The 63,617-nt window shown below is 53.5% G+C and overlaps 6 protein-coding genes across 14 annotated transcripts; 5 read left to right on the top strand and 1 right to left on the bottom strand.

Annotated features, from left to right (window-relative positions):
- The first annotated feature begins 3,319 nt into the window (after window positions 1-3,319).
- LOC137661408 (feather keratin-like) lies at window positions 3,320-3,631 on the top strand. Its single transcript, XM_068396944.1, has one exon. It carries the CDS (start codon window positions 3,320-3,322, stop codon window positions 3,629-3,631), a length of 312 nt encoding a protein of 103 aa, XP_068253045.1.
- A 4,353-nt stretch (window positions 3,632-7,984) lies between these two features.
- LOC137660980 (feather keratin-like) lies at window positions 7,985-8,296 on the top strand. The gene has a single exon (XM_068396232.1). The coding sequence runs from the start codon at window positions 7,985-7,987 to the stop codon at window positions 8,294-8,296; it is 312 nt and encodes a 103-aa protein (XP_068252333.1).
- Window positions 8,297-16,625: 8,329 nt separating this feature from the next.
- On the top strand, window positions 16,626-21,648 carry GFUS (GDP-L-fucose synthase). The gene is made up of 11 exons (XM_068396618.1): window positions 16,626-16,734; window positions 18,330-18,491; window positions 18,577-18,691; window positions 18,915-19,043; window positions 19,123-19,196; window positions 19,426-19,559; window positions 19,715-19,779; window positions 19,988-20,054; window positions 20,144-20,223; window positions 20,427-20,526; window positions 21,085-21,648. The coding sequence occupies exons 2-11, from the start codon at window positions 18,340-18,342 to the stop codon at window positions 21,138-21,140; spliced, it is 972 nt and encodes a 323-aa protein (XP_068252719.1). The 5' UTR covers window positions 16,626-16,734; window positions 18,330-18,339; the 3' UTR covers window positions 21,141-21,648.
- Window positions 21,649-23,603: 1,955 nt separating this feature from the next.
- Window positions 23,604-26,520, top strand: PYCR3 (pyrroline-5-carboxylate reductase 3). 2 transcript variants are annotated; one of them, XM_068396827.1, is made up of 6 exons: window positions 23,604-23,685; window positions 24,369-24,433; window positions 24,714-24,893; window positions 25,430-25,642; window positions 25,760-25,852; window positions 26,130-26,520. In XM_068396827.1, exons 1-6 carry the CDS (start codon window positions 23,604-23,606, stop codon window positions 26,310-26,312), a joined length of 816 nt encoding a protein of 271 aa, XP_068252928.1. In that variant the 3' UTR covers window positions 26,313-26,520. The 2 variants fall into 2 exon arrangements, with proteins under 2 accessions (XP_068252928.1, XP_068252927.1); XM_068396826.1 differs by having other exon boundaries at window positions 25,394-25,642.
- Window positions 26,521-29,612: 3,092 nt separating this feature from the next.
- TIGD5 (tigger transposable element derived 5) lies at window positions 29,613-32,568 on the bottom strand. Its single transcript, XM_068396653.1, has one exon. It carries the CDS (start codon window positions 32,428-32,430, stop codon window positions 30,619-30,621), a length of 1,812 nt encoding a protein of 603 aa, XP_068252754.1. The 5' UTR covers window positions 32,431-32,568; the 3' UTR covers window positions 29,613-30,618.
- Window positions 32,569-32,898: 330 nt separating this feature from the next.
- EEF1D (eukaryotic translation elongation factor 1 delta) lies at window positions 32,899-62,287 on the top strand. Of its 8 annotated transcripts, none has more exons than XM_068397160.1 (11): window positions 32,905-32,982; window positions 34,824-34,852; window positions 41,758-43,004; window positions 46,068-46,191; window positions 48,563-48,634; window positions 55,836-55,901; window positions 56,986-57,079; window positions 57,341-57,444; window positions 58,677-58,925; window positions 60,209-60,403; window positions 62,191-62,287. In XM_068397160.1, the coding sequence occupies exons 3-11, from the start codon at window positions 41,758-41,760 to the stop codon at window positions 62,227-62,229; spliced, it is 2,190 nt and encodes a 729-aa protein (XP_068253261.1). In that variant the 5' UTR covers window positions 32,905-32,982; window positions 34,824-34,852; the 3' UTR covers window positions 62,230-62,287. The 8 variants fall into 8 exon arrangements, with proteins under 8 accessions (XP_068253266.1, XP_068253265.1, XP_068253261.1 ...); XM_068397159.1 differs by having other exon boundaries at window positions 55,833-55,901; XM_068397165.1 differs by lacking the exon at window positions 41,758-43,004 and having other exon boundaries at window positions 32,899-32,982; window positions 55,833-55,901.
- The last annotated feature ends 1,330 nt before the right edge of the window (window positions 62,288-63,617 follow it).

Here is a 63,617-nt window from a genome sequence, read left to right as displayed (position 1 = left end):
AGCGTGACCCTCTGGCCCTCCCAGCAAACACAATCACACACTCATTGACTTTGGCAGGCACCTCAGGAGAGCATGTGCGTCAACTTCCCTGCTCAAGCAGGGACAGCTAGAGCAGGTTGTCTGGGACCATGGCCTGTCGGGTTTTCAGTATCTCCCAGGACCGAGACTCCATCATCTCTTCCACTCTTTGACCACCCTCACACTGACAATTGCTTGCCACCTTTGCCCATGCAATTGCAACTGTTGTCCCTTGTGCCCATGGCCTCTTGCCCTTTGACTGAGCACAAGCTTTAGGGCACAGCCCTTCATGCACTTTGTTGTCCACCTCACTGGCCACTCAGGCAACGCAGACTTTATCATAGAATCATGGAATCACAGAATTCCTTTGCTTGGAAAGGACCTTTAAGATCATCAAGTCCAACCGTTAACCCAGCGCTGCCAAGGCAACCACTAACCCATGTCCTTCAGCACCACATCTACACGGCTTTTAAATACCTCCAGGGATGGGGACTCAACCACTGCCCTGGGCAGCCTGTGCCAGCACTTGACAACACTTTCGGGGAAGAAATTGTTCCTCATCTCCAATCTAAAACTCCCCTCGTGCAACCTGAGGCTGTTTCCTCTCGTCCTGTCACTTCTCACTTGCGAGAAGAGACTGACACCTACCTCGTTACATTCTCCTTTATTGTATCTGCAGAGGCCAGTAATGTCTCCCCTGAGCCTTCGTTACTCCAAACTAAACAACCCCGCTTCCCTCAGCTGCTTCTCATAAGACTTGTGCTCTAGACCTTTTACCAGCTTCGTTGCCCTTCTTTGGACTCTCTCTAGCACCTCAATGTCTTGCTTGTAGTGAGGGGCCCAAAACTGCACCCAGGATTCGAGGTGCGGCCTCACCAGTGCCGAGTACAGGGGGACGATCCCTGCCCTAGTCCTGCTGGCCACACTAGTGCTGATACAAGCCAGGATGTTGGTGGCCTTCTTGGCCACCTGGGCACACTGCTGACTCATATTCAGTTGGCTGTCCATCAACACCCCCAGGTCCGTTTAGGACAGGCAGCTTTCCAGCCACTCTTCCCCCAGCCTGTAGCGTTGCATGTGCTTGTTGTGACCCAAGTGCACGACCCGACACTCAGCCTTGTTCAGCCTCATACAGTGGCCTCAGCCCATCGATCCAGCCTGTCCAGATCCCTCTGCAGAGCCTTCCTACCCTCAAGGTAGGATCTACACTCCTGCACAACTTGGTGTCATCTGTGAACTTAGTGAGGGCGCACTCGATCCCCTCGTCCACATCATCAATAAAGATATTAAACAGAACTGGCCCAAGTACTGAGCCCTGGGGAACACCACGTGTGACTGGTTGCCATCTGGATTTAACTCCGTTAACAACAGCTCTTTGTGCCTGGCCATCCAGACAGCTTTTTACCAAGCAAACACAACTCCTGTCCAAGGCATGAGTAGCCAGTTTCTCCAGGAGAATGAAATGGGAAATGGTGTCAAAGGCTTTACTAGGATCAGCTAAAAAACATCCAAAGCTTCTCCCTCATCCACTAAGTGGGTCACCTTGTCCCAGAAGGAGATCAGGTTAGTCAAGCTGTACCTGCCTTTCACAAACCCACGCTGACCGGGCCTGATCAGCTGGTTGTCCTGTACATGCCGCATGATGGCACCCGAGATGATCTGCTCCATAACCTTCCCTGGCACTAAGGTCAGTCAGACAGGCTTGTAGTTCACCAGATCCTCCCTCCGGCCCTTCTTGTAGATGAGCGTCACATTTGCTGACTTCCAGTCAACTGGGACCTCCCCAGTTAGCCAGGAGTGATGATAAATGATGGAAAGGGGCTTGCTGAGCACTGCCGACAGCTCTCTCAGGACTCTTGGCTGGATCCCATACGGCTCCATGGACTTGTATGTGTCTAAGTGGTGCAGCAGGTCGCTAACCGTTTCCCCTTGGATTATGGGGGCTTCACTCTGCTCCCCGTCCCTGTCTTCCAGCTCAGGGGCCTGGGGACCCGCAGAACAACTGGTCTTGCTATTCAAGACTGAGGCAAAGAAGGCATTAAGCACCTCAACCTTATCCTCATCCTTTGTCACTATGTTTTCCCACACATCCAAGAAGGACGGAGCTTCTCCTTAGCCCTCCTTTTCTTGCTAATGTATTTATACAAACGTTCTTAATTGTCTTTTATGGCAGTAGCCAGATTAATTTCTAGTTGGCCTTAGGTCCTCCTCATATTCTCCCTGCATAACCTCATGACATCCTTGGAGTCCTCCTCAGTTGCCAGCCCCTTCTTCCAAAGGTCATAAACTCTCTTCTCTTTCCTGAGTTCCAGCCAAAGCTCTCTGTTCAGCCAGGCTGGTCTTCTTCCCCAATGGTTCGTGCTTCAGCACATCTGGACTCTCTATTGAACATGGGGAAATATTCTGGAACCATCTGACAGAAGCCACCCTTGTAGCCCCCGCACTAACAAAACCTTGCTATGTAAACCTAGTACACCCAGCTACAAGCTTCCAAGCCAGAGGGTCACCAAGACACCCACAGAGCACACCCAACGGGAAAGGCCAGGCCTAAAGACAGGCTCAGTGAGCTGGCAGCAAGGCAGGGAGGGACTGAATGCAATGCAAGGGGCAGCACCTCACGCCCAACACACCGCCAAAGCCCACAGCAGCCTGCCAGGGATGCCAGGAAATGGGGCCCCCTCTTCACAACGCACCCACAAACGACACCACACCAGTGCTGTGGGATGACCTCACTGACAACACCCCACCTCCCCTACGCTTTGGTCGCGTCTTCTGCCCGCCATGACACGCGCCATCAACACCAAGCCTTTGGCCTCTAATACTCTCACTTCAAAGCTGCCGCCAGGGCCAAGTGGACACGTCCCCAAGACTGAGACATGAAAAGGGAGCGTTGTGGGCAGGAAAACACGCCCCACCTCATTACTGGCCAGGCTGTGGCACGCACCAGCTGCTTGCTGAACAATGCCGTCATGCGCAAAGGCTGTCCCGCCTCTCGCGGACCAGCATAAAAGCCGGCCCAGCGCCTCTCTCCCTCACACACTTCTCCTCACGCCTTCTCCTCCGCGCTCAACAAGGTGAGCCTCAACCCCCTTCCCCTCCTTCTCCTGCCCCACCTGGCCCGTCTCTTCCAGCACGCTCTGCCCCCGCCTCACAGCCCTGACGCCTCCCCACCGCCACGCTCCCCACAGCCCCACAACAGGCCTCCCCACTCCCTTGCCCTCCTGCAACACCGCCCCTCGCACCCCCATGCCCCTCCGCTTTCTCAACACCCTCTCTTCCAGAGCCCCCCCACACCACACCCATGGCCTGCTACGACAGCTGCCGCCCCTGCGGACCCACCCCGCTGGCTAACAGCTGCAACGAGCCCTGTGTCAGGCAGTGCGAGGCCTCCCGCGTCGTCATCCAGCCTTCCACCGTGGTGGTCACCCTGCCAGGACCCATCCTCAGCTCCTTCCCCCAGAACACCGCTGTCGGATCCACTGCCTCGGCTGCCGTGGGCAACGACCTCAGTGCCCTGGGAGTGCTCATCTCCTCCGGAGGCTTCGGCTATGGCTATGGCTTCGGAGGCCTGGGCTGCTTCAACGGCGGTCTTAGAGGCTGCTACCCCTGCTAAGGGCCCTTGCCACGACCCCTGACACCAACCACACACATCCTGGAAGCCACGGCATGGACTGAGGACACACCACCGAGCCCTTCATGGCATATGGACCTGCTGTATCCGGGCTCCTCCTCTCAAGGCACTAAGCAAGGAGGCAGGGAAGGGGCCAGCCCAGGCTGCCTGCAAACATGGCCCATGGACCTCCTCCTCTTCTCCCACTTCCTTCTTTGTGTTGCCCCTTCTACTGGGACTCTCCACAGCAAACACCTTCTCACAAGCCAAACACCATCGAGGGACCTTCGGTGGGCTGCTCCCACTGCAGGGCACGAAGACCTCGATGCTCTGGCAAAATATACTCTCTGGCAAGCAAAGGACCTCAGCTGATGGTTGCCCTACCTGTGTCTCATACTGCCTCCCTTTCTACTTGATACTCTTGCTTTTTCAGTCTTTTGTCTCAATAAAGTTCTCCTGCATGCCATCCCAAATGCCTCCTCTTCCTTTCTTCTCACAAGGTTCTTGCAACTTCACGTGGCACAAAGCCAGGGCTCAAGAGGCCAGCGGGGTGGGTGGGAAAGGACCACAAGACCTCTGCAATGATATAGGACACCAAAAACACCAGCAACACAGACGGGCACCTGTGGGCTTCCGGAATGTTACACAAGCCCATCACTGGCTCTAACAGAGGCTTCAATACAACAACGCTCCCCTGCGCACAGCTCTGACAGTCTCCCCATGCCAGCACTCATTTCTCTAACTCTCTTCCCCAGCATGACTCTCCGGCCCTCCCAGTAAACACAATCACACAATCATTGAATTTGGAAGGAACTCAGCAGAGCATGTGCTTCAACTGCCCTGCTCAAGCAGGGACATCTAGAGCAGGTTGTCCGGGACCATGGCCAGTCGGGTTTTCAGTATTTCCCAGGATGGAGACTCCACCACCTCTTCCACTCTTTGACCACCCTCACACTGACAATTGCTTGCTGCTGTTGCCCAGGGAATTCCATCTGTTTCCACTTGTGCCCATGGCCTCTTGCCCTGCCACTGAGCACACGCCTCTGAGCCCTGCCCTTCAACCACTTTGCCGTCCACTTCACTGACCACTCAGGCAACCCATCCTCTCTCGGCTTGTCTAGGAGCACGGAACGGGAGACACTGACAAAGCATTCCTTCAAGTACAGCTCAACAACAGCCACTGCTCTCCCCTCGTCCAACACCCAGTTGCCTCAACATGAAAGACACGGATGTCAGTCAAGCACGATTCCCCCTTCGTCAATCCATGCCAACCCCTCCCGATCACCTTCTTATCCTTCCTGGGCTTGGCAGTGCTTTCTGGGAGCATTTCCTCCATCACCTTCCTTGAAAATGAGGTCAGGCTCACCAGCCTCTACTTTCCCACTTCCTCGCTCTTCACAGTATGGCAGAATCAATCAGGTTGGAAGAGCCCTCTGGCATCATCGAGTCCAACCATTGCCCTGACACCACCATAGCAACTAGACCAGGGCACTAAGTGCCATGTCCAGGCTTTTCTTAAACACATCCAGAGATGGTGACTCCACCAGCTCCCTGGGCAGCCCCTTCCAATGCCTAATGACCCTTGCTGAGAAGAAATGCTTCCTAATGTCCAATCTGAACCTCTCCTGGCAAACCTTGAGGCTGTGTCCTCTTGTCCTATCTCCAGTTGTCTGGGAGAAGAGGCCAACTCCCACTCTGCTACAACCTCCCTTCAGGTAGTTGTAGACTGCACTAAGGTCACCTCTGAGCCTCCTCTCCTCCAGGCTAAACACCCCCAGCTCCCTCAGCTGTTCCTCGTAGGTCAGACCCTCCAGACCCTTCACCAGCTTGGTCGCCCTCCTCTGCACTCGCTCCAACACCTCAACATCTTTCTTGAAGTGCGGGGCCCACAACTGGACACAGGATTCAAGGTGCGGCCTCACCAGTGCCGAGTACAGAGGGACGATCACTTCCCCAGACCGGCTGGCTACACTATTCTTAATAAGAGGCCTGATGCCATTGGCCTTCTTGGCCATCTGGGCACACTGCTGGCTCATGTCTAGCCAGCAGTCGATCAGCACCCCCAACTCTCTTTCTGCCAGCCCGCTTTCTAACCACTCTTCCCCCAGCCTGTAGCGCTGCACGGGGTTGTTGTGGCCAAAGTGTAAGACCAGGCACTTGTTCTTGTTGAACTTCATACTGTTGGTCTCGGCCCATCTATCTGACCTGTCCTGATCCCTCTATAGGGTCGTCCTACCTTCCAGCAGATTGACACTCCCACCCACCTTGGTGTCATCTGCAAATTTACTGAGGGTGCACTCAATCCCTACGTCTAGATCATCTATAAAGATATTGAACAGCACCGGCCCCAGAACTGAGCCCTGGGGAACACCGCTAGTGACCGGCCGCCAGTTGGACTTTGCCCCATTCACCACCACTCTCTGGGCTCGGCCATCCAGCCAGTTTTTAACCCATCCAAGAGTCCATCCATCCAAGCCCCGGGCAGCCAGTTTGTCTAGGAGGATGCTGTGGGAGACAGTGTCGAATGCCTTACTGAAGTCTAGATAGACTACATCCACAGCCCTGCCCTCATCTGCTAAGCGGGTCACTTGGTCATAGAAGGAGATCAGGTTGGTCAAGCAGGACCTGCCTTCCATGAATCCATGTTGGCTGGCCCCAATTGTCCTGCATGTGCCATGTAATGGCACTCAGGATGATCTGTTCCATCACCTTGCCTGGCACCGAGGTCAGGCTGACAGGCCTATAGTTCCCTCGATCATCCTTCTGGCCCTTCTTGTAGATGGGTGTTACATTTGCTAATTTCCAGTCAGCTGGAACTTCTCCAGTTAACCAGGCCTGCCGGTAGGTAATCGAGAGTAAATGATGGAAAGGGGCTTGCTGAGCACTGCCGACAGCTCTCTCAGTACCCTTGGCTGGATCCCATACGGCTCCATGGACTTGTGTGTGTCTAACTGGTGCAGCAGGTCTCTAAGCGTTTCCCCTTGCTTTATGGGGACTTCACTCTGCACCCGTCCCTGTCTTCCAGCTCAGGGGCCTGGGGACCCGCAGAACAACTGGTCTTGCTATTCAAGACTGAGGCAAAGAAGGCATTAAGCACCTCAGCCTTATCCTCATCCTTTGTTCACTATATTTCCCCCCACATCCAGGAAAGGATGGAGATTCTCCCTAGTCCTCCTTTTGTTCCTCATGTATTTACACAAATACTTTTTGTTGCCTTTACGGCAGTAGCCAGATGAATTTCTAGTTGGTCTTCGGTCCTCCTCATTTTCTCCCTGCATAACCTCATGACATCCTTGGAGTCCTCCTCAGTTGCCTGCCCCTTCTTCCAAAGGTCATAAACTCTCTTCTCTTTCCTGAGTTCCAGCCAAAGCTCTCTGTTCAGCCAGGCCGGTCTTCTTCCCCACTGGCTCCTCTTTCGGCTCTTGGGGACTCTCTGCCGCATATGGGGGAATCTTCTGGAACCTTCAGACAGAAGCCACTCCTGTAGCCCCCTCACTAACCAAAACCATGCCACGTAAACCTAGTACATCCAACTACAACCTTACAAGCCAAAGGGGCACCAAGACACCCACAGAGCACACCCAACGGGAAAAGCCAGGCCTAAAAACAGGCTCAGTGAGCTGGGTCAAGGCAGGGAGGGACCGAATGCAATGCAATGGTCAAGGCCTCACACCCAACACACCGCCAAAGCCCAGATCAGCCTGCCAGGGCTGCCAGGAAATGGGGCCCCCTCTTCACAACGCACCCACAAACCACACCACACGAGTGCCGTGGGATGACCTCACTGACAACACCCCACCTCCCCTACGCTTTGGTCGCCTCTTCTGCCCGCCATGACACACGCCATCAACACCAAGCCTTTGGTCTCTAATACTCTCACTTCAAAGCTGCCGCCAGGGCCAAGTGGTCACATCCCCAAGATGAGGACATGAAAAGGGAGCGTTGTGGGAAGGAAAACACGCCCCACCTCATTACTCGCCAGGCTGTGGCACGCACCAGCTGCTTGCTGAACAATGCCGTCATGCGCAAAGGCTGTCCCGCCCCTCGGGGACCAGCATAAAAGCCGGCCCAGCGCCTCTCTCCCTCACACACTTCTCCTGACGCCTTCTCCTCCTCCGCGCTCAACAAGGTGAGCCTCAACCCCCTTCCCCTCCTTCTCCTGCCCCACCTGGCCCGTCTCTTCCACCACGCTCTGCCCCCACCTCACAGCCCTGACGCTTCCCCACCGCCACGCTCCCCACAGCCCCACACCAGGCCTCCCCACTCCCTTGCCCTCCTGCAACACCGCCCCTCGCACCCCCACGCCCCTCCGCTTTCTCAACACCCTCTCTTCCAGGGCCCCCCCACAACACACCCATGGCCTGCTACGACAGCTGCCGCCCCTGCGGACCCACCCCGCTGGCTAACAGCTGCAACGAGCCCTGTGTCAGGCAGTGCGAGGCCTCCCGCGTCGTCATCCAGCCTCCCGCCGTGCTGGTCACCCTGCCAGGACCCATCCTCAGCTCCTTCCCCCAGAACACCGCCGTCGGATCCACCGCCTCGGCTGCCGTGGGCAACGACCTGAGTGCCCTGGGAGTGCCCATCTCCTCCGGAGGCTTCGGCTATGGCTACGGCTTCGGAGGCCTGGGCTGCTTCAACGGCGGTCTTAGAGGCTGCTACCCCTGCTAAAGGCCCTCGCCACCACCCCTGACACCAACCACACACACCCTGGAAGCCACGGCATGGATTGAGGACATGCTTCCAGGCCACTGCTGGCACATGGATTTGCCATCTGGGGCTCCTTCTCTCATGGCACCAAGCAAAGAAGCAGGGACGGGGCCAGCCCAGGCTGCCTGCAAACGTGGCCCATGAACCTCCTCTTCTTCTCCCACTTCCTTCTTTGTGTTGCCCATTTTGCTGGGTCTCTCCACTGCAATCATCTTCTCACAAGACAAAGACCATCAAGGGACCTCTGGTGGGCTGCTCTCACTGCAGGGCAGGAAGACCTCGATGCTCTGGCAAAATCTACTCTCTCGCAAGGAAAGGACCTCGGCTGGTGGTCGCCCTACCTGCACCTCAGACAGCCTCCTTTCCAATTGGTGCTCCTGCCTTTTCACTCTTTTTTCTCAATAAAGTTCTCCTGCATCCCAGTCTTAGGCACCTCTGCTTCCTTTCTTTTCACAAGGCTCTTCCAACTTCACGTGGCACAGAGCTTGGGCTCAACAGGCCATCAGGATGGGTGGAAACCACCTGGACTGGGACCTCCCCAGTTAGCCAGGACTGCTGAGAAATGATGGAAAGTGCCTTGCTCAGCACCTCTGCCACCCTTGGGTGGATCCATACGGCCCCATAGTCTTGTGTGTGTCTTAGTGGCACAGCAGGTTGCTAACTGCCTGGAAACATGGGCCATGAACCTCCTCCTCTTCTCCCATTTTTTCTTTGCGTCACCTCTTCTACTATGTCCAGTACGCTCCATTGCAACCAATTTCATAAAAGCGAGAGACCACCTCCCTCAACCTGCTGGTAACACTTTTCCTAATGCCACCCTGGAGACTGGTGGTCCTATTTCCTGCAAGGGTGCATTGCCACCTCATGGTCCACTTGTTCTACACCAGGACCACAAGGTCCTTCTCTGCCAAGCTGCTCTCTATCCAACTGGCCCCCAGACATTCCTGCTACCTGGGCTGACTCCTCTCCAGAAACAGGAACATGTGGGTTCAAACCATCTTTCCCCATGGACTTAGGCACATCCAGTTACACAACCCCCTTTCTAGGGGGCAGCTGTGAATCCACCTGACTCACTGGCACCCCCAGCCCAGCCCTGCATTGGCCCAGCATGCTTCTTGCCTGCCAGGCACTCCAGCACCCACCAACACAGAAGCACAGATACCCTTCCTACCTCACCTCATCTTCCTCACCCATAAGCACTGCTCGCACAGTGAACAACCTTCAAGACAGTCACCTCTGCTGAAGTTGGGGAGATGTTGGGAGTCTCGGGAGGTCCTCACTGACTGGAAGCTAGCCAACGTCATTGCAATTTATAAAAAGGGCATGAGTTTAGGTTCAGGAAACTAGAGACCTGTTAGTCTATCCTCAGCACCTGGAAAAATTATGGTAAAGATCCTACTGGGTGCTATTGAAAGGCATTGAAATCATAGAATCATTTTGCTTGGAAAGGACCTTTAAGATCATCAAGTCCCACTGTCAGCCTTGGACTTCCAAGTCCACCACTAAACCGTGGCCCTCAGCACCACATCTACATGGCTTTGAAATTCCTCCAGGGAAGGTGACTCCACCATTTCCCTGGGCAGCCTGTTCCAGTGCTTGACAACCCTTTTGGTAAAGAAATAGTTCCTGATCTCCAATCTAAACCTCCCCTGGTGCAACTTGAGCCCGTTTCCTCTCGTCCTATTGTTTCTTACACAGAAGAAGAGACTAACACCCGCCTCGCTGCAACCTCCTTTCAGGTAGTTGTAGAAAGCAACAATTAAAGGACAGCACAATCATCAGGCACAATTAACATGGGTTCAGTAAGGGAAAGTCCTGTTTAACTAATTTAAGTAGTTAACCATTAGCAAATTTGCTGATCATACTAAACTGGGAGGTGCTGTTGACTCTCTTGAGAGATGAGGGACCTTGCAGAGAGATCTAGATCAACTGGAGCGTTGGGCAACCATCAATGGCATGAAATTTAACAAGAACAAATGCCAGATCCTGCACCTGGGACGAAGCAATGCTGGACACAAGTTCAGACTGGGAGAGGAGCGGCTGGAGAGCAGCCCTGAAGAAAGGGATCTGGGGTGCTGGCTGATGGCAGGCTCAACGTGATGAGTGAGCAGTTTGCCTCGGCAGCCAACAGGACAAACCGCATCCTGGGGTGCATCAAACACAGTATAACCAGATGGTCAAAAGAAGTGATTTTCCTGCTGTATTCAGCAGTGGTGCTGACTCACCTTGAGTATTGTGTGCAGTTCTGGGCCTCACCATTTAAGAAGGATGTTTAAAGTGTTTGAAAGCATCCAGAGGGGGGCAAGAAGGTGACATCCATTGACAGGACAAGGGGCAACAGGTGCAAGATGGAACACAGGAGGTTCCACATAAATATGAGGAAAAACTTCTTTACGGTGAGGGTAACTGAACACTGGCACAGGCTGCCCAGAGAGGTTGTGGAGTCTCCTTCTCTGGAGAAATTCAAAACCTGCCTGGACACGTTCCTGTGTGACATGATCTAGGTAATTCTGCTCTGGCAGGGGGATTGGACTAGAGGATCTTTCGAGGTCCCTTCCAATCCCTGACATTCTGTGATTCTGTGTGATTCTGTGAAGAAATCTGGTGAACGGGCTGGAATGCATGTCCTGGGAGGAGTGGCTGAGGACACTGGGTTTGTCTAGTTTGGAGAGAAGGAGGCTGAGGGGCGACCTCATGGATCTCTACAGCTTTGTGAAGAGGGGAAGTGGAGAGGGAGGTGCTGATCTCTTCTCCATGTGATCCATTGATAGGATGCATGGGAATGGTTCAAAGCTGCAGCAGGGAGTTTCAGACTTGACATTAGGAAGCATTTCTTTACCAAGAGGGTGGTCTCTAGGCTTCCTAGAGAGGTGGTTGATGCCCCAAGCCTGTCAGTGTTTCAAAAGCATTTGGACAATGCCCTTAATAACACGCTTTAACTTTTGCTCAGCCCTGAAGCGCTCAGGCAGTTGGACTAGATGATCACTGTAGGTCCCTTCCAACTGGACTGTTCCAGTCTAGTCTAGTCTAGTTTATTGTGCTTCATCAGCCCTTTGGCATGCAAACATCACCTCGAGGTTCTCAGGTGCACAGCCCCACACAGCATGCACGCCTCCCATTCCCCTCCACTACAGCCAATCCCACTCTGGCCCCACAAACACTGCGCAGAGAAGTGGCCTCACCCCTTGGCACTCACCTCAAATTAAGACCCCAAAGTCAGTCACTCACCAAAACAGCTGCTGGGAGGGGTGGGGTGGGGAAAACGAGGGAATGAAGGAGTAGAAATGCTGCCAAAAACCAAATCAAAGGCCTCACATGGATGTAGTTCGGGGTCTCAGAGGGGTAAGAGGGAGGGAAAAATGCCCTGATTAAACAACCCTAAAATGCTGCAATCAATAAATACAGCAACAGACCCCGCACTTCTTGCCTGTGCTGCAGGGTACCAGGGACACCCATGCAGGGTTCCCTGTCATGGCCCCCCCTTGCTGTTGTGCCCAGCCCAACCCCCTGGCAGTCCCCATGACACCATCTTCCCTCACAGCAGGATCACAGGGCCACCCACACAGGGTCCCGTGTCCTTGTCCCCCCGCTTGCTGCCACGACCCTGGGCAACTCATGCAGGGTGCCCAGGTCACCACTCCCCTGGCTGTGAGGTCTTCAGCTGACCCACGTGTGGGTCCTTGTTGCACTGTCCACCTGGCTGCATGGTCCCTCCATCCCACCCACATGGATGTCCCTAGGCCATGGTCTTACCTTGCTATGGGGTCTCCAAGTGACTCTTGGAATGAATCCCCAGGCCACCATCCTCCCTTCACTGCAGGGTCCCACAGTGACCCATGCAGAGGGTCTCTGGGCCACCATCCTCCCTGCTGCAGGGTCCCTGGACCACCTGTGCAGAGGACCCCAAGCCACCATCCCCGTGCTCTGAGGTCACACAGAAAGCCCCCTCTGTGACATCACCATCCTCCTCAGCATGGGGTCCCTGAGGCACTTGGGACCAAGTGCAGGAACAAGCCTGTCACCCTTCTCTGCTGTGAAGATGGGGCTCCTGCGGGGCTGGCACAGCCAAGGAGCTGGTGGGGTGGGCATGTTCCCTTGTGCCACCCTCCTACCCAAGCGGCTTCCAACTTGGGCACTCAACCCCAGATCTCTGGGTACCAAAGATCTTTGGTGCCCCCAAATTGCTGATCACCAATGCTGCTCACTCTTTCTTCTCCTTTGTTGTTTTTATTTTTCACTCTCTGTAAGTGAAAAAGAAAAGGCTCCTGTAGAACAGGTGAGCTCTGGGCTGAGACAGGAGCTTGCCGTCTCCAGGGGTATTGGCTGCACTGAAATATTCATCAAAAGCAAATTAAGAGAATGTCTCCAGAGCAGCTGGAGTCCAGAGTGCTGGAGAGCTCTGTGCACAGCTGGAGTTGGCCTCGTTTCAAAGACAAAGCTTTTACCCAGTAAAAAAGCCCTTCCCTAATTCAAAACCAAACATCACCTGCCTCGGAGCCAGGTTCTGATCTCTTTGGCCTTTTTATCCTGGGATTTAGTGTAAATTGCGCATTTCCCCTGCAGACACACTTCTTTGGCCTTGAAGGGCTTATTTCACCTCATCTTAAAGTAATGTTTAATCAATAGAAGACAAACTCAAGTAATACGTGCGCTTATGAGGGACAGTTGTTCACCTTGGAGTTCAGCCAGCTTGACATCAACCCTTGCTCTGAAACGTGTGCAGGATCTCGCCTCCCCGCAGCCCTGTGACGTGCCTGAGCAGCCAGGCCCGGCGGGATGTCTGCCTCATGCTTCAGAGCGTGTCTTGGCCCAAACTTGCTCCAGAGCTGCTCATTTTGGGCACAGTCAGCTCAGACGGGTTCAAGGGAGCGCTGGGAGGAGGCTCATAACCCCATTGCCCTCTGCCCAGAGGATGGATGAACCAGCACATGACTCTCTCTCATCCACCCTGGGGACACCAGGGGCCAGGTCCCTTTGATTGCCCCTCACCCAGCTCTCTGCACCTCATCCTTAGGAGACCCCCAAGCCAGGCACGCAGCAGGAGGGACGTGCTGGAAGGCACCCTCCCGAGCTGCACCCCTCCCAGTGTCTGACTCCCAATGGGCTCTCAGCCACCCAGCCAGGACCCTGCTCTCAGAGCAGCCCCAAATCCCGTTGTGGAGCAGTCACAGCTTGCAGACACACATGGCCTTTTCCCTTGTCTCCCTCCTTCAAGAAGACTGGACTGGGGAGGACCAAATGCAAAGTGATGACGGCAAGGACGTTACTGCACAGCAGCTCCTCCCGATCCCACGAACCAGGAGTCTGCAAGGAGTCTGATTCAGTCCTGTCCCACCCCAAGTCAGAAATTTTCCATTCAAACTGCTCCTGGTTCATATTTCATACGCTAAGAAACCTCCCATCATTAGCAAGAGCGAGGGGGGCTAGAAAAAGCCATGGCTGTCGCTCCCGTTGCCATCCCAGCCTTCCTCCTATGTGGCTCGGCAAGACTGTCCTGTGCTTTTGGACAACTCTCCCATTGCCAAAGGGCTGCATGTTGGTGAGGAACAACCCCCAACCCCTATGGACACTGGGGTGACCTGGGCTGCTTGGGACAAAATGGACTTCAGCCAACTGAAATCATACATGGAGCATGCTGTACTGCAGGACATGACCTGGAAAGGGGCTCACTGCTGGTGTGCTGTCTACTTAAAAGCATAAAAAAGAGCCACAAAACTGAAATCCAAGTGGGAGAGGGATGCTTAGAGTTGGTGTGTCTCACCTGGGTTCCTGGAGCTTGGCGGCAGCCATGCAGCATCATCACAATACGGTTTCCATGCTTGGATGGGCTGTATCCAGGCAACTCACACCCATCTGCCTCGCTTTCCTGGGAGGAATGGGGAAGGCAGAGCAGGGAGCGGGGCTGGAGCCAAAACTGGAACAGTTTGAGAGCAAGAGGTCACCCACAAGGAAGCTTTGTTATGTGAACAATGAGTCAGACGAAGCAGCGGTTCTCCGACAGCGATGGAACCTGACCAAGCCACACAAGCTTCATCCTGCCTGCTGCGAGGTCCTGGGCTGTCCTGTGGTTCATGTCATGCAGAAGACCTGCCGTTGACCTAATGACCTCCAGGCTTTCATCCTTAACTCACAAGGTCTTGATAGATAATATCAAAAGCCTGACTTACATTTCAGTAACAAAAGAGTCCTGCTCCATCCCACTGCAAATTTACACATCTCCCCTATGATCTTCCCTCATGCCTTAACATTGCTTTTGTAATTAGCTCCAGAATTACCATATTTAAATTCATGGTTATTCAGTTGCTGCTGCAGCAGCTCAGGCTGTGCTGCCTCCCAGTGATTCCTCAGCTGAAACAGGGGTTATAGCCCTAATTAGTCTCCAAAGCTCATTGGATGCAGCAAGAAGCTCTTATCCTCCCACTGGCACCTGGAATATCTTCCTTGACCTTTTGCATTTCCCTAGGTCATCTAATGGATGCCCCATCATTGGAAGTCTTCAAGGTCAGGTTGGATGAGGCTTTTGAGCAACCTGATCTAGTGAAAGATGTTCCTGCCCATGTCAGGGGGGTTGGACTGGATGATCTTTAAAGTCTCTTCCAACCCAAACCCTTTCATTCTGTAATTTTACCATGCGGTGAGCTGGAAGCATGGATGCAGCTGGATGTGGGGTGGTTATGATTCATCTTCCTGCCTTGAGCCGATGCAGGTGGAGTGGGACACGTAGGAAACACCAGTGTGAGGTTTCTTCTTGCTAAACCTTGGTGTCTTGCAGAGGATGAAAGAGGTGATGCTGTTTGCAGGGGAGACATGGGGTTAAACTGGTGTGGAGAGGAGCTTCACTGCTTCATCCCTGTCTCCACATGTGAGATCAGCCAGGGCATCCTGCATCACGGGAGGGAAAATAGCACTAGGGCTGAAGTCGCTTGTGGGAGCAGGATTTTGGAGCTGGGAAAGCCCTGGGAGGGCTGGGGACGTGCTGGGACTCACCCAGCTGGAAGAGGGGTTGGATACTTCCATGGGGACACGGCTGGTAACACAAGCACAAGGTGACATCTTTTTTTTATAATGTGCAGGGAGAAAAATGACACCCCCCAGGAAGGGGGTACCCAGGGATTCAGCTTTTCTTCAGACTTTCCCAAAGAGAAAGGGCACGTTCCTCTTCCAGGTCTCACCCAGGACAAAGGAGAAAAGGAGTGAAAAAGCTGTGATATCCTACTACTCCTCGACATTGAGGCCATATCAGAAATATTATTTTGTATCAGCACTAGTGTGGCCAGCAGGACCAGGGCAGGGATCTTCCCCCTGTATTCGGCACTGGTGAGGCCGCACCTCGAATCCTGGGTGCAGTTTTGGGCCCCTCACTACAAGAAAGACCTTGAGGTGCTGGAGCGAGTCCAGAGAAGGGCAACGGGGCTGGGGAAGGGTCTGGAGCACAAGTGTGATGAGGAGCGGCTGAGGGACCTGGGGGGGTTTAGCGTGGAGAAAAGGAGGCTGAGGGGAGACCTTCTCGCTCTCTACAACTGCCTGAAAGGAGGGTGTAGCGAGGGGAGGTCGGTCTCTTCTCCCAGGTAACAAGCGACAGGACGAGAGGAACCGGCCTCAAGTTGTGCCAGGGGAGGGTTAGATTGGAGATCAGGGACAATTTCTTCATGGAAAGGGTTGTCAAGCACTGGCACAGGCTGCCCAGGGCAGTGGTGGAGTCCCCATCCCTGGAGGGATTTAAAAGCCGTGTAGATGTGGTGCTGAGGGACATGGGTTAGTGGTGGGCTTGGCAGTGCTGGGGTAACGGTTGGACTTGATGATCTTAAAGGTCCTTTCCAACCAAAACGATTCAGTGATTCTATTCTATGTTAACTCTTTTGGCGGAAAAAGTTGGAATACCTGTCTGGGTCTCCCTTAATCCTGTTTGTCACCATTCTAATTTAGAGCAGTGCAAGGCCCTGCCTTTGCCTCGCAGAAATGTGAAAGGAAAAGCAGCTGGAGGGGGGGTATGTGTCTTTGAAACCATCCCCTGCCCACTGGAAAGCCCCGGCTCATTTTTAATCTCAGTTTAAGTGCATTAAAGATGATTAAACTTTTCCTCATCGAAAATCCCTTTTGACCAGGCCTCTGTGTGAGGGAGGAGAGGACAGAACCTGCGCACCCCCTTCCCCTGCACCGCTGTGTGCCTGGGCTTGAACCAGCACCCCCCAACACCATGCCAGGGACGGGAGCTGGTGCCGGTGTCCCCCGGAGCTGTGGCAGGTGGCGGTGCCTGTGACCCCGGGCCCGGACTCCATTTCCCGAGGAGCCGAGCGGCGGCGCCCGGTGATGGCGGCGGGGCGGCAGGAAGCGCGGCCGAGGCGAGCCGAGCCCTGACGAACCGAGCCGAGCCGAGCCGAGCCGAGCCCCGTGCCGGGGTGAGACGGGAGCCCCCTCGCCAGCCGGTGTGGGATCATTTGCGGGGGGTAGTTCCCCCTCCACCCCCCTGCGGGGGTACTCGGGGGGGTGTAGAAGTGGGGGTGTCCCCAGAGCGGGGGGACAGTACGGAGGGGAGAGCCCCAGGGGGGGTATGAGGGGTCTTGGGGGCCCCCGGGGTGGGAGGCTCTGGGTGGAATAGGGGCGGTGCTGCGGGAGGGGGGGCTGGGGTGCGGGGAGGAGGGGGGTGCAGAGCTGGGGTTTGGGGTGCGGGGGGAGTGTGGGGGTCAGGCCTGGGGTGTGGGGTGCGGAAGAGGTGTGGGGTGCAGGAGGAGATCTGGGGTGCAGGGGAAGTGTGGGGTGCAGGAGGAGACCTGGGGTGCAGGGGAAGATTTGGGGGGCAGACTTGGGGTTTGGGGTGCGGGAGAGGTGTGGGATGCAGAGCTGGTTGCAGACCTGGGACTCGGGGTGCAGGAGGAGATCTGGGGTGCAGGGGAAGATTTGGGGTGCAGGCGGAGACGTGGGGTGCAGGTCTGGGGTTGGGGTGTGGGAGAGGTGTGGGGTGCAGAGCTGCGACTCAGGGTGCAGGAGGAGATGTGGGGTGCAGACCTGGGGTGCAGGGGAAGATTTGGAGGGCAGACTTGGTGTTTGGGGTGTAGAGGAGGTGTGGGGTGCAGACCTGGGACTCAGGGTGCTGGAGGAGACCTGGGGTGCAGACCTGGGGTTTGGGGTGCAGGGAGAGGCACAGGGTGCAGACCTGGGGGCAGACCTGGGATTTGGGGTGCAAGGGAGATCTGGGGTGCAGACCTGGGGTGCAGACCTGGGACTCAGGGTGCAGGAGAAGATCTGGGGTGCAGACCTTGGACTCGGGGTGCAGGGGGAGATCTGGGGTGCAGACCTGGGGTTCAGGGGAATATTTGGGGTGCAGACCTGGGACTCGGGGTGCAGGAAGAGATCTGGGGTGCAGGGGGAGATCTGGGGTGCAGACGTGGGGTGCAGGGGTAGATTTGGGTGCAGACCTGGGACTTGGGGTGCAGGAGGAGACCTGGGGTGCAGACCTGGGGTGCAGGGGTAGATTTGGGGTGCAGACCTGGGACACAGGGTGCAGGAGGAGATGTGGGGTGCAGACCTGGGATGCAGATGAAGATTTGGGGTGCAGACCTGGGACTCAGGGGGCAGGAGGAGATGTGGGGTGCAGAGCTAGGGTGCAGGGGTAGATTTGGGGTGCAGACCTGGGACTCTGGGGAGGCACGAGGGTGTGGGGTGACCTTCTGTTTCCAGAGGCTGGGCAGTGCCGTGTGGTGCCACGTGGCAGGTCTGGTTCCAGCCCAGGTGCCGCCTGCGCACGGGGAACCCCCCAGGCCACCGGCCACCTTCATTAATTAGTAACTACAGCTGACGAGTTTACACCAAACACTGCTTCCGCTTTCCTTTTTGCTGGCAGAAGCGAGCAAAAGTCCTCCCCCAAAAATGATCCCACCAGCCTGGCGCGTGGCTGATGCTTGTGGGCACCCACACCGGGTGGGGGTGAGCTCGGTGTGGTCCATGGGTGCACCCCGAGGTGACTCTGGCTTCGCCCCCCGCCCTGCCCCCGCAGGATTTTGGCCATGACGGAGGCGACGGGGCCGGTGGCCAAGCGCATCCTGGTGACGGGTGGCACCGGTTTGGTGGGGAGAGCCATCGAGAAGGTGGTGGCTGATGGAGAGGGGCGGCCGGACGAGGAGTGGATCTTTGTGTCCTCCAGAGACGCCGACTTGACGTGAGTTGACCGCGTGGATTTTCGCTTGGAAACCCCCTTGCTCTACTCTCTTGGCGCCGCTGAACCCCCAAATTTCCCATCCCAGGAATGCCACGGAGACCAAAGCCCTGTTCGAGCAGCACAAGCCCACCCATGTCATCCACCTGGCCGCCATGGTCGGGGGCCTCTTCAAAAACATCTGCTACAACCTGGATTTTTGGGTGAGCACCCAGCCAATGGGCGATATCGGGAGTCCCTGAGGGTGCTGCCACCCCCCGCCCTCCCCAAGCTGGGATGCAGGGACATGAGGACATGGCTTGCTCTGCTCCTGGGGCCAAAGCAGAGCTCCTCTGGTTTCTGGAGTTATTAATGAGTTATTACCCGCAGGGTGCAGGGTTTTGAGGGGCCTCACCCCACAGATCTGACAAATCTCTCCATCCCCAGAGGAGAAACATCCACATCAATGACAACGTCCTGCACTCTGCCTACGAGACGGGGGTGCAGAAGGTGGTCTCCTGCCTCTCCACCTGCATCTTCCCAGACAAGACGACGTACCCCATCGATGAGAGCATGGTGAGCATCTCCATCCCCATGTACAGCCTGGGGTGGGGTGGTCCCTGTCCTGCTTAATTCTTTGCTCTCTTGTCCCCAGATTCACAACGGGCCACCTCACAGCTCCAACTTCGGTTACTCCTATGCCAAGAGGATGATCGATGTCCAGAATAGGTGCGGGGGGACACACGGGAGAGCCCTTGCAGGCTGCGAGCACCCGCCGGTTATCGGGGCAAGGGGAATCTCCTGGGAGTCCCAGGAATTAAGTGGAGCTGAGGAGATACCTGGGCTCAGCAGGTGGAGATGCTGCTGGCCAGGATCTTCTGGGGACAGCTCTGTGCTGGAGGGGTGAGTGACTGTGGCTGGTTGACAACCCACCTGCTCCTCCCCTGCTCTCACCCAGGGGCTACTTCGAGCAGCACGGCTGCCGCTTCACTGCCGTCATCCCCACCAATGTCTTCGGGCCGCACGACAACTTCAACATCGAGGACGGACACGTCTTGCCGGGGCTTATCCATAAGGTCTACCTGGCCAAACGTGAGTGTAGCAGGACTTCTTACAGCTTTTTTGGGTAGGGTTGGGCTGGTTTTGGGTTTTTTTGCCCCCCTGCCTGCTCCATGAGCTGCTCTGCAGGGTTGCCAGGGTGGGTGGAGGTGGCTGCGATGCTCATGGACCTGCTTTCCTTCCTCCAGAGACTGGCTCCGCTCTGACCGTCTGGGGCACGGGCAAGCCCAGGAGACAGTTCATCTACTCCCTGGTACGTGTGGCCTCGGGGAGCACTCGCCTCCCACGACTTGGGGAGGGCAGGGTACGGGGCTGGGGGTGCTGGTGCCTGGACCCCAGCAGGGTCTGAGCCTACCTGGCTTGTCCTGGGCAGCATTGGCCATCCTCAGGGTTGGGTTCCCTTGTGATGGGAGGGCTGGGGGACAGCAACCACCCCCCAAGAGCTGTCTGCCCCTCTGCAGGACCTGGCCCGGCTCTTCCTTTGGGTCCTGCGGGAATACGATGAGGTGGAACCCATCATTTTGTCAGGTAAGCCCCAGCTGCCCCTCCCCAAACGCCCCCTCCAGCCCCTTTCCAAGAGGATGAGGGAACGGCCATGATCATCCCCTTCTCCACAGTGGGAGAAGAAGATGAAGTCTCCATCAGGGAGGCAGCAGAAGCGATCGTGGAGGCCATGGACTTCAGGGGAGAGCTTGTTGTATCCTTCTTGGCAGGCTGGCCCCCCTTACTTGGGGGGCTGCTGCAGCATGAGGGGCACCCCGCTTTCCACCAGAAGCCGTAGACCTCCAGAGGAGATGCCGTGGTCCAGAGCATCCCTCCCACTGCCCCAGCCAGGACATGGTGGGGCAGAGCGAGACCTGGTTTTCCCCCTTTGGTTTCCCTTAACCCTTCCTGTCCCAGTTTGACACCACCAAAGCGGACGGGCAGTTCAAGAAGACGGCCAGCAACGCCAAGCTACGGCGCTACCTGCCTGGCTTCCAGTTCACACCTTTCAGGCAAGGTGAGATGGGGGAATCCATGCAACACGGAGGTCCTACCCACTGCAAGTAGCCTTGGTGGCATCAGGGGGGGTCCATCCTTTCAATACTCAGTGGGGGCTTCTAAGAAAGATGGGGACAGACTTTTTTGTAGGGCCTGTAGCGACAGGACAAGGGGTGATGGTTTTAAACTAAAAGAAGGGAGATTCAGACTAGATCTAAAGAAGAAATTTTTTTACAATGAGGGTGGTGAGACACTGGCACAGGTTGCCCAGAGAGGTGGGATATGCCTCATCCCTGGAAACATTCAAAGTCAGGTTGGACAGGGCTCTAGTGAGCCCTGTCCAACCATCTTCAACTGATCTAGTTGAAGATGTCCCTGCTCATTGCAGGGGGTTGGACTAGATGACCTTTGGAGGTCCCTTCCAACCCAAACCATTCTATGATTCTATGACCCTGCTCCTTGCAGGGGGTTGGACCAGGTGACCTTCAAAGGTCCCTTCCAACCCAAACCATTCCATGATTCTATGAACAAACTGCTCTCCCACTCCCAAAACCCATCGCATCTTCTCCCTCCCCAGCCGTGAAGGAGACCTGCGCCTGGTTCAGCACCAACTATGCCAACGCCAGGAAGTGATGGGCCAACGCGGCACCAGGACTGGCATCACCTGGGCACCATCCTCTTCAACTCAGGGTTGTCCTTTGCTGGGGCAGAGGACGGGGCTGGGGGGGGTGACAGTGACATTTCCAAAGCAAAAGGGAGCCAGAGGCCAGTGAGCAGCCCCCACGTTCCTGCCCGCTGCTGGGAGCGGCGCGGGATGCCCAGGGCAGCGGGGAGGAAGGTTGGGGCACCCCAAAGGTGGTGGGACCCTGGATCAGGTGGTAGCAGCCAACTGGAGCCACCACCACCACCGCCTTGGCCGTGTCCAAGAGGTTGGTGGCTCTGGCTGAGCTGTAACGGGCTACCTGTAATTAGGCTGTAATAAAGGGAAGGTGATCAGGGTTCCTCTGGCACAGGAACGGCAGCCGGACATTTGCTGTTGCTTTTGAGGTGTGGGGATGGTCCCAAAGCCCTCAGCATCAGGATGAGGGGGACCAGAATGGGGAAGGCTCCAGCTGTAAATATGGCATTTATTAAAATATATGCAAATAGCAAAAAAGCGGTGGGATGAGGAGCGTCTGCCCTGTAGCATGGTCCTGAATCCACATCGAATGGCACCCTGAGGGTCTGGAGCACCACCATGTGTTCTCCACCAGCATTTGGAAGAGCCCCAAAAAAAGGGGTTTAAAACCCTGCTAGGAGGGAGTCAGACATGGAGGGACGAGTCCATGGCCAAGCGGTGGCATGGACGTGGCAGAAGTCCTGCCCAGGGATGGCTTTCTTCCAGCACCGCTGCCCAACCCTGGTGAGCCCCTGGCATGGGAACCGTGGGGATAGCAAGGGCCTATGGAAGAGAGACCCATCAGCACCCCGAGAAGCACCCAGCAGGGCTGTCCCCCACCACTGTCAGGTCACTGGCTGTACCCCGAGGTGACACCAGCCCCAACGTGTCACTGGAGAAGGGATGTCCCCTGAGGTTGGCACTCACACATTGCTGGCCAGAGACCGGCTCCGGTTGTGGGGTTTGGGCTCCCAGTGATTCCCAGTGCCCAGGGCCAGTTCCGGCATCACCTGGTCAGGGAAGAAGGAGTTTAGACAGGGCATCTTCCATCCTTGATGACCCTCCTGTCCTGCAGGAGATATCCTTTGTCCCCTGGGGACATGTGGGTCATACAGAACGGGTGCCTTTGCCACCCATCCTTGGAGGACATCTCCCTCCACCCAAAAGTGCTCCTTGGGCATCATGTCCCTGTAAGCGCTGCAGCACCAGCCCTGGCCCCTCTCCCAACGGGGTGTCAAGCACCCAGAGGTGGAGTCATGATGAGGACACCTCAGCCCTAGACACTCTGACCCTCAGGGAGTTCTGGCAGCAGCACAGAGGAGCAGCAGAGCCCAGCTGGAGGGAAGGGATGCCATCCAGAGGGACCTGGACAGGCTGGAGAGCTGGGCCCGTGCGAACCACATGGAGTTCAGCAAGGCCAAGTGCAAGGTCCTGCATGTGGTTCGGGGCAACCCCAAGCACAAATCCAGGCTGGGCGGAGAATGGATTGAGAGCAGCCCTGAGGAGAAGGACTTGGGGGTGATGGGTGACGAGAAGCTCACCATGAGCCGGCAACGTGCGCTGGCAGCCCAGAAAGCCACCCGTGTCCTGGGCTGCATCCCCAGCAGCGTGGCCAGCAGGGCGAGGGAGGGGATTCTGCCCCTCTGCTCCGCTCTCGGGAGACCCCCCCTGCAGTGCTGCGTCCAGCTCTGGGGCCCCAACAGAAGAAGGACATGGAGCTGTTGGAGCGAGTCCAGAGGAGGCCACGGAGATGCTCAGAGGGCTGGAGCCCCTCTGCTCTGGAGACAGGCTGAGAGAGCTGGGGCTGTTCAGCCTGGAGAAGAGAAGGCTCCGGGGAGACCTTCTAGCACCTTCCAGTGCCTGAAGGGGCTACAGGAAAGCTGGAGAGGGGCTGTTTACAAGGGCCTGGAGTGACAGGACGAGGGGGAACAGTTTTAAACTGCAAGAGGGGAGATTGAGATGAGATATTAGGAGGAAATTCTTTGGTGTGAGGGTGGTGAGACCCTGGCCCAGGCTGCCCAGAGAAGCTGTGGCTGCCCCCTCCCTGGCAGTGTTCAAGGCCAGGTTGGATGGGGCTGGGAGCAACCTGGTCTGGTGGAAGGTGTCCCTGCCCATGGGACACCACGATCTTTAAGGTCCCTTCCCACCCAAACCCTTCTGTGAATACACCCGGGGTACCTGGGAGACCCTCCCCCCCCTTTCCCGAGTGGTGGGTCCGCCCGTCCCCCCCCCCTTCCCCCGGGTGGTGGGTCCGTCCCCCCCCCACCGCGTGCACTGGAGCAGCCCCGCCCCGCGCGCAGCCCCCGCACCTGCGCAGATTCCCGTCACTCCCCCCGGCCCCGCCCCTTATAACCCGGCACCGCCAATGGGAGAGAGGAAGGCGGGTAGAGCGCGGCCAATGGGCTGCGAGGGGGCGTGCCCGCGCTCCGGCCTGGGCCATGGAGGCGGAGGAGCTGCGGGTGGGGTTCGTGGGCGCCGGGCGGATGGCGGGGGGGCTGGCGCGGGGGCTGCTGCGGGCAGGTACGGACGGGGGACACGGGGGGACGGGGCCGTGGGGCGGCGTGGGGATATGGGACAGCCCCGGCCTGGCCTCTCCCTGGGGGCCCTGCCCTGTGGAGCGGTGTGGGGACATGGGACAGCCCTGGCCTGGCCCCTCCCTGGGGTCCTTGTGTGGGGACGTGAGGACAGCCCTGGCCTGTCCCATCCCTGGGGCCCTGCCCCAGAGATCAGTGTGGGGACAACCCTGTCATGTCCCCTTCTCGGGGTCCCTGCCCCATAGAGCGGTGTGGGGACATGGGGACCGCCCTGGCCTGTCCCCCACCCCAGGGTCCCTGCCCCACAGATAGTGGGGGCACGGCCCTGTCCCTGCCACCCGGGTGTCCCTGCCCCACAGCGCAGTGTGGGGACAGCCCTGTGCACACTCAGAAGCCAGGAGATGGTTCCTGCTTTTGGGGTCACCTGCTTTGTCACAGCACTGTGGCACAACGGGGTGCCCAGAGCCATCCCCGTGGGGTGCCCATGCCACCCGGGCTGGCAGGATCCAGCCCCGGCCCCCTTTGCTCCACGTCCCCCAGGCTGGTGGGGCTGGGGTTGGAGGAGAGGAGCACATCTCAGCTGGGATCGGGGTGCTTGGGCTGCACTGGGGTGTCCCCACCGCCCTGGGGCCACCCCAGCTGCTCACTGTGGTCCCCGTGTTCCCCAAGGGAAGGTGCCAGCCAGCAGCGTCGTGGCCAGTGCTCCCTCGGACAAAAACCTGGACACCTGGCGGGTGAGTGGGGCCACGGGGTGACAAGCCACCCCGCTTGGTGGCCGTGGAGGTGGGAGGCATGTTGGGGTCCTCCTCGCCACGATTTTGGGGCACCCATTCCCCCCACACAGGGCTTTGGCTCATCCTTCCCAGGTCTGAGTGAAATCCAGGCAGAGCCTTGGTGGCTTTGTGGCCAGAGCGGGTCCCCAAGCTGTGTCCCCACACGTGAACGTGCCTTGTCCATGGGGATACCGGGGGTGGGAGGTGCCAGGCTGTGACACCTCTCCCTGCCCATGGGTAGGAGTCGGGCTGCCGGACCACGCACTGCAACCTGGAGGTGCTGCAGGAGAGCACCCTGGTCTTCCTGGCCACCAAACCCCATGTCCTGCCGGGCGTCCTGCAGGAGATCCGTCCTGCTGTGGGACCCCACCACGTCATCGTCTCGCTGGCCGCTGGCGTCACCCTCCAGACACTGCAGCGGGTGAGCCTCCTTCTCCTTCTCCTTCTCCATCTCCTCCTCCTCCTGCTGCTTCTTCTCCTCGTCCTCCATCCTTCTCCTTTTCTCCTCCTTCTCCTTTTCTCCTTCTTCTCCTTTTCTCCTTCTTCTCCTTTTCTCCTCCTCTTCTCCTCCTCTTCTCCTCCTCTTCTCCTCCTCTTCTCCTCCTCTTCTCCTTCTCTTCTCCTCCTCTTCTCCTCCTCTTCTCCTCCTCTTCTCCTCCTCTTCTCCTCCTCTTCTCCTCCTCTTCTCCTCCTCTTCTCCTCCTCTTCTCCTCCTCTTCTCCTCCTCTTCTCCTCCTCTTCTCCTCCTCTTCTCCTCCTCTCATCCCATTTGCACCCAGGCCCATGGAGAAGGACATGCTGCTGTGGCTCTGTCCCCACACACGTTGCATCCCCACGTCCTTCCCCATGGACCACTCTTCTCCGCCAGCCCCAATGGGTGATACCCACCGGTGTCTCAGGGCACCCTTGGGTGCTGCCCAGAGCTGGCACCCTTCTCCCATCCCCATCTCTCCCCAGCTTCTCCCTGCTGGGACCAAGGTGCTGCGGCTCATGCCCAACCTGCCATGCGTGGTACAGGCAGGGGCGATGGTCTTCGCCCGAGGCAGCGGTGCCGGCGATGAGGAAGCCGCGCTGCTGAAGAACCTGCTGTCCTCCTGCGGGCTCTGCGAGGAGGTCCCCGAATCCTACATCAACATCCACACTGGCCTCAGTGGCAGCGGCGTGGCCTACGTAAGCGCCCGCGCTCGGCGGGCACCGGCTCACTGGCGGGACACAGGATGCCAGAAGATTTGGGGTTTGGGGTCCCCCCCTTTTGCCACGCTCATCCCCGATGTTCTTCTCCTCCAGGTCTACCTGTTTGCTGAAGCTTTGGCCGAGGGCGCGGTGAAGATGGGCATGCCGGGCGGCTTGGCCAGCAGGATCGCAGCTCAGACGCTGCTGGTGAGTCAGTGGCATCACTTGGGGACACCTGGCATCGCTCCTCTCCCTCCTGCCCTGCAGCTCCCACCCGGCTCGGGCACCCCGTAGTGCTGGATGGCCTCCTGCCTCAGTTTCCCCTCTTGAAATGGAAGACGAGGTGGTGGGACAGATGCTTCAGTGCCTTGTCCCCCACCGCAGCGGGGTGGGTGATGGGAGGATGCTGCCATCCAACCCCCGGGCAAGGAGAGGGGAGGTTTGGGAGGTCTTCTTCTCTTTGACCCACCCCGGGTTCCTCTAGGGTGCAGCAAAGATGATGCTGGAGACGGGGGAGCACCCGGCGAAGCTGCGAGGAGACATCTGCACGCCCGGGGGCACCACCATCCACGCGCTGCACCAGCTGGAGAAGGGCGCGCTGCGGGCCACCGTCATGAACGCCGTGGAGGCGGCCACCAACCGGGCATGTGACATGGCCGAGGACTAGAGACCTGGCTGGGAATGAGCCCCTCCATCCTGTCCCCCATGGGGCAGGAGGGGCGATGGGGACCAGACTGGATGTCTTCAGGGAGCAGGGAGACCCTGACACCCCCAGGAGAACCTGGCTGGGGGTGGGAGATGGTGTGGACCCATGTCCATGCCACGTGCTACCTCTGCAGGGCTGGGACCAAATAAACGTGGGCAGCGCGATGGCAGGCTTGGCTCTTTCTGGTCCCTTCAGTCCTGGGGGGGCTACTGCACCCAGCATGGGGTCACCTCCATGGCGAGGTGACAGCCATGGGTCCCTGGGCCACCATGGATGGAGCTGATGCCACGCTGGCTCCGTGCTCACCAGGGATGGAGCTGATGCCACACTGGCTCTGTGCTCACCAGGGATGGAGCTGATGCCACACTGGCTCTGTGCTCACCAGGGATGGAGCTGATGCCACGCTGGCTCTGTGCTCACCGGGGATGGAGCTGATGCCACGCTGGCTCCGTGCTCACCGGGGATGGAGCTGATGCCACGCTGGCTCCGTGCTCACCGGGGATGGAGCTGATGCCACGCTGGCTCTGTGCTCACCAGGGATGGAGCTGATGCCACGCTGGCTCCGTGCTCACCAGGGATGGAGCTGATGCCACGCTGGCTCTGTGCTCACCATGGATGGAGCTGATGCCACACTGGCTCTGTGCTCACCGGGGATGGAGCTGATGCCACGCTGGCTCTGTGCTCACCAGGGATGGAGCTGATGCCACGCTGGCTCCGTGCTCACCGGGGATGGAGCTGATGCCACGCTGGCTCTGTGCTCACCAGGGATGGAGCTGATGCCACGCTGGCTCCGTGCTCACCGGGGATGGAGCTGATGCCACGCTGGCTCTGTGCTCACCATGGATGGAGCTGATGCCACACTGGCTCTGTGCTCACCAGGGATGGAGCTGATGCCACGCTGGCTCCGTGCTCACCGGGGATGGAGCTGATGCCACGCTGGCTCCGTGCTCACCAGGGATGGAGCTGATGCCACGCTGGCTCCGTGCTCACCAGGGATGGAGCTGATGCCACGCTGGCTCCGTGCTCACCAGGGATGGAGCTGATGCCACGCTGGCTCTGTGCTCACCAGGGATGGAGCTGATGCCACGCTGGCTCTGTGCTCACCAGCGCTGTGCCGGGATGCATGACACTGGGGACGGGCTTTTGGGGACGGGGTGATCCCAAGTTGAGCTTGCTGGGGTTGGGCAGAGCGGCCACATCCCTGCAACTGCTCCAAAACCATGGGTGAGAAGTCAACCAGCCAAAAAACCTCCACCTCCCACCCTGGCCAGGCACCAGCGTTGTACCACGGTCCTGCAGACGGGTCTTGCTCCAGCAGCAAGGTGGTGGGATGGAAGCCCAGACCCGCTCTTGGCCCTGGGGTGCTGCCCATCAAGGGAGGAGAAACTCAAAGCTTGCCTATGTGGAGAGGATCTGAGCCTTTTGCATGCCCTAATTAAGCTTCGTTTGCCTCCTGGCACCTGCACGGATGCAATTAGTGATGATTTGTGAACCGCTTTGAAGATGAAAGGCTTTTTCCAGGCAAAATATCGCTGGTGGAACAGTTGGGTGCTGAGCCTCCGGCTCCTACGGCTTCGACCGTGTCGCCCTGGATGCCGGTGGTGCCAAGCCAAGAGCGAGGCTGCAGCCACACGGTGCAGTCATGCCAAGGCATGACCTCCCTGGGCACCTTCTTGAGGCACCTCATTAATTAGCAAAGCTGCAAAAAAAGCTGGAGCTGGGCCTGTGAGAACCGCATGAAGGTCAACAAGGCCAAGTGCAAGGTCCTGCACGTGGGTCGGGGCGATGCCAAGCACAAACACAGGCTGGGTGGAGAATGGAGTGAGAGCAGCCCTGAGGAGAAGGACTTGGGGGTGATGGGTGACGAGAAGCTCACCATGAGCCGGCAACGTGCGCTGGCAGCCCAGAAAGCCACCCGTGTCCTGGGCTGCATCCCCAGCAGCGTGGCCAGCAGGGCGAGGGAGGGGATTCTGCCCCTCTGCTCCGCTCTCGGGAGACCCCCCTGCAGTGCTGCGTCCAGCTCTGGGGCCCCAACAGAAGAAGGACATGGAGCTGTTGGAGCGAGTCCAGAGGAGGCCATGGAGATGCTCAGAGGGCTGGAGCCCCTCTGCTCTGGAGACAGGCTGAGAGAGCTGGGGCTGTTCAGGCTGGAGAAGAGAAGGCTCCGGGGAGACCTTCTAGCACCTTCCAGTACCTGAAGGGGCTACAGGAAAGCGGGAGAGGGGCTTTTTACAAGGGCAAGGAGTGACAGGACGAGGGGGAACAGTTTTAAACTGCAAGAGGGGAGATTGAGATGAGATCTGAGGAAGCAATTCTTTGGTGTGAGGGTGGTGAGAGCCTGGCCCAGGTTGCCCAGAGAAGCTGTGGCTGCCCCCTCCCTGGCAGGGTTCAAGGCCAGGTTGGATGGGGCTGGGAGCAACCTGGTCTGGTGGAAGGTGTCCCTGCCCATGGCATGAGGGTTGGACTAAATGATCTTTGAAGGTCCCCTTCAACCCAAACCATTCAATGATTCGATGTTCTCACCTCCCCAAACCAGGCCAAACAGTGCCATAAATGTACCCAGGTTGACCTACGTGAGAAGCGAAGACCTCCAGCCTGGTGCCTTCTGCTGAGCTTGGCAACATTTTTTCTCAAACAACTGAAGACTCCTTTAATTCACAAACTACTGCTTGAAGTGAGCCACATCCCAAGCTCTACAATGTTTTTGTGGTTTTTTTTGGTGAGTAAGATTATAAAAATAAATAGAAACGTGGTTTTACATGATTCTGTTGGTGGATACAAGTTATGGGAGAAACCTGAAACGGGTTAGATGCTATGCAACATGCTGGCTGTGAACTTGGCTGCAGTCAAACAGCAGAAATTGAGGTTGGTTGGGTTTGTGGGGGGGAAAAAAAAGTGCATTTCTTCCCTAATCCAAAGCTTTTCTTGACGTTGGTTCTGCAGTGGAGTTTCATGATCTGAAAGGACAAACCTCAGCTCCAAATCTGACTTTTTGTGTGTTTTTTTCCTGCTAATTTCCCTGGCAGACTCTTTTATCGGCAAATTAATCCTAATAAAGTAAAAAAAAACTCAATTTGGGGAGCAGCTGCAGCAGCTCGGGCACCTGCCTGGCCCTGCTGCGTTCAACAGGCTGCGGAGAGGCAGGGAACACGATGGAGAAGACCACACCAAGAGGACACAACCCCACGGAGGTCCCCCTTTTGGCACCCCTCACCCTGCTGCAATGGCTCCGCGTGACAGTTTACAGATGACAACCCCAAAGAGGGAATAAAAATCCATTTAATTTTTCATAAACTCTGAAGTTATGAGACAAAAGACCCGACAAGTAAAAACACCCACCCCGCCTGCTGACACGGGGCACGGCAGCACTGAGGAGTTGGGTTTTTTTAATCTCCTTTCAATAATTTGGCTAAGCAGGCTAAAATTTAATCAAAAATCACGTCAAGAGCTGCGAAATTCACATCTGATGCCAGCAGCCATCTCCCCTGCACCGTGAGACGTGTCCTTCAGCCCCAGCTGCCCCGCAAATCCCAGGAGAGGCACCTCAACCCCCATCCCCGGAGCCTTCGGCTTCACGAGGATGCTCGGACCTGTTTCAGCAGGTCTCTGTGGTCCGGGTGTTCCTGGGGCTGTCATGGGAATGATGGAGGTGACCCTCTCTGGGGAGCTGCAGCTTCTTGGATGCCACCCAAGTGTCCCTGTCCCAATCCAGTGCATGAAGAAAATTGGCTTAAACCAGCCTCAAACCTCCCCAGTTTAACAAGACTCCATTTCAGCAGCGGGAAGGGCATCACCAGCCTCTTCCAGGGCAGAACGTTTGCCTTACAGCCCTCCAGGAGTGGTCCCCGTCCAGGCAACTGTGCCCACCTCAGCCCCACTCTGAGATGTGGGGAATTACTTAGTGTAACTTCCCCCATCGTCCCGGCTCTTCGCGGTGATGCCGACAGGATCCCTCCCTCGCCCCTTCTCCCCATGGGGTCAGGGGGACTGGGCGGCATGGGGGGCATCCACCCCCTTCTAGCGGTGCCAGTGACCAGGGGGCCACCCCGGCTTAGTCAACTGGGATTTAATAGCACCTCCTAAATATACTTAGGGTGAGGAAACCCCCTCTTGGCCACGGTAACCCAGGGGCATTCGGGCGTCCTGAGCCCGTGATGGAGGGGTGAGGGGAGCTGGCACCTCTGTCGCCAGCCCCCTGGGACAACCGGGGTGTCCCCAAACCCCAAGCAGGACGGTCGGTAGCCGAGAGGTCGCGGTTCGCCCTGGCCTAGGAATGGGGGCTGCCGCCGCGGTGCAGCCGCTGGGCCATGCTGATGAGGGAGCGGAGCTGCACCAGCTTCAGCGGCCCCACTTGCCGGGGGTCCTGACCCTCCAGCCAGCGCAACGCCGTCTCCAGACCTTTGATGGCTTCCCGAGCTGTGGGCAACAAGCCGTCCCCCCCTTCCCCACCCCTTCTGCCACCCCCATCTCCGGCAGCTGCCTCCACCTCCTCCTCATCCTCCTCTGCCCCACAGCCCCTGGGGCCTTCCTCCTCAAGGTCCTCTTCCCCATCGTCCTCCTCCGTACCCGGGGCTGCGTCGTCCAAGTGCAACCAGTTGGCCACCTCCTCGGGAGCCAAGCGTTTGTAGGCCAACGCGGCCAGGTGGGTCAGGTCACTAAAGACTTTGCTGTCCCCACCGCCTTCCTCCCCGCATGGAGGGTCTCCGTGCTCTTCCTCCCCGGGCTGGGGCTCGAAGGCGGCGCGCAGCCCCAGCAGCCAGCACTTCTCGATGGAGCCAGGGGGGATGAGGTCCCAAGAAAGGCCGGCCAGGTACAACATGTCCTTGAGGAGGAAGGACCGCACAAAGTCCATGGGGCCACCGGAGCCGCCGCCGGCCACGCATGAGACGGCCAGGCGCAGCAATTCCCGCTTGTAGAGCTGCTTGAAGGCGGACACCACCCCCTGCTCCAGCGGGGCTGGGATTCGGCCTCCCGCTCCGGCCGAGCCGCTCCCGGCAGGGCCCTTGGAGAGGAAGAGGGCACGGATGGAGCCGTCGGGCGTCTGTAGCGGGGGGGATTCCTCAGGGCCCATCCCGGAGGGGGGCGGCGGGGAGCTGAGCAGCAACACGGCCTTCTGCTGCAGGCAGCTCCGGCGCAAATAGCGTTTGACGCCTGGCACGAAGTCCTCAAAGAACCAAGCGCGGAGAAGCGCCGGCCCCAGCCTGGCTTCGGGGCTGTAGCGGTAGCAAGCGGGGAATTTGTCCTGGTTGTGATGGCGGAGGCTGGGGGGATCGCGATGGCCCCCGACCACCAGCGGCTTGAGCTTGTGGGAACCAGTCAAGTTGGCGGCCAGCAGCACGGTGACCCGCTCGCGGGGAGCCGGCCGCCGCCGCGCTGTTGCCGTCACCCCGCCGGCCTGCCCCGGCAGCAGCTTCCAGTAGAGCCCAGTGACGTTGGCGTTGTAGATCTGCTCGTCGCCGTAGCCCCCGGCATCGGCAGCCGGCATCGGCAAGGTCTCGGGGCAGGCGGCGGGAGCCCGCTCGGGCTCGGCGGGGAGGCCGCCCTCGCCGTAGATGCGCTGGCTGGAGATGCCGTGACGCTTCTGCCAGCGCCAAAACCAACCGTGGCTGGCCTTGAAGGTACACTCGGGACCGTAGATCTGCCGGGCGAAGGCCTCGGCCTGAGCTTGGATGAGAGGCCCGGAGAGCGGGACGCCGTGCTGGCGGAGGGCGAGGAACCAGGCGTAGACGGCTCGGTCGATCTCCTCCTCGTTGGCCAAGCGCATCTTCTTGCGTTGGGTGCCCACCTCACCCCCGAGCTGCTCCAGGAACCACCGTAGCTTCGCCTCGTCCTTCAGCCAGCCCCTCAGCGTACCCCCCGGCACCCCGAAGGCCCGGCACACCGACGCCTGGCGCTCGCCTTTCTTCACCCTCTCGATGGCCTGCAGCTTGTCCTTGATGGAGTAGGCCCGTCTCAGCGCCATCTTCACCGATACCCCCCCGGCTGTACCGCTGCTGCTGCCGCTGCTGCTGCCACCGCCCCGCCGCCCTCCCGCCATACCGGCCGGACCCCCACCCGCCTCCGGCTCCCCCCCGGGCATGGAGCAGCCCCCGCAGCCATGGGCCGGCGCGGTAGTAGGAAGGGAGGGGGGGCGCGTTATAACCGGGGCGGGGGAATAGTGGGGGGGGGCGCGGTGCCTTTGTCTCCGCTCCGGCCCCGAGCCGGCCGGTAGGGCGGGGCGGCGCGCAGCGCGCATGTGCGCCTCCCCCCCCGCAATTAGTTTGCGCCGCTCACCCCCCCCCTCCTTGCCCTATTGGACTCTTCCTCTCAGCCCCGCCACCGCCTCTGGGTTGTACCACTTTGAGGAGAGAGAGGGGGGACGCGCCTCCGCGCTTCCCCACTCCTTCTTCCCTCCGCCCTGCTCGGCTGTTCCACCGTGGAGAAGAGGAGGGGGGGGATGAGACCCGCGCTGTGAGTCCGGAGCGTTGTGTCCTTCCGCGCTGCCGTTCTCTTCCCCCCCCCGCCCCCGCCGCGCGTGGTCCGCGCCGCCCCCACAACCCCCCGCGCGCGGAACGGCCCCTCCCTTTGCCTGGTGGAGGCCGAGCGGAGCGGAGGCGCTTGCGGCCTGGCCTGGCCCAGCCCAGCACTGCCGGTGAGTCCTGCCCCACCCCCCCCCCCCCCCCCCCCCGCCCTCACCGGGCTCCCCGCTGCCCGAGGCCCTTCACCCTCCTCCGGAGGCCTCGGTAATGGGAGTTTTGGGGGTCCCTTGTACCTGTGACAGCGCTGAGGTGGGAGGTGTGGGAGCCCCTCGTGGTCTGTGGGGTCCTTTTCTGCTCGTGGAAGGGGTTGTGGGGGCTCCTCACGGTCCGTTGGGGTCCCTTTCTTCTCTCACAGTCCCCAGAAAGGAGATTATGATCACCCCACCCGATTATCCGTGGGGTCCTTTCCTGCTCATAGGCCAGGGGAAGGGGGTTTTGGGGGTACCTCGTTATTGGTGGGGCCTCTTTCGTCATAGTGGCGGGGAGGGGGGAGTTATGAGGGAGCCTCGTTATATGGGGGAGTGTCTTCCCCTGTCACAGTCTCAAGAGAAGGGAGGTTGTGGGGTTGCCCCATCGTCTGTGTGATCCTTTCCTCTTCATGGCCTCGGGAACTGGGGTGAGACCCGTCCCCATTATCTGTGGCGTCCCTTCCACTCCCCCCGGAGTCCTGAGCAAGGCTTAGAGGGCCCTTGCTCTTTGGGATTATTTTACCTTTAAGTCCCAGGGAATAGTGTGGCGATGCATCCTCCTGTGCTCCCCACAATCTCTTAGGTCCCTTTCCTCTTAATAGGTCTGGGAAGGGGGTTGTAGAAGGCCCCCCCCCATTCCCTGTGGGGTCTTTCCTCCCCTCACACCCCAGGAAAGGAGGCTGTGGGGGACCCTCCTTGTCTGTGAGATCCATTTTCCCCTCCCAGGTCTAGGGCAGGGGGGTTGTAGGGTTCTCCCCTCTATGTGGGGTCCTTTCCACCTTGCAGGCTTTAGGTAGGTGGTTGCAAGAGCATCCCATTATGGGTGTAAGGTCTGGGTGGGCTGATGCTGGAGATCTCCCTAAACCTAAACCCAGTTTTTGGGAGGGAGGGCAGGTTTCCTTTCTTTTGGGGTGCTGGTTTTGGGGATACTCCTGCTATATCCAGCCTCATCCCTTCAAGTCTTGGGGGTCAGTGCAGTTCCTGCCCTGGTAGGGAGGGGAGTTTAGGGGATGCCCCTGTCCCCAGCAGCTCTGAGTGTCTTGGGGGTCAGTGCAGTTCCTGCCCTGGTAGGGAGGGGAGTTTAGGGGATGCCCCTGTCCCCAGCAGCTCTGAGTGCATTGGGGGTCTGCTCTTCTCCTGATTCCTCATCTTGGCAAGGGTTTCTTGTCGAGTCGCCTGCTGCAAAGAGCAACTCGAGCTGCTGCCCTGTAACTGAAGCAGTGGCCTCATCCAGCCCGTGACCCAGCACCCTTAGCTGCTTCTCCAGACTTAGTGTGGCACTGGGAGCCCTATAATGTCAGGCCCCCCTGCTGTCCTGCCCTTCTTCTGTAGGTGCACCGGGGTTCTGCTCATCTCACCTCTCCATGTCCTGGTGTTCCCAACCCCTCTGTAACCTTGGCAGTGCCTCTGACAGCCTGTTCTGCTCTTTCTGCTTTTCCTTTTTGTTTTAACCACGGCTCGCTCAGGAGGTATCTATTTCAAAACTAAATTTGGGGAGGAGTAGTTGTGCGGAGGCTGCTAATGTGCTCTCTGGGGGGTTGTGAAGGATTACAGCAGCAGCTAAAGTTGCTGAGGCCGCTACAGTCTGTCATTCCTCCCCTCCTGGTGCTCACTGAAATCAATATGGATTTGTTCTTTCATGTCTAAATCCTCGGTGTTTTGGGATTGATTGTCATCTGATGTTCACAATCCTGTCGTGCTCGGTGTGGAGGAGAAAATAACTTTGCTTGGCTGTCTGGCTGTAATTCTTTCCTCTGCTTTTCTAGGTGTGCCTTCTTTCTCCCTGACCTTGCAGGTATGCCTTTTTTCTCTTCGCCTAAGCTGTTTGTTTTCAACTACGTTGCTTTTTCTTGTGAAGGTGACTTCTTTCCTGTCTTTTCCCTACTGCTGATTTCCCCTGTCCTTGATTTATCTCTTCATTAGCAAGCAGCAGCGTTGTTGCTTGGAGCAAAGAATCGCGTTTTTAGGTGATCAAGGTTGGGAGTCGTTGTCTTTTCCTTGGCTAAAGGTTAGTGTGGAGCTTTATATTATAGCAAAGGAGATGAAGGTGGTTCCTCTCCTGTGTCCTGCTGTTTTGAGCCACTGGCTGCAGCTCGTGAGCTGGGGGAGGGCGCCAGTGCAGGGAGCTGAACCAGCAGAAGAGCAATACTACACAAGCATTAATATTTTCTTTTGCTTTAGCTGCCTGTTTTTAAGTGCCAGTGTTGAGGAGGGGGTGGATTTGCTCCCTTCAGCTACAAGAGGCCGTTAGACCCTCCGGTGTGAAACCAGCCTCGGCTCTTTTAACTCTGAATTGCCAAAAATAAAAAGCAGAGTTGATGCCTTGCCTTTGCTGTAGAGTGGGTAGGTGCGAGGCAGCTGTGTCTGGTGCCTAAATTCCTAGCTGAAATGGCTCTCATTTTTGTGCAGGAGTGCAGCGGTTTTGGGAAGAGGAGAAGCATTTTGCTAGGAAGGCAGTGCAGATGTCTTGAGTGTGGTGTAGCCCAGGTGCTGTTCTGAGGCTGTAGAAAGGAACAAGCGAGTGCCCGTGGACCTTCTTGCTCCTCTCTGTTCCATGTCTGACATCAAATGGGCCCTTTCTGGGTTTTCTGGCATTTATTTTTCGGGCTGTTGCTGTGTTCAGGAGCTTCTGGTGGGGAGGCTGGTGTGACATGTGATAGGACAGGAGCACTAAATATAGAACCACGTTGGCCTGGTCAAAATCAGCTGTGCCAGGGTAAGTAAACGCGCAGATGGAGGATTGGGACAGGATCTCCTGTAGTGAGAACCTGTCAGTGCTGGGCTGGGGGAAGAGCGACTGGTGTTGGCGTGGTTGCTGCTTGGACCAGCAGAAATTTCTTGCCTCGCCTTTGGGGCTGCGTCCATGGGGTGTTTTTGGGGTCGAAGCACAGCAAGCTGCCCTGTGTCTCTATCATCCTGTGTCCCCTGGTGCCACCTGATGCCCATTTTGGATGTCTTCTCTGAAGAAACAAGTTGAACTGTGACTATAATCATCCCCTCTTCGTTATGGCTTGCAGAAAGCAGCTGTCACATCCCTCCAGAAATCAGTGACGGATGAGATTTGCTGCTCTTGCTCATCTAAAGATACTTTTTCAAGGTTATTGGAAATATTTTAAGCCACATCGAACTGTTAAATTATTTCTGGGAGAGCTGCTTTCAAATTGTGGTGCTGCCTGACTTTAACTTTACTTTTTTTTTGGCTACAGCCTTAGGCTGATGTATTATATGCTTTTGTTTTACTGACTTTTGAAAAAGTAGCTAGACTTTAGGGGATCATGCAGCCAAATAGCTGAAGTCCAAAGCTTGTTTTTGATTTACAGAACAATAGAGACCTTTTCACTGCCTATTTTTAACTTTATGCATTTCCCTGCAGCGCTGGAAGTGCAGCAGAGATATGTTCTGGCTTGAAATACCCAGGATGTGGTGACAAGACAGGACCAAGCCCAAAGCTCTGAAGCAGTAGCTGTGACTAAAAATTCTTTCAGGTTTTTGTAAGCCCTCTTTGAGGGTCAGTGGGAGGCTTAAACATTGACTTGTGATTTTTTTGTTACTTGGGAGTATTTGGTTATTTGGCATCGATAAATAATAGCGTTTGCCTTTCCAGTGGCTTCATGCTTTGTAAAACACCCAGTAGATTGTCTGCGCTGTCACTGGAAAAGCAAAATTGTCCTGGGTACGCAGGAGACAGTCTCTAGTGCACGGAGTAAGAGCCCTTCTTATATTTGGGGCAAAGTCCAGGTGGCGGCCGCTCACTAGCGGTGTTCCCCAGGGCTCAGTTCTGGGGCCGGTGCTGTTCAATATCTTTATAGATGATCTAGACGTAGGGATTGAGTGCACCCTCAGCAAATTTGCAGATGACACCAAGGTGGGTGGGAGTGTCGATCTGCTGGAGGGTAGGAAGGCCCTGCAGAGGGATCTGGACAGGTTGGATAGATGGGCCGAGACCAACGGCATGAGGGTCAACAAGAACAAGTGCCGGGTCTTACACTTGGGCCACAACAACCCCCTGCAGCGCTACAGGCTGGGGGAAGAGTGGTTAGAAAGCGGCCCGGTGGAAAGAGACCTGGGGGTGCTGATCGACAGCCGGCTAAACATGAGCCAGCAGCGTGCCCAGGTGGCCAAGAAGGCCAATGGCATCCTGGCCTCTATTAGGAATAGCGTAGCCAGCCGGTCTGGGGAAGTGATTGTCCCTCTGTACTCAGCACTGGTGAGGCTGCACCTTGAATCCTGTGTCCAGTTCTGGGCCCCGCACTTCAAGAAAGATGTTGAGGTGTTGGAGCGAGTGCAGAGGAGGGCGACCAAGCTGGTGAAGGGTCTGGAGGGTCTGACCTCCGAGGAACGGCTGAGGGAGCTGGGGGTGTTTAGCCTGCAGAAGAGGAGGCTCAGAGGTGACCTTAGTGCAGTCTACAACTACCTGAAAGGAGGTTGTAGCGCAGTGGGAGTCGGCCTCTTCTCCCAGGCAACCAGCGATAGGACAAGAGGACACAGCCTCAAGCTTCACCAGGGGAAGTTCAGGTTGGACATGAGGAAGCATTTCTTCTCAGCAAGGGTCATTAGGCATTGGAAGGGGCTGCCCAGGGAGGTGGTGGAGTCACCATCTCTGGAAGGGTTTAAGAAAAGCCTGGCCATGGCACTTAGTGCCCTGGTCTAGTTGCCATGGTGGTGTCAGGGCAATGGTTGGACTCGATGATCCCAGAGGGCTCTTCCAACCTCATTGATTCTGTGATTCTGTGATTTTCCAACCCCTGCCATGGCAAGGGAGTTGGAACGAGATGATCTTTAAGGCCCTTTCATCCAAAACCTTTGAAGAGGTGAATTTTGTCCCTCCAGACATTTTCAGATCAGGTATCCTCCCTTTACTCTTTGTACTGTACTTGGCTGAAGCTGGATTGGGAGCTTGTGTCTTGTCTGGAGTAAATTTGTATGCTGGGAGAACTGGTAGTGCTCTGGTATTAATGGTCTGCAGCTCACATCTCTCATCAGGCTGTCTTCATCAGCTCAGGTGTAATTAAAATCCTTGTAGGTGCCTTTTCCCAGGTTCCTCTGGGAAAACTTAGGAACACAGAGTAGAAAAGAGATTGTTTTTATTCTATTTTTGCTTGTGTTTGTAAACTTCATTGAAAATCTGGTCTTTATCATAACTGAACCTAAGGTTTGGGCCCCTCATGGAAACAAATAGGTGCTGCAAGTATCTTAGACGTGTTTTCAGGATATGATACTGCTGCTTGTTGTGGTAAATTCCCTTTACGAAGATTTTCCTTGGTAATAATCTTCATAAAAAAAACAACACTTGAATTTCTGTGAGCCAGGTTTGATGGGGCACGTTTGTGGTCATTTTGGTGTGGGGGTTTGTGTTGCTTCCTTGCAAAAATCCCCTTTTATTATACATGTAATGTTGAATTAGTGACACGAGAAGCTGTGTCTCGTCAGGCTTTGTAGGTGTAGCTTGTAGGTACGACTCTGTGTAAGTCTTAAATTCTACCATGAGTTTTCACATGTCACGTTGATGCTCTTCCTGAAAAATTAGTAGGCTGAGTATTTGTGCTAGTATTTTATTTCAGTCTCATTCATAGAATGTTGTATGGATCACTAACTTCTAGTAGAACTAACTGCAATCGTATGAATTAATTATTTGAGGTTATAATTAATTCTTTCAAGTATTTGCTGTTGGTGTTAATTACCTGAAACTGGGGGGACCTGAGCTTCACTTCTGCACCAGCTGACAGTATTGGTGTGGCAGTTGGGAGCCTTTCTGGCTGGTTCCCTGTTGTGATGAGTGGATCCTATTAGATATGTATATTTTTTTATTGCTTGTTATTGAAAATTAAAAGTAACTGAGTGTGTGTGGTGTTGGTTGATGAAGATAATGTAGTTCTGGAGAGTCAACCAGCTGTAAGTTTAATTAAATGCATTATATATGAGGGGAATTAATTCTATGATAATACATTTGGCTGTTGTCATTCTGTGTCCTTGCTGCGTCTCTGGGACTTGAAACTTATCTCTAACTTTATCTTTTTTCTTAATGCTATCATAGGAGCTAAAAAAGTAAGTACTCTCTAGTTGTCGTGTGGATTTTGCACTTGCTGGAAAATCAAAGGTATATAGACACAGATCTGATGCTTCTTAATAGACAGATTATTGCCCAGTTTTCTGATTTCCACTGGAAATAAGTGTACTTTTACAGGTTTGTTTTAATATCAACCTTGTCTCACTTTGATTCAAGGCAGTTCTTTGATTTGAGAGAACCTCCTGCTAAATGGAGTCCTCAATAACACACCTCACCCTTGAGATGAGTGACGTGGGGGCTGCAGCTCCAGGGCTTGAAGCTGTTTGCTTCAGGACTTGAGCAAAATCACCTATAATTAAAAAAAAATAAATTAAGCCCCAAATTTTAGTTCTGTTTTTGTCAAATGGTCGTGCTCTATGTGAAATGTTAATAGCTGTAATGCAAATTAAATATTAAAAGGCGTGACAGCTTGAGCTGTATTGAGTCTCCTCCAGGTTTCTTGTTACACTAGAGATTCTTCCTGAGATGCTTTAAGTAGTAACCTCCGAGTATAACACTACCTGTGTTGGATTAATGAAGTATTATTAATAAAGGATCTCCTTGAAGGCTATAGACTATGATTTTTCCTTGGGATAACTCGAATGTGAATGTAGAGCCAAGCAGAATGTGTAGGGATATTCTGTTTAGGAGTCCTTATTGACCTAAGTAACCTAAAAATTCAACTTTATTGGCAGTTTCAGTTGTGCTTTTTGCTTTTCCCATGGATTTTGTGCTGGCAAGTCACTGTGCTAGATCCAGACGGACGTTATTGTAGAACAAAGCGATGCCTTTGTGCGCGACGCTTTTAATTTGCATCATTGAATCCTTTTCCCTTCTGCCAGATGACTGAAATGCTGGTATTGCTTCAGCTGATGTTGTCACCCTCTAAGAATCCCATTTAAATTAGCATTTAAATTTAAATTTAAATTAAAGGTTATTTTTTAAAGGGGATGCCGTTTGCCACATAAGAATTTAAAAAAAATCTAAAATGTATTTATCCAGCGGCTGAGACAATCAGGAATATGCAGATGCCTCAATGATGGGTTTTTTTTACAGCACCAACATATTCTTGTACCTCAAAATAACTTGTGCAGGCTCTCTGTAGTAGCAGAGCTTATCTGAGGAGTAAACCCGAGTTACTCCTTGCTTATAGTATTGCTCCTACCTTGCAATGCGTGTGCTTCCAGCTGGGGTGTTTTTGATGGTGATGGTAACAAGCAGATTAATGTTTAATTTTTGTTTCTAGTTGTCTGGAGTAAGAAGTGTTTTATCACTCCATAACTGCTGTAAAATGCAAGAGAAGAGTGTAAAGTAAAACAAAGACTTCAAAATAAGTTTCAATTGAGATATTTTTAAATGTTTTTAGCGTATTGCAGTGTTTTCAGCAGTGGTGGAGGAGCAGTTTCACAACTCCAGTAAGAAGACGAAAGATCTACTTTTGCTTTTCCTAGTATTTTTTATAGTTTATGTAATATATATATTACATTGCTTTAATATTTTAAACTATATAAATATAAATTGAAAGTTTATAAAGGCAAAAGTGTTTACTTGTAATAATAGTTTATTGGTTTTACTGCTCTGTCAAGCCCTGCACTTGAAGCTTGTAAAATCTTCCAGGAATGGCTGGAATTATAAACCATCGACTGAAGTCTGGAGGATATTTCAGCTGTGTGTGAATTTTATTTGCCAACCTGTCAGAGAAAAAATTGTAGCTATAAAACTTGCAGCTGGAGAGCTGGCTTACAAGTAACTTCATTTCAAACCTTTATTTTTTTTTTTAACTCCAGGAATCAGACCATGTAGTCATGTTTGGCAGAGAGGTAGTTACCTCCTCCGTAGATATTTGAGCAGTACAGTAAATTCTGTACTTGGAAAGGTATTTCCTATACCATTTCCAATCTACACATACTTGAAACTTGTTTTTTTTTTTCCTAGTAAGGTATGAGTAGGGCAGGAAAACACAAAGTAGACGCAATATTTTTCATTTCAATAGAAGATTTTTGTGGTGAGCTCATTTAATCATGAGATCTCCAGCTCTTGGTCAGTTTTCATTTGGTGGTAACTGGGGTTTTAAAGCAAAACAGAGTCACAGTTTTTCAGTCAGCTCCCTCTGCTGACTTGTAGTAGCAAAACACAACTAGGTGTAAGCAATGACCTCTAAAGACACTCAAGAATTGGGACATCTTTTTTTTAGCCTTCCTAAATCAGTGCCTAATTGAGAATACCTAACAAGTAATTAAGGGCTAATCTACTAACTTGGTTAAATAACTTTAACTTTACCAGGGATTTAACAAAACCTTATTGTTGGTTTTTTTTTCCTGCCAGTTGTCTTCAAAAATGAAATTTGAAGTGCCTTCAAATAGTTTTTAAATAGTTATGTGCAGAATGCTTGTCAGAACAGCAGAAGTATTTTAGGAGGAAGCTTATTTTAACTTTGGAAACTGGATGTGTTTATGCAGTTTAATTAAAATTTATAACAAAAGAAATCGAACTAAATGCTTAGGCTCTTTACCATGAATAGTAATAGCACAAAAGCTTTTGATACTTATATTACTTAAAGAAATTACTAAAGTCTGATGCATGCCCTTGCTTTGTTTAGTTTTGCTGCAACTACATTGTTGTGCTTATCTTTTAATGCTGCCGCTCTTTGGAAGATGAGAAGAAGGAAATCTCCATGCCCGGTAGAAAAAGTATGGGTAGACAAGCACAAATATGATGAAGCAGAGAGACTGCATTACGAGAGAGAAGCGATGCTGGCTGCTGCGGCCCCGGAGGAGTGCCAGGAGGTAGAAGCTGTAAATGGAGTCTGCAACGATGACTCTGTTGAAGGTGAATTCAAGGGAGACCTGAAGAGAGCGAAGAACGGAAAGAAACAAAGGAAACGGAAGCGTTCTCCAAAACCCAAACCTGTGACCTCCAAGTTAGACTCTGTTCTGGCTGGTTTATCAGCTGACCATGTGTGGTTTGACAAGCCTGTCTATGATCAGGCTGAGAACGTGTACAGGCAAAAAATAGCAGATTGTCAGAACGAGGAGGCACCTGAGACTGCCCTAACCACTGAGCAGTCCACCTTAGTGGCCAGGTCAAAAGATGTCCAAGATATTCCTAAGCCGAGGATGCTTTTACCAGCCCTGCCCTGCTCCCATGGGAGTCTGGCTGCGTGTCACCACGTTGTTCAGGATGTCTGGGTCAACAAGTTTGACTTTGATAAGGCCGAGGAGGCGTTTATTGAAAAATCTCAGTTCTTTGTTCCTCCAAATGTCCTAACTGTCCTGTCTGTGTGGTCAAACGCTGGCAACGTTGGGCTGAGAACACCAGATGAGGGCTATGCTACAGCCCTGCCCACTCCTGCTACACCAAGCTTAGCTCCAGACGTCGTTGCTGATTCTGATTCCTCCTTCGTTACCGGTTTGCCTGGCTCTGCACACCAGACGGTAAATGGTAAGCCGCAGATTTCGAGCTTGCAGGCTCTCATGTCAGAGGTGTGGTTAGAGAAACCTCTCTATGATGATGCTGAGAAGAGCTTCTACGAGAACATGTTTGATGGTCATCCGTCGGGCAAAGTCAGACAGCAGCAACGCGGCTGCCCCGAAGCACTGAAGAACCAGCACGAGGACAGGGAGAACCACAGCGCTGGAAAGGAACCAGGCGTTGAACACGTGGAGATTGCTGCCAACTCTCTGCTTCCCAGTGATGCTGAGCAACCTTCGCCTACCTGCTTTTTTCTGCATGAGGACAACGAAACTATGTGGCTTAATAAGCTGACGTATGACAGTGCCGAGTCGCGATACTATGCAGCCAAGGCTCTGAAAATGGCAAGAGCAGGAGAGAGTACAGGGATGCAGGAGCCCGCAGTAGTAAAACCCTCCCAACCAGCTGCTTCTGCTGCGCCAGGAACAAAGTAGGAGAAGTTTATTCTGGGGTAACACTCACACATGCAAAACTGCTGGGTCAGGATTGAGCTGAAAGAATTTACATGTGTAGAACACGGGAGTCCTTTGTGTCTACAGGACAGCGTGCAGCTGTAAGGAGATGCTGCTCCTGAGCCAGGGAGGCTGGTTGTGGGCAGGGTGACTGGGTGGGGGAAGCTCCTTCAAGGAAACCCCTTCTCCTAATCAATGCTGGTGGCTAAAGGTAGTATTTAGGACAGAGGCGTAACGGTTTTAAACTGCAAGAGGGGAGATTTAGATTAAATATTATGAAGAAATTCTTTGCTGTGAGGGTGGTGAGAGCCTGGCCCAGGTTGCCCAGAGAAGCTGTGGCTGCCCCCTCCCTGGCAGTGTTCAAGGCCAGGTTGGATGGGGCTTGGGAGCAACATGGTTTAGTGGAAGGTGTCCCTGCCTGTGGCAGGGGGTTGGAACTAGATGATCTTTAAGGTCCCTTCCAACCCAAACCCAAACCAGTCTGGGATTCTGTTTGTGTGGTGCCAGAGATTAAGCCTTTAAAGTCAGAGCTGGGAGGTGAGCGAAGGTTTGACCCCCTCTTTACATGGTGGGAGGCTGAAGCTGCTCCTCTTTCTGTATTGCTATTGCATACAAAAAGCCATAAAAGTGAGAAGCTGGAGGGAGTAATTGTGTTTTAAACAGACCTCCTGAGACTGCAGGGGATGCAGCATTTCATCTTTGAATTTGAGAAATTAGTGGTGGTTATTTGCTGTGTATTTCTATTAAAATCCCACAAGGTCCTTCAGAGAAGCAATTATCCCCCATTCTCCTGCAGAGCACATAGGCCAGTCGTTGAGCTCTGTGCAAGACATGGCTACATTTGAGCATCCCTACCAGCATCCAGTTTGAAGAAGGCTTGGGGATGACAGTGAAATATAATTTAGGGCACCAGTCTGGCAGGAGCATGTGCTGTATTTGCTTCGTTGCGGGAGAAGCTTGCCTTTCTAATCTCTTAGACCATTTGATTTGGAAGATACTGTTAATTTTGGGACAGGACTAGCAGGATTACAGCTCGTTTGGTGTGTGTGTATGTAGCTGGGCAGGAAGAATTCATTCTCAAATTGTAGGTGACCTTCACGCTTGCAGTTATACATCAGTTTCCAGACAAACATTTAAAGGCTTCTTTCTAAGTCCTGGGTGAGATGCAGTATGATGCTACAGCTTCTGTCTTAAAAATATGCCTTTATATTATGGCTGCCTGAAGTCTGCTGCAGGGAGGGCTGTAACACCCTGGGAGCCTGTCCAAAGGCCAGTGCTTAGATGTTATTTTGCAGTGACTGATGTTCTTGGGGGGGAAAAAAGGCTCTTGGAGCGTCAGTCCTTATTTCTGACGCTTTTCATCCTTGAGTTTCTTAGGATTTGTTGGATGATTTTAAGGTCTTAATGTCAAGTGATGCAGGGGGTTACAGACAAGCTTTAGAGCACATGTGCCTTTCACCCTGTCCTGTGTGGGGTAATTTTCTCTTTAGTTGGACAAAACTAGATGTTTGGTCATACCTTTCACCCTTCCACCGGGAAAGTCCATGTGTCTTTGTAAAATATGTGGCATAAGTTTGTCTGCAACTGGGATTCTTTATTGATGGTACTGGTTGGCAGCTCAAGCAGGGTCTTGGAGGGTTGAGTGCTGGGAATGGCTTCAGTGAGGAGGACCTGTGTGGTGTGGTGGCCTCTTCTGAGTGGGTAGATGAGAAGGGTGCTTGTTTTGCAGAAGACTCATCTGTTGGAAGTGTTTTACTGGAGAGCTGTGGGGTTTTGAGCTGATAGGCACAGGGTTTGTGGGTTACTCCCTGTTGTGTGGTGGAACCTGGTAATGGTGTGGTTTTGTGGTGAGAGCAGGGACTGAGCATCACAACCTCCTCAACCTGATCTTGGCTCTCTTAGCTGTCCCCTGGCTTGAAATAAGGACACGTCTTCTCTTACTGTTGCAAGGGCTCCATCATTTACCTTCAAGTTCAGAAATTAAACAACCTTTGGAAGCTGTTGCACTGAAGAAAAATAACTTACACCATTTCCCAGCAGCGTTAGGGTGGTTTATGCTGTTCCTCCTCGTATTGACATTAGGAAGACTTTCTTTTCAGAAAGGGTCATTAGCCATTGGAAGGGGCTGCCCAGGGAGGTGGTGGAGTCACCATCTCTGGGGGGGTTTAAGAAAAGCCTGGACATGGCACTTAGTGCCCTGGTCTAGTTGCCATGGTGTTGTCAGGGCAATGGTTGGACTCGATGATCCCAGAGGGCTCTTCCAACCTGGTTGATTCTGTGTCTGGCCCTTGCAAGTGTTGCATTGCTGATGATTTTAATTTCTGAACGATTGCAGCAGCTTCCAAAAGGGCATGTGTGTAAATAGTGTGTGTGTATCTGGATTCCTGGAGGCTTGTCGGTGTCAGGCAATACACTGTGCCAGGCTGTTTCTTACAGGAGGATTCGGTGAATCATGGTGTGACCAGGTAGAGACACGTAGTAGCCTAAGACAGTCAACAGTTGCTGTCAATACGGTTGAGTCGTGTCCAAGGAAGACTGAAATGCATTTAAATTTGTGAGCTGTGGTGTCAGGAGCTGCCTGTCGCATGTATGTGGCCGCTTGGAGCTGTGTATTCTTAGTCTTTGGTTTCACTGTGGCCAGGTGTTTTAAGAATTAAAAGCATTATTCCCTTTTTTGATTCTCATACACAAGACATCTTTCTTAGTAGCAGACTCCAGCGTGTCCAGAGAAAATCCTGCTCTGGAAACTATTTTTTGGTGGAAGCAGGTAGAGATCAGCTGATTTATTCTGTCCCTACTTGGGGTTCTGTCACTAAATGCAGGTCAGGCCAGACAGACGGGTGGGTGATTAGACTGCCCTGCTTTCTTAATAGGATCCTGTTTACTTAAAGCTTTCCACTGGTGGGGGAACGGCGAGGCAGAGAGCTGCAGGCACAGCTCTTTGGGGGAAGAAAACACTCCTCTGACAAGCTCCTTGCAAGCTGCTGACCTTAAGTACTTTTAGGAACTCACTTTGGGTTGTTTTTTTTTCCTTTCTGCAGAAAAATGGCAGTCGACTTCTTTTTGCATGAGAAGATCTGGTTTGAGAAGTACAAGTACGACGATGCTGAGAGAAGATACTATGAGCAGATGAACGGGCCAGTTGGCAGCCCTTCACGCCAGCAGGTAACGCTTGTTCTCAGGTGGGGTTGGGCAGAGTGCTGGAGCTTTAAGAGCCAGTACAGAGCGGGTGAAAGGACACGATCCACCTGACTTTTGTATTATTTCCACTCTGGGTGCTGCTTTTTCCAAGTGTGAGAGTCTTTTCTGGAGCTCTCTAAGCCTGCACCTGGTTATGACCCTTTTTGCCCTTTCAAAGACCATCTTCTGTGGCCTGTGAAGAATTTTTCCCGTACAACCAGTGTACTGGGAGATCAGACACCCTTGTAACAACAGTTATAGGTTGCAGCAGTTACTTTTAATCTTTTCAGGCTGCTATGATAGGGCACGGATGCTGTGATCTAATGGGGGCACAGTTTGAGCCGTAAGCCCCGAGAGCTGCAGATCTTTTGACTGGGTTGGGTGAAGAATTGACCTGTCCCCATTCAGCCAGGGAAGATGCTGTTTTACTGTGGTTTTGGAGCAGCCAAGCTTCCCTTGGCAAGGGATATAGTGGGTATATATGACATGATGGTTGAAGAGAGGTACCATGGCTCCAAAGAGACCAGGAATTATGTTCCTCTTTTTTTTCTACCCCCTGAAATATTCAGTGTGCTTCTGCAGAAGACTGCATCACAGTACTGGTGAGTTGGGGGGAGCAGGTGGAGGGGAAGCCTGGTGCTGCTGCAGCACACCTGAGCTGAAGTAGTTCAAGCTTAAATATTAGCTCGAAATTATTACTGTTTAAAGGTACAGAGCTATCCTCACTTCTTCCTGCTACGTAAAGAGCTGTTGACTGCTTATGCATTTGGTTGGTTATGTAGAAAGCTGCTTAGAGTTTTAAATGGCTGTCTTGCAAGTGTTTAAGGGGAAGCTTTTTCCTTAAGTAATAGCTTCTAGGCACACTCTGTCTATTCCTGCTGCCCATGGTAGTATAGTGGTTGCACAGCACCTGGGACACTTGCATAAAAATTAGAAGCTATAGGTGAGCTGCTGCTGAGGCTGCACCTCAAATCCTGTATTCATTTTTGGGCCACTCACTACAAGGAAGACATTGAGGTGCTGGAGTGAGTCCAGAGAAGGGCAACAGGGCTGGGGAAGGGTCTGGAGCACAAGTGTGATGAGGAGCAGCTGAGGGACCTGGGGGGGTTCAGCATGGAGAAAAGGAGGCTGAGGGGAGACCTCCTCGCTCTCTACAACTGCCTGAAAGGAGGGTGTAGCGAGGGGGGTCAGTCTCTTCTCCCAGGTTACAAGCGATAGGATGAGAGGAAATGGCCTCAAGTTGCACCAGGGGATGTTTAGATTGGAGATCAGGGACAATTTCTTCATGGAAAGGGTTGTCAAGCACTGGAACAGGCTGCCCAGGGCAGTGGTGGAGTCCCCATCCCTGGAGGGATTTAAAAGCCGTGTAGATGTGGTGCTGAGGGACATGGGTTAGTGGTGGGCTTGGCAGTGCTGGGTTAAGGGTTGGACTTGATGATCTTAAAGGTCCTTTCCAACCAAAACCATTCTATGATTTTATGAGTGCTTGAGGTAGATGTTAAAGTACAAACCTCTGCAGTGCTCTTAGAAGAACAGTTAAGACTATTTCACGCCACATAAGGAGCTTCCAGTGAAGAAGTTCTACCTGCGAGAGGTGGTGTGAAGGTTCTGGTGGAGTTTCTGCAGCTGTTTGTCAGCCACTTCCCTGCTGAGGAAAAAGACCCACACTCCTTAAAACCTTCCTGCTACCTGGAGGTGGTATCTACCTGAATGTGTCCAGGCTGTTGCTCTTCTATGGTCTATCTGACACGGGGTTTTGGGCCTGTGAGCAGTTTCATGTCTGGTCTTGCTTGTGGGATTGCAGTCTGGGAGAGGTGAGGAGTGAATGAATCATGGAAACTGATTTTGTGCCCTAAGAAAGGGAATTTTCCAAATCCAGGCTAAGGCATGGCAGCAGGAGGATGAAGGGAATAAAAATTTGTGCTGCTGTACTCTGGGTCATATTTTTTTTGGATAGAAGACTTCAGTTAGGGCTGTCACTTCTTGCCTAAAAGCAATGACAGGTCATACTACGAAAAAGAGCTGCCTAACGATAGATCTCTGAGGAGTCCTGAAGTGACTCCAGCCCTCTGCCTGGCTGGCAGCTGTCCAAACAGTTCAGGGTAATAATAGAGAATTTGAAAAGCTCTTGACTGAGTGATCTTCTGGACGTGTGGCCTGATGTGACCAGGGATTGCAGTTGGTGCTGCTTGATTTAGATCCAATCCTTGCAGCTAATTTTGCAATACTTGCTGAATCATTGGAAGGAACCCTCCCTCACTATTACCCCCCACCCTTTTTTTTTAACTTCCCTGACCACTTTCCCATGTTTCATATTTTTTAAAAAAAATCTTGGTTCTTTCTGCGCTGTTTGCAGGAGAACGGAGCCAGCACGATCCTACGCGACATTGCCAGAGCCAGGGAGAATATCCAGAAATCGCTGGCCGGAGTGAGTACCCAAGCTCTCTCACCAGCTGGCTACCCGCAACCATTTTTAGCTGTGGTGCATCTCACAGAAACTGTGACTAGTTCATAGATTGTGTGGCTTCTGGTTTTTAAGTTAGAGGAGAAGACTAAGGTGTGCAGTGCTGTGTACCACCAGCATAGCTCCATCCGATCAAGAGCACCATTACTACTAGAGTGCATGCTGCTTACCTGCTTGCTAGCCTGCAGTGCTTTTTAAAACTAACTGGATTTGGGTTAAAAGTCTCCAACTGTGCATTTCTTTACTTTTTCTCCTGGCAGAATGCTAGAGTTTGTTCCCACAAGTCTTATCTAACAAGTTACAAGTCACTGTTCAGATAACCTTGCTGAGTAGCAAAGCACTGAGCTGCCAGCAGGAGTGTGTGTGTCTCTCTTGGGGTACACTGAGCTGCCACCTTCTCTTTCCTGTTTTGCTTTCAGTTTAGGGTATGTGCAAAAAAATGGTCTCTTCCATCTGCTGCATCTGGGGAATTCAACTTGGCTACTAGACCATCCTGTAGAGGTTCAGTAACATCCTTTCTGGAGGTGTTTTTGTGCAGATAGCACTGCTAAAAACTCTTTAATTTTTCAAGAGGAAGCTGAGATCTGAAATTAATAAGTGGACTGGTTTAATGGATGAAGAAAATTCACAGAATACTGCCCATGTGTCTTGGTTTCTTACCTCTGCAGTGGGACTACTACTTACCTGCACCTATGTCCCATCTGAGGGTGTCCATCCTTTATTGATTTGGCCTCATAACTCCCTCTTGGGGTATTTAACCCCCTCAGGCTCTATCTAGATCAGTCCAATAACACGAAATCTAGCCTTTCCCAAGGGGAATATTTCATATTCCTCCTTAACACAAGCAGAAAGGAGCTGTACATTTGGGGTGAATGTGGAGGAATTAAGCTAATTGCTTTCGCCATGGTGGTCTCACTGTGCCTGTTGAACTCAACACTACAAAACCAACTTCTCCAACCCCTTGTCTGAGTGATCTGAGATACTCAGTACTGCACTGGAAACTTGGAATTGGATGAGGAAAAGCAGGGCAAATTTGATGAAAGGATGGTGGGGAAGGATTAAATTTGGTTAGATTCTGTGGTCCCAATTTACAGCATGGGAATCAATGGAAAGCTGGGACATCTTAGCAATATTAAAACCAAACCAAAAAACGTTGAGGAAGAAAATAGTTGAACATATTCTAATGCTCGTGTCTTACTTCAGCATCAGTATTTCAGCCAACAGATTAGAGAAGATTTTCCTGAACTGGCTCATTTAAGTTAAAATCTGAAATAATATGGTTGGGCTTTTGGTAGAGACTGTCAGCCCCCGTCAAAGGCTTTTAGTTTGACTTCAGTAAGGCAAATATGTGGGGAAATGAGCCCCCATCCCAAACAGGGTTGGAGAACTCTCTGCACAGATAGTGTGAAATGCCTTTGGAAAGACCTTTTCAAGCTGGGCAAGGTTGCTGCTTCCCTCCAAGACCTGCCTCCTCCAGGAGCAGAGGCTGGATGTGGTGAGTAGGGACAGGAAACCTAAATAAAAATCATGTTGCAGTGCTGCTGGTCTGCCCTGAAGGCATATTCTCATCTTGTAGAACAGTCTGTGGTTTGCCAAAGAGGAGGAGTTTCTTGCCTTGGCCTGTGACTCCTGTTAAAGAGCTGCTTTGTGTGAGAAGCGTGTGAATTTGGATCATCCAGGTCCTGTAATGGGGAAGACTGAGGGAACTGGCAAAGCACCAGACCAAAGCTAGAACAGAAATTTGAGAATATAAAATCCTTTGCACCCCTGTGGCATTTGTTTGGGTTAGTGCTGAATATAAAAAATTAATCTGGTGGATGGTTTTTTTTTTTTTCATGTGAAAAAACTTGGCGGGCTTGAGGCTTTAAGCTCAGGACTGAGCCATAGGTCCTTAAAACTGGAATCTGAGGTGTTGCAAAAAGTGGATTGGGACTCTCCAGTGAAGGCTTGAAGGAAAAAGCATTGTGTTACTGCACGACTGTATTAGGAAAAGCACCCTACACCCTAATCTGCAGTGCTGGGTTAACGGTTAGACTCGATCTTAAAGGTCCTTTCCAACCAAAATGATTCTGTGATGCTGTCTCAGCCCTGGAACCTGAAGCGATAAACCATGGTCGGATCTTCTGTGTTAATGTGTGGGTTAGAAAAACTGAGCAGTTGAGAAACAAGTCTGAACCATCAGCTTTTGTAGCTTGCATTTCTGCAGGATCATCATTAATCTTGGGCAGCCGTGGCATAAAGCAGGCTTAACTTTAGAACGTGCTTAAACTTTGTTTTTCTGTTTCAGAAAGCCAGAATTATACTGTGTGACCTACAGAAAAATAGTGAAGCGTGTTTTTATCATCAGGATTTAGTCTTTCCTTCCACCTGAACATGCAGAGTTATTGTCGGGAGCCTAAAGATGTAGCAAATGAAAAGTTGAATCTTGTAAGATGGGAGGATGGAAGATTAGTGCCTGCCTTTTGCTGTGGAATTCAGCCAAGGCTGGTTTCAGGTTTAGCCTGGAGAAGAGGAGGCTCAGAGGTGACCTTAGTGCAGTCTACAACTACCTGAAGGGAGGTTGTAGTGAAGTGGGAGTCGGCCTCTTCTCCCAGGCAACTAGCGCTAGGACAAGAGGACACAGTCTCAAGCTTCACCAGGGGAGGTTCAGGTTGGACATTAGGAAGCATTTCTTCTCAGCAAGGGTCATTAGGCATTGGAAGGGGCTGCCCAGGGAGGTGGTGGAGTCACCATCTCTGGAGGTGTTTAAGAAAAGCCTGGCCATGGCACTTAGTGCCCTGGTCTAGTTGCCATGGTGGTGTCAGGGCAATGGTTGGACTCGATGATCCCAGAGGTCTCTTCCAACCTGGTTGATTCTGTGCTTCAGCTGGATAGCGGTGTCCCGAAACGTGTGAATGAGCATTAGAAGGGCTGAGGCAGTGCTTTGTACTTCCCGAAGGATGGTATAAAGCTCTGACGCTGGAAACATTTGTTTGCACATACCTTTCACCCCGCTTTGCATGGTCATCTCTGCTTTAAACCATCTCTCCAGTCGACATCTGCTCGATCGCTAAATGCTTTCCTAGATATCAAGTTGTTCACGTGTGCGGTGCTGCAGCTGGTGGCCTTGAGACCCGCAGGTGGTGAGAGATCTCACAGCTGGGGACCTGAGGCACAGAAAGGATTGACTTGCCTGAGGTCATAAACGAGTCCAACGGCGCGGGTGACTGAACTCTCACTTCCTACCCCCTCCCTGGGGGCTGTAACGAAAGGGATGTCACTGGGTAGGCGGCTGGTGTGGGAGTCCAAACCTCTGTTATTCTCCTCTCTGTCCAAGCTCCCTCTTAAAAAGCCTTTGTCTTTGTGCGTTTCCTGTGTGTGGGTTTCAGAGAAGCTCCTAGAAAACCTCTGATCTTGTTAGTGTTTGGAGGCCGCATGCAGAAACACATCTGTGTGCAGGGGATGGTCACACCTTTTGTGGGAAACCAGCCAGGATCCATCCTGCTGCTCTTAGGTGGGGGGAAAAGCCTCTTCTAGGTCTTCAATGTCATTTCCCGCACTTCAAGAAAGATGTTGAGGTGTTGGAGTGAGTCCAGAGGAGGGCGACCAAGCTGGTGAAGGGCCTGGAGGGTCTGACCTACGAGGAACGGCTGAGGGAGCTGGGGGTGTTTAGCCTGGAGAAGAGGAGGCTCCGAGGTGACCTTAGTGCAGTCTACAACTACCTGAAGGGAGATTGTAGTGAAGTGGGAGTTGGCCTCTTCTCCCAGGCAACTAGTGATAGGACAAGGGGACACAGCCTCAAGCTTTGCCAGGGGAGGTTCAGGTTGGACATTAGGAAGCATTTCTTCTCAGCAAGGATCATTAGCCATTGGAAGGGCCTGCCCAGGGAGGTGGTGGAGTCACCATCTCTGGAGGGGTTTAAGAAAAGCCTGGCCATGGCACTTAGTGCCCTGGTCTAGTTGCCATGGTGGTGTCAGGGCAACGGTTGGACTCGATGATCACTTCCAACCTCATTGATTGATCCAACCTGTGATTGATAAAATCCACAGACACTTGTGCCAAGCTTCCTCTTGGCACAGTTGAGTCAGAAGAGGAAATAACACTTGGTTGTGCATAGGGAAAAACACACTGTAGGTGTATGTTGGTGACCACATCTCCAAAAGCCTAAAACATTCTCACCTCAGGGGAAAGCCCAGTCCCATAAAGGCAACTTTTCCACAATTTCTGCAAGTGTGGCTTGACCACCTCCCAGAACTGGGGCCTTGGTTCAGCGTTGTGCCTCTTATAATGTGTTTTATATGGGTTACAGGTACCCAAAAGATGGCTGGCCTGGTTTGTGAAGACCTTGAATCTGTTGTTTGCTTGAGCTTGGGGCAGGCAACCCTCTCTCCTTGTCAGCAAAAGATGGGCTGTGCTTAGGCTCACCCTGCTCAGAGGTGACCTTATTGCAGTCTACAACTACCTGAAGGGAGGTTGTAGTGAAGTGGGAGTTGGCCTCTTCTCCCGGGCAACCAGCGATAGGACAAGAGGACACAGCCTCAAGCTTCGCCAGGGGAGGTTCAGGTTGGACATTAGGAAGCATTTCTTCTCAGCAAGGGTCATTAGGCATTGGAAGGGGCTGCCCAGGGAGGTGGTGGAGTCACCATCTCTGGAGGGGTTTAAGAAAAGCCTGGACATGGCACTTAGTGCCCTGGTCTAGTTGCCATGGTGGTGTCAGGGCAATGGTTGGACTCGATGATCCCTGAGGTCTCTTCCAACCTGGTTGATTCTGTGATTCTGTGACTAACAAATGTCTGAATTCCACAGGGTGGTGTTTTAAATGCCTCACTCTGCCATTTCTGTGAGCCCTCTCCATGTTGTAAACCTCCTTTTAAGCAGGTGTGGGAAAACACAGCATGGGAGGAGAAAGGGAATCCTGGTTTAGGATTAGCTTAGGACATAGAATATGCTGAATCTGTTCATCCAGGTGCACCACACTGAACTATTCACATGAATTTTGTGGGTGTTTAACCTGTAGCTTCATCCAGGTTGTTAATTATCCTTGCCATTTCTGCAGAGACCTCATTAGCAACTTGCAGCTGAGAAATCCCAGAGGGGATTGGAACTCGATGATCTTTAAGGTCCCTTCCAACCCAAACCATTCTATGATCTTACTCTTGCAAGCCATAGCTACACCCTTTTTTGGGAAAACAGCCATGATTTTCTCCTCAGACTTCCCACGAATGACACAACCACACAAGGCTGGCAGGTTTGTCTTGAGCTGGAGGCATCCTGCCAAGCTGTGCTGACTTATTCCATGTGAGACTCCAGGATGGCAGCTGACAAGTGTCAAGGTAGATGGTGCTGCCTCTTTAGATTTCTCATCTTTGAGGGGTTATCACTCACAGAGAAATGTGGAGGCACAGCTGGCTTCTGTGGCAAATGGCTCATGGCTTGGGTGGGCATAGGCTCACTGGGTAAAAAACTGGCTGGATGGATGAGCCCAAAGAGTTGTGGTGAATGGAGTTAAATCCAGTTGGTGGCCAGTCACAAGTGGGGTTCCCCAGGGCTCAGTACTGGGGCCAGTTCTGTTTAATATCTTTATCAATGATCTGGACAAGAGGATCGAGTACACCCTCAGTAAGGTCGCAGATGATACCAAGTTGGGCTGGAGTGTTGATCTGCTTGTGGATAGGAAGGCTCTGCAGAGGGGTCTGGACAGGCTGGATCGATGGGCCAAGGCCACTGTGTGAGGCTCAACAAGGCTGAGTGTTGGGTCCTGCCCTTGGGGCACAACAACCCCCTGCACCACTACAGGCTGGGGGGAGAGTGGCTGGAAAGCGCCTGGCAGAAAAGGACCTGGGGGTGTTGCTCGATAGCGGCTGAATATGAGCCAGCAGTGTGCCCAGGTGGCCAAGAAGGCCAATGGCATCCTGGCCTCTCTTAGGAATAGTGTAGCCAGCCGGTCTAGGGAAGTGATCGTCCCTCTGTACTCGGCACTGGTGAGGCCGCACCTTGAATCCTGTGTCCAGTTCTGGGCCCCGCACTTCAAGAAAGATGTTGAGGTGTTGGAGCGAGTCCAGAGGAGGGCGACCAAGCTGGGGAAGGGTCTGGAGGGTCTGACCTCCGAGGAACGGCTGAGGGAGCTGGGGTTGTTTAGCCTGGAGAAGAGGAGGCTCAGAGGTGACCTTAGTGCAGTCTACAACTACCTGAAGGGAGGTTGTAGTGCAGTGGGAGTCGGCCTCTTCTCCCAGGCAACTAGTGATAGGACAAGAGGACATAGCCTCAAGCTTTGCCAGGGGAGGTTCAGGTTGGACATTAGGAAGCATTTCTTCTCAGCAAGGGTCATTAGCCATTGGAAGGGACTGCCCAGGGAGGTGGTGGAGTCACCATTTCTGGAGGTGTTTAAGAGAAGCCTGGCCATGGCACTTAGTGCCCTGGTCTAGTTGCCATGGTGGTGTCAGGGCAGTGGTTGGACTCGATGATCCCAGAGGGCTCTTCCAACCTGATTGATTCTGTGATTCTATTGCCAGAAGTCACTTTTCACTGAATTAACTTTGACTTTGGCACTGATGGTGTAACTGGAACAGGAAGAGGTCAGCCAACGAGTTCACCTGAGCTTTAATTTTTGTCCTTGGTGTATAAGGATGGGGCAAGCCTGGTGTGATGAGCCCACCATGGCTGGCAGCCTCTGTTCTGGAGGATGGAAGCCCACGCAGGGGGTCTCATCAAGCTGTTAGTGTTGCTTTACTCTTCTCTAGGAGAGATGCATGAGTGGTAATTGAGGACTTGTTAAAGAGTCTTGATAACTTTGCATGTGTTCTGCATCTGGGAGGTATTAGATTTAATCTAATGACAGGAGAGCCAGCTGAGACCGTGGTCTGAGATGCATCTGCTGCATCTCTGATGTTACAGATGGGGAGATGACCAAGACCATGCTCTAGGCATCCAAGTCTAGTTCTACCACCCAGCTGCGTGACCTTCCTGCAGGAACTGAGATGTTTTAACAAGAAGGTGGCAGAGTTCGTGGATAAATATTTCTGTGCAGGCTTTGGTGTGTAGTTGGTGTGAGGCTGTTGCTTGACAGTTCGTCCTGCATGTGGATCTGCTTCCTGCACTTGACCTGCCTCTTCCAGCATGAGTGAAATCCTTTTCTATCTTCTGTGTTGAACCAAACAGCCCCCAAACCTTTTGCCCTTTGCAGCAGAAGACAGTTCCTCGTAGTAAAGAAGCTCCTTCTGCCCGTCACAAGAGGCAGTCGGGCCGCTCAACTGTAAGTCACCTGTGCACGGATGGAGCTGGGTGTGTGATTTGAGAGGACGTTGTAGGGCAAGGACAGCCCTGCCTCGGAGAGAGGGACCAAGTTCTCCTTCCTTACAAGGAGAAACATTTGTCCTTTGGCATGTGGTTGTAGCTCACCCTATATAATAGGATTTTCTACTGGGGCATTTAGGTCTCCCAGTTTGGTGTCTGGGGACTGCACATCTGCACTCGTGTTCCTGAGCCTGCGTCCCCTGCAAAGGCTGCGTCGGAGGGTGATGTCATGGTGCTTTTGATGTCTGACCCCTTTTTGGGTGGGTGGAGAAGGGTCTCTTTGATGTTCCTGCTAGGAGCAGCTCGCGCTGCTCCCTGTGTCTCCCAGGACCAGGCGTCTCCCAGACCTGCTTTCCTTGTGCCACATATTCCTCATCTTAACCCCTGTATTTCCCTCTCTCCATCTTAAGTGACTGCTGAGATCTCAGAAGCATGTCAACTCCAACCACATCATAATTATATGCAGGGTGCACTTGAAAGAGTATAAATTATTTTCTCTATTGTTATATTCAGTTAGAAATGACACTTAAAGTGTGAAGGCCTGTTATTTTCTTTCCCTTTGATTTGAGTTTATAGATAAAAGCCTCCTTAAAGAAAAAAGCTCTTTTTTTGGTGTTAAAACAAATACTTTTGAAACCAGATTTGTATAATTGCTCACTCAGGATGTGTTAAAGTAGGTTTAAGTTGTTTTGAGAGGAATTAAAGGCTGGACCAGAGAAGGTGGGAGTATAGAAATGCCAGATCTCCTTCCAGCTTTCACAGCGACTCGCTGTGTGACGTTAGGCAGGTCACTTCTGTGCTCTGTGCCTTGGTCTGGAAGAGGAGACCAGCTCATCAGTGCCAGCTGAAGTTTCTTGAGATACGTTCCATGCTTCATTCTATAGAGCGAGTATCTTCTCTTCATAAAGCCTTTAGAGAAAATGTCATTGCTCTTAGATTAGCTCTCAAATTTTCTTCTTCCCTGAAGGCATGACTCTGCTTTGCTTCACTGCGCTCGGGATTAGGTGAACAGATCTGTTTCATCTCGGTTTTCCTTGTTGCAGAGCGCAAGCACTTCTTCTGGGCCTGCTAGTGACCAAAATGAACTCCTTGCCAGAATTTCTCACCTGGAGGTAGAAAATCAAAACCTTCGCAGTGGTAAGTAGGAGAATCTTCTGGCATGAAAGCAAAACTGGATGAGGTGCTGCTTCTGTGAGGTGTATGCCTTACTGGCCTTGTCTGTCACCAGGTGAGCACGTGCCAGTGTCTTGATCAGAGCTTTGCAGGCTTCCCTCTGACTGGGGCAACTGGTGGTTTCAAAGCCCACTTTAAGCAGAAGCAAATTTGTCCTGACTTGAGAGCTGATGCAGAGCCTACAAGATAAGGTTGTTTTTTTTTTTTCTTGTCCTCTTCTCACAGTTGTTGCAGACCTTCAGAAGGCCATCTTCAAGTTGGAAAGCCGCCTGAATGCTCTGGAAAAGTCATCTACCTCCCACCAGCCCTCACCAGTTCCTCCAACCCAGGTGAGCCTTGGCAAAGTGCTGTTAACGCGTTGATGGGTGTACACTTCGCTGGGTAAAAAACTGGCTGGATGGCCGAGCCCAAAGAGTTGTGGTGAATGGAGTGAAATCCAGTTGGCGACTGGTCACAAGTGGTGTTCCCCAGGGCTCAGTACTGGGGCCAGTTCTGTTCAATATCTTTATCAACGATCTGGACAAGGGGATCGAGTGCACCCCCACTAAGTTTGCAGATGACACCAAGTTGTGCAGGAGTGTTGATGTGCTGGAGGGCAGGAGGGCTCTGCAGAGGGGTCTGGATGGGCTGGGTCGATGGGCCGAGGCCACTGTGTGAGGGTCAACAAGGCCAAGTGTCAGGTCCTGCACTTGGGGCACAACAACCCCCCGCACCGCTACAGGCTGGGGGAAGAGTGGCTGGAAAGTGCCTGGTGGAAAAGGACCTGGGGGTGTTGGTCAATGGGCGACTGAATATGAGCCAGCAGTGTGCCCAGGCGGCCAAGAAGGCCACCAGTGTCCTGGCTTGTATCAGCACTAGTGTGGCCAGCAGGACTAGGGCAGGGATCGTCCCCCTGTGCTCGGCACTGGTGAGGCCGCACCTCGAATCCTGGGTGCAGTTTTGGGCCCCTCACAACAAGCAAGATCTTGAGGTGCTGGAGCGAGTCTAGAGAAGGGCAACGGGGCTGGGGAAGGGTCTGGAGCACAAGTGTGATGGGGAGCAGCTGAGGGACCTGGGGGTGTTTAGTCTGGAGAAAAGGAGGCTGAGGGGAGACCTTCTCGCTCCCTACAACTGCCTGAAAGGAGGGTGTAGCGCAGTGGGAGTCGGCCTCTTCTCCCAGGCAACCAGCGATAGGACAAGAGGACACAGCCTCAAGCTTTGCCAGGGGAAGTTCAGGTTGGACATTAGGAAGCATTTCTTCTCAGCAAGGGTCATTAGCCATTGGAAGGGGCTGCCCAGGGAGGTGGTGGAGTCACCATCTCTGGATGTGTTTAAGAAAAGCCTGGCCATGGCACTTAGTGCCCTGGTCTAGTTGCCATGGTGGTGTCAGGGCAATGGTTGGGCTCGATGATCCCAGAGGTCTCTTCCAACCTGATTCATTCTGTGATTCTGTGTTCACTCTCTTAAGCAATGTAGACTTCTGTTCTTGAGCTTCTCTTGAATGCTGCTCTGATTCATCTTCAGCTTAATCTTCTCCCCTTTTTCCTTAATGCAAACTTGACCGCCCGTCACCCCAATGAAGAAAGTGGAACCATTCAGTGTTCCCTCCAAGAAAGTGGAGCTCCCATCTGCTTCACCAGCAAAGAAGGCTGAACCAGCTGCTGCAGAGGAAGATGACGACGATGACATCGACCTTTTTGGTAGTGACGATGAAGAAGAAGATCAAGAGGCTGCCAAAGTCCGGGAGGAGAGACTGCGTCAGTACGCGGAGAAAAAGGCCAAGAAACCGGGTCTTATTGCCAAGTCTTCCATCCTTCTGGATGTGAAACCAGTGAGTAACTGCAGTGGGGGAGCTCCCAACAGGGAGGCTGCATGTCTTGTGCTGCAGGAGGCTGTAAATCATCTCCCTTGTGCATCTGAGTGGAGTGGTGAAGCTAGGACCTGCAGATTGCCAAACAAGGGGTCGGAGCGAGGTGGGATATTGCACCTGGGGTCTGTAGCCTTTGCTCTGCTGCTCTGCTCCTTGCACCGTGACAAGCGCAGGCTGTTCCCTGAGGTTCCCCTGACAAGGATTAGCCTTTTTTCTTTGAAGAAAAGACAGATGATAAATGCCCTAAAGATGAGAATAAACCTGACTTTGAAGAATTGTCATGGTAGAACAAAAGCTTTGGGCTGGCTGGTGCTCTGAGAGACACCCTTGGTAAAAGCCACTTTAAAGTGAGTGCTCCAAAGCGGTTGTGTTGCTCGCCCAGGTGGCCAAGAAGGCCACCAGCATCCTGGCTTGTATCAGCACTAGTGTGGCCAGCAGGACTAGGGCAGGGATCGTCCCCCTGTGCTCGGCACTGATGAGGCCGCACCTCGAATCCTGGGTGCAGTTTTGGGCCCCTCACGACAAGCAAGACCTTGAGGTGCTGGAGCGAGTCCAGAGAAGGGCAACGGGGCTGGGGAAGGGTCTGGAGCACAAGTGTGATGGGGAGCGGCTGAGGGACCTGGTGGGGATTAGTGTGGAGAAAAGGAGGCTGAGGGGAGACCTTCTCGCTCTCTACAACTGCCTGAAAGGAGGGTGTAGCGAGGGGGGTCGGTCTCTTCTCCCAGGTAACAAGTGACAGGATGAGAGGAACCGGCTTCAAGTTGTGGCAGGGGAGGTTTAGATTGGAGATCAGGGACAATTTCTTCATGGAAAGGGTTGTCAAGCGCTGGCACAGGCTGCCCAGGGCAGTGGTGGAGTCCCCATCCCTGGAGGGATTTAAAAGCCGTGTAGATGTGGTGCTGAGGGACATGGGTTAGTGGTGGGCTTGGCAGTGCTGGGGTAACGGTTGGACTTGATCTTAAAGGTCCTTTCCAACCAAAACGATTCCATGATTCTAGGAAGAATCCCCTTTGTGCTTCTAGGTAGCATTGAAATGACACGCTGTGCAGCATTGCTGCATCGTCAGCTTTAGCTTGGCTTCACCCATCAGCTAATTCTGGTGACAACAGACACCAAGAAAGGGCAGTTTGGATCAGCTGAAGCGCACCGAGAGGCCCAGGGTTGAATTTTAAGTCATTGGATACCTCTTGGGGCTAACGGTGATTAGTTCCTACTAACCAAGTTCCTACTTCACGCTTTTCCAGTGGGACGATGAGACTGACATGGCGAAGATGGAGGAGTGCGTCCGATCCATCCACATGGATGGGCTGGTGTGGGGAGCCTCCAAACTGGTCCCAGTAGGCTATGGCATTAAGAAGCTCCAAATCCAGTGCGTAGTGGAGGATGACAAAGTGGGGACAGACATCCTGGAGGAGGAGATCACCAAGTTTGAAGACTACGTAAGTCTTTGGGCGAGCTGTGTAACGCTGGGGCAATGCCTGACCTGCGGGGACATTCTTAACTAAGGTTCATGTGCTGATTGACAGCTGGCTAAACATGAGCCAGCAGTGTGCCCAGGTGGCCAAGAAAGCCAATGGCATCCTGGCCTCTAGGAATAGTGTAGCCAGCCGGTCTGGGGGAGTGATCGTCCCTCTGTACTCGGCACTGGTGAGGCCACACCTTGAATCCTGTGTCCAGTTGTGGGCCCCGCACTTCAAGAGAGATGTTGAGGTGTTGGAGCGAGTGCAGAGGAGGGCGACCAAGCTGGTGAAGGGTCTGGAGGGTCTGACCTCTGAGGAACGGCTGAGGGAGCTGGGATTGTTTAGCCTGGAGAAGAGGAGGCTCAGAGGTGACCTTAGTGCAGTCTACAACTACCTGAAGGGAGGTTGTAGCGGGGTGGGAGTTGGCCTCTTATCCCAGGCAACTAGCGATGGGACAAGAGGACACAGCCTCAAGCTTGGCCAGGGGAGGTTCAGGTTGGACATTAGGAAGCATTTCTTCTCAGCAAGGGTCATTAGCTATTGGAAGGGGCTGCCCAGGGAGGTGGTGGAGTCACCGTCTCTAGAGGGGTTTAAGAAAAGCCTGGACATGGCACTTAGTGCCCTGGTCTAGTTGCCATGGTGGTGTCAGGGCAATGGTTGGACTCGATGATCCCAGAGGTCTCTTCCAACCTGATTGATTCTGTGATTCTCTGTCTGCAGGCTGAGACACTTGGATATTTAAATCTAATATATATATTTTTTAAGGCTGGCTGATGCAGATATCTTGGAGTTATTTTGCAGAGCCATTTTACAGGCTCTCGCTGCTCATCCAGCCCCCACAGACTGTTCTTTGGGGAACCTCCTGCTTTTACACTTAGCCTGGACAGCCAGCACCGGGGTAGACACACATTTTTAACCTTGGTGGCTGGAGGACATCTCCATCCCCATTCTTCCTCCTTCCACGGCAATGATAGTAGGAGCTCCAGCCCTGTGCCAGGTGATACGCAGGCCCAGTAGAGCTCCTAGTCTCGCTGTTGGGAGAGCGATGTGTCAGATACCTTTTTTATTATTTTTTGCCTACTCTTTTGCAAAAGTAAATTGGGAACTTCTGCTCTTTTCATCTTAACATTGCTAGAAAGTTTTAATATGTATGTGATGAGGAGTGGCTGAGGGACCTGGGGGTGTTTAGTCTGGAGAAAAGGAGGCTGAGGGGAGACCTTCTCGCTCCCTACAACTGCCTGAAAGGAGGGTGTAGCGAGGGGGGTCAGTCTCTTCTCCCAGGTAACAAGTGATAGGATGAGAGGAACCGGCCTCAAGTTGTGCCAGGGGAGGGTTAGATTGGAGATCAGGGACAATTTCTTCCTGGAAAGGGTTGTCAAGCACTGGCACAGGCTGCCCAGGGCAGTGGTGGAGTCCCCATCCCTGGGGGGATTTAAAAGCTGTGTAGATGTGGTGCTGAGGGACATGGGTTAGTGGTGGCCTTGGCAGTGCTGGGTTAACGGTTGGACTTGATGATCTTAAAGGTCTTTTCCAACCAAAATGATTCCATAATTCATAGGCTGGACTGTCTAAAGATCCATTCAGACTGATGCTACTGGAAATACTAAATAACACTCCTTAAAGGTCCTCTTCCCACCCCTGGGCTGTGCTCAATCTGTTTGAGCATCACTAGTGCGTGCTGTGAAGAAACCCCCATGCAAGTGCTTTGTTGTGAATGTCTGAAAACATCTCGGTAACCTCGAGCTGCTGCTTTTGTTCCCTTGCAGGTGCAGAGCGTTGACATTGCTGCTTTCAACAAGATCTAGAAGCAAAACTGTATCCCCTCCGAAACTGTAACTAATAAAGATGAAGACTGGGAGCACAGATGGGATGATGGGTTTCTCTGCTGTGTGCAACTTCTCCAGATTGATTTTTTTGTGATACTTTGGGGCTATTTCCCTTCCTTGTTCCCTTCATGAAAGGAAAGGCCTTGAGATGGGGGTGACCTAGGTTTCTGGGTTGGAATGAAGGTCTGAGTGGTCTCTGCTAAGGGTGTTGGCACCCACCTTCCATAGAATCATAGAATGGTTTGGGTGGGAAGGGACCTTAAAGCCCATCCAGTTCCAACCCCCTGCCACGGGCAGGGACACCTTCCACCAGACCAGGTTGCTCCAAGCTCCATCCAACCTGGCCTTGAACACTGCCAGGGAGGGGGCAGCCACAGCTTCTCTGGGCAACCTGGGCCAGGCTCTCACCACCCTCACACCAAAGAATTGCTTCCTCACATCTCATCTCAATCTCCCCTCTTTCAGTTTAAAACTGTTCCCCCTCGTCCTGTCACTCCATGCCCTTGTAAAAAGTCACTCTCCCACTTTCCTGTAGCCCCTTCAGGCACTGGAAAGTGCTAGAAGGTCTCCCTGGAGCCTTCTCCAAGCTTTCCCAAGGTAGAGACCTCAGTCTCTTAAAACAAAAACCCCAGGATGAAGCACCAGGAGTTGCTGGTTTGGGGCTGAATTTCCTCCCTCTTTTCCTCCTGCTCTTGATCTCCTGCCCAGGTCCCTTTAGCTGATTATTTGGTTCGTTAGGAGCCAGGGCCTTGGACAGGGGCGGTGGCATTTCTAACTGTAGGCACAGGCGCTGCCAGAGTCCAAGGTCCAGGCACAGGCTCCACGGTGCCAACGCTGAGCAAACGGGCAGCGCCCAACCCGGGCACTACGTGACAGCCAAGTGACAATGACTCCCGTGCCAGCGCTCCTGGCTGTGCGGGGTCCTGATGTCCGTGGTGTGCAGGGAGCCTGGTGGTGTGCTGGGGTGCTCCGTGCCTGCCGTCTCCCTTGGGGTTGGTGGTGGCACACACAGTGCCTGGTCACTGCACACGGTGCCCACTGTGCACGGTGTCACTTGCCTGGTTTTGGTGTGGCTGGTGTGTTGTCACACCTGGTATGTGACGTGTGTGGTGACCGGGCGTGTGCACCACGTCCCCTGGGGCTCCATGTACATGATGCTTGGGGTGCCCAGTGTCCCATGTGCTGCCATCCCCTGTGTCCCATGCGCTTGGGGGTGTCCTGGGTGCTGGCACAGCTGGGGCCATGTGTGCCCGGTGCTGGGTGTGCAGCGTCCCATAGAGCCCACTGCCACGTGCTGGTGTCCCTGGTGTCCTGTCCCCTGTGGGCAGTGTCCTGGAATCACAGAAAGGTTTGGGTTGGAAGGGACC

The sequence above is a fragment of the Nyctibius grandis genome, chromosome 3, assembly GCF_013368605.1.
Source record: "Nyctibius grandis isolate bNycGra1 chromosome 3, bNycGra1.pri, whole genome shotgun sequence".
Taxonomy (NCBI): Eukaryota; Metazoa; Chordata; class Aves; order Nyctibiiformes; family Nyctibiidae; genus Nyctibius; species Nyctibius grandis.
Note: the sequence above shows the minus strand (reverse complement) of the source record. Positions and strands in the feature narration are given on the sequence as shown.

Bases quoted from the DNA above. Each gene is read 5' to 3' on its own strand.
- LOC137661408 (XM_068396944.1), top strand. From the start codon at position 3,320: ATGGCCTGCTACGACAGCTGCCGCCCCTGCGGACCCACCCCGCTGGCT.
- TIGD5 (XM_068396653.1), bottom strand. From the start codon at position 32,430: ATGCCCGGGGGGGAGCCGGAGGCGGGTGGGGGTCCGGCCGGTATGGCG.
- GFUS (XM_068396618.1), top strand. From the start codon at position 18,340: ATGACGGAGGCGACGGGGCCGGTGGCCAAGCGCATCCTGGTGACGGGT. The intron at 18,492-18,576 runs GTGAGTTGACCG...TTCCCATCCCAG, and splicing joins TCCAGAGACGCCGACTTGAC to GAATGCCACGGAGACCAAAG. The intron at 19,780-19,987 runs GTACGTGTGGCC...GCCCCTCTGCAG, and splicing joins GACAGTTCATCTACTCCCTG to GACCTGGCCCGGCTCTTCCT.
- EEF1D (XM_068397159.1), top strand. From the start codon at position 41,758: ATGAGAAGAAGGAAATCTCCATGCCCGGTAGAAAAAGTATGGGTAGAC. The intron at 55,902-56,985 runs GTAAGTCACCTG...TCCTTGTTGCAG, and splicing joins GGCAGTCGGGCCGCTCAACT to AGCGCAAGCACTTCTTCTGG. The intron at 57,080-57,340 runs GTAAGTAGGAGA...CTCTTCTCACAG, and splicing joins AAATCAAAACCTTCGCAGTG to TTGTTGCAGACCTTCAGAAG.
- PYCR3 (XM_068396826.1), top strand. From the start codon at position 23,604: ATGGAGGCGGAGGAGCTGCGGGTGGGGTTCGTGGGCGCCGGGCGGATG. The intron at 23,686-24,368 runs GTACGGACGGGG...GTGTTCCCCAAG, and splicing joins GCGGGGGCTGCTGCGGGCAG to GGAAGGTGCCAGCCAGCAGC. The intron at 25,853-26,129 runs GTGAGTCAGTGG...GGGTTCCTCTAG, and splicing joins TCGCAGCTCAGACGCTGCTG to GGTGCAGCAAAGATGATGCT.
- LOC137660980 (XM_068396232.1), top strand. From the start codon at position 7,985: ATGGCCTGCTACGACAGCTGCCGCCCCTGCGGACCCACCCCGCTGGCT.